The 72,089-nt window shown below is 44.9% G+C and overlaps 3 protein-coding genes across 3 annotated transcripts; 1 reads left to right on the forward strand and 2 right to left on the reverse strand.

Annotated features, from left to right (window-relative positions):
• Nucleotides 1-32,292: 32,292 nt before the first annotated feature.
• On the forward strand, nt 32,293-37,107 carry LOC127303960 (uncharacterized). The gene is made up of 7 exons (XM_071818277.1): nt 32,293-32,508; nt 34,081-34,208; nt 35,014-35,076; nt 35,869-35,903; nt 35,983-36,134; nt 36,203-36,294; nt 36,686-37,107. Exons 1-7 carry the CDS (start codon nt 32,293-32,295, stop codon nt 36,696-36,698), a joined length of 699 nt encoding a protein of 232 aa, XP_071674378.1. The 3' UTR covers nt 36,699-37,107.
• A 13,082-nt stretch (nt 37,108-50,189) lies between these two features.
• On the reverse strand, nt 50,190-51,017 carry LOC127303961 (uncharacterized). The gene is made up of 2 exons (XM_051334675.1): nt 50,869-51,017; nt 50,190-50,808 (listed from the first exon to the last, which is right to left on the reverse strand). Exons 1-2 carry the CDS (start codon nt 51,015-51,017, stop codon nt 50,190-50,192), a joined length of 768 nt encoding a protein of 255 aa, XP_051190635.1.
• Nucleotides 51,018-52,794: 1,777 nt separating this feature from the next.
• Nucleotides 52,795-54,501, reverse strand: LOC139830270 (uncharacterized). Its single transcript, XM_071818278.1, has 2 exons — nt 53,852-54,501; nt 52,795-53,731 (listed from the first exon to the last, which is right to left on the reverse strand). The coding sequence occupies exons 1-2, from the start codon at nt 54,499-54,501 to the stop codon at nt 52,795-52,797; spliced, it is 1,587 nt and encodes a 528-aa protein (XP_071674379.1).
• Nucleotides 54,502-72,089: the final 17,588 nt, after the last annotated feature.

Raw genomic sequence — 72,089 nt, forward strand, 5'->3', positions numbered from 1 at the left:
GGTTCTTGCCAATTCTTCTTCTGGACCCAAGGTTTCTTTTCCACCCATTGTTTCTTAGGACCCGCCCATGGCTGCGATCCGGTTTTTGCCTCACGGCTGTCGCTGGCCTCAAAGTTTTCCTGCACAGCAGCTACTTGCTGCGGACCGTACCTTCGATCCGGAAAATCTTCTCTTCTTTTGTTATTCCGGTTGTCCCGGTGCTGTTCGTGGCGCAGCTGTTCCGGCTCCGGTTGCACTGCCGGCTGCGTTGGGTCTCCCAACGCATAGCTATCCGCCACACGTATCATTTCTGCCAACGTTGTCGGCATGTTGCGCTGCAACTTTTGCCACAACGGTGAACCTCTTCTGCATCCACTGCTAAACCAAGCAATGGCTTGTGCCTCGATTACCCCTTCACAGGAGTTCCTTGTGGTGTTCCACCGGGCCAGATAATCCCGGTCTGTTTCGTTCGGACGCTGCACACACAGAGCAAGTTGCTGCGGCCTGTTTGGCCTCTGATAGGTGCTGCTGAAATTGCTCACAAAGGCCTCCTCAAAATCCAGCCAGCCATTTATGCTTCCTGCCGGCAAGTTGTTTAGCCAGATTCTTGCCGGTCCAACCAAAAACGATGGTATGATTCTCACAGCCCAACGCCGGTTTCCTCCTCCTGCTACGGTTCCTCCACCGCCTGCAACGTATACCGCGGTCACGTAATCCGCGAGCCAATCTTCCGGCTTTGTGGTGCCGTCATACGTTTTTGTGTCACGGGGCAGCATAAAGTTGCGAACTGGTGGTTTTTCTTTCATGATCCTTGGGCCAAAACACTTTGGACCTGGAGGACCTTCCTCCTCGATCATTTCTGACAAGTACACTCTATCCAGACGGTGCCTCGCATCCCGTTCCGGTAAGTATCTCTCTCCCAAGCGCTCTCCCAACGGGTTCCGGTATGCTGCCGGTCTGGTGGAATCGGCTTCATCGTAACATTCCGGTACCGCGGCCCTTGCCTGCCGGTACCTTGGGGGATCCATTTCCTCCTCGTCGTACGCTGCCCTTGCAGCTCGATAGTTTTGCCCGGTCTCATATCTACCGGCATGATTGTTTCCGGCATAGCCTCTGGCGTAGCCTCGCTCTGCCCCTTGGCTTTTTCTACCGGCATCGTGTTGCCCGGCTTGTTGCTTTCCGGCAAGAACCGGATCGTACACGGTCATCTGCTGCGCATTCACTTCTTTTTCTCTCCTTCTATCCGGATGGGGGGACGAAGCCTGCCCATGGGATTTGCTACCGGCATTCTTTGTTGAACGCGCGGATTTTGAGGCCGCTGCCTTGTTCAGCTTAGCCAGCTGCTCAGCATTTTGCTGCTCTATGGTTTCCAGCAGCTCTCTGACGCGCTCTTGTTGCTTTACCAAAGCCTCTCCGGAAAGCGACTCGCACAGCTCTACAGCGGCCTTAGCAGCTTTTATAGTTTTATCCGGGCTGCTATACTTAGGCTTTTCCACGATGCTAACAGATGCAGAGGCGCTCTTGCCGGCAAAAATCTCTTTGCGCAAATCTTGATCTAGGTTGCGAGCTTTTAGCCGGTTTTCCGGCATCCTAGCAGCATGCGCGCTAACAGAAGCAAAGCCATGGGCAGCGTTATACTCACGTACGGTTAGGTTCAGCTCGCGCTGCGCCCTGACGATGTCCTTGCCGCTCTCCAGCATCTTCTGGCGCTGCGCCTCCAGCTCCGCTTGAGCCGCTGCCGGGTCGATGTTCTGCGCGATGGGGGTGGCGAGGACGTTCATTGCCGCCTGGAGCGGTGTCTCCGGTGGCGCGGATGATGCTCCTGCTGCGCCTGCGCCACGCTCCAGCGGTGGCTTAGCCGCACGGGTCGAAACCGTGCGACCGGCACCTTCAGCCGCAACCTCCTTTCCTGCACCAGCCACACCGGTCATCATTACCTCAACGCTGCCGGCGGCGCGGCCAGCACAAAGCCATCTTGGCGGGTCTGGTGCCACCAGCACCGGCGAGAGGCGCTGGCGCACGGGGACGGTGCCGAGGTAGACGCGGTGGCTGCCGAACTCGATGATGCGGCCGTTCTTGGGGAAGACGCCGCCGTTGGCGAAGCAGCCCGCGTTGTCGTTGATGAAGTCCATGGCGTAGATGCTCTGCACCAACGCGGACACCGTACGCTCGCCGGAGACCTCGAGGACGCCCGCCCGAATGTGAACTCCATCAAGCGCCACTTCATGCCCCACGGTGGGCGCCAACTGTCGTCGTGGTGAACGAGCAGATGCCATAGGATGGCTTAGATTGGGGCCGAATGGACGCAAGAGGATTCGGGGGAGGGTTTGCGATCAGGTGGGAAGAGATTCCGGATGGTTTCCTCAAGAACTTGGCCAAGGCCAGAGGTTGAAGAAGAAAGACACAAGGAAGAACTCCCTCTAGATCACCATTTTCATTGATTCACAAGTTACAGGCTCTGCCTTCCTACACACGCGCGTACATACTTGCTTGCCCGTGAAGAAGGGCTGCCCCCTCTCCTTATATAGGGGAGAGGGTAGCTTACACTGCAAGAAACCCTAACGGCATCTTTGACTGGACAAACTACTTTAACAGGCTACTGTACAAAGCTACTTTAATCATAGATGACACCGGGGCCTTCTTTTATCAGGGCTGCTGATGTCCTCCGGCTTCTTTGGACGTCACCTCTCTCTTTGGCGCCAGGGCTCTGAATAAAGTTACTTTGCTTGGCTCATCCTTGTCTTCTTGCTCTGAAGAGAATCTTTGACCAGTCCTGCCGACAGGCTCTCCTTTCCGGTATCTTCTATACCGGGTTCCGGCATACCCCTTTGGGGATACCGGCTTAGCCTTGCTCTCCCGGATTCCTACTAGGCTTCCGGTAAGAACATTAAACCGGTATCTTGATGGCTCAAACCATCCGGTTTGGCATGCCTTTGGCATACCGGGGGTTATCCCCCCAACATTAACCTAACTGAATCGAACCCAAACTGTCCCCAAAAAACTCTCCTGTCTCCAGTTGATCTATGGCTTATATACCTCCGGAGGTGGCCTCAACGGCTCGCCCGAGCACCGCCCAAGAGTGTTGCCGGTGTGTCGGTGTAATGGGATCCAGGGCCAACACGATTACACAGCGGCGCGCGCGGGCCCCAACCCACGACCTCCACGATACTTCTATGGCAAGATACACATGGATTACTTGTGGTAAAACCTGTGCAACAGTGCTAAAGTTTACCTTGTTACGTAGGACAACCGGTGGATAACAAATGCTCCCACACTAAGACAAGTCTGGACAAGCAGAAAAAATGTGGAGAACAAGACAAACGGAGCCAAGAGCTGCCCTTGGTCTCCTCCCGGGAGCATCTCCTGGGGAGAGACTAATTGCACGGAAGCGGATCCTCCGAGCCAAGGCGTGGCCCGGACGGCCCCGGGAAGGGCTCAGAAGCCCCCTCTTCTTGGCCAGGCGAGGCCAGGGAGCAGGGGACAACTAGGATCGATGTGACACGTCAGGACTTGCGTGGGGAATAGGCGAGGCGCCCGCACCCCTGCGTGTCGTAGGGAAGAGGCTTGCGCCGCGGACAGGAGTGGCAGCTCGCTGTTCGAGCTGTCACGCCATCATCAAGTGCATCAGTGCACCGCACGTGGTGATCCATTGGCCACGCGCACCATCCACCTGCATGTCACCCGCGTTGCTCCATCCGATTGAGCCCGGGAACGCTCTAGGGCATTTCCCCGGCGAGCTGTTGTGATCACCTCTGGAGGGGAAAAAGTCCAAAACAAACCTTAAACTCATAGCGAACCTCCAACTCTCAATCCCTAAAATTGACACTCTAAACTTGTCAATCCCAGTCTATTTTAAACCTTTGACTTGTTTGGCGTGGGGGGAAAGACAACCCCGGCTGGGATTGCAGGCTTCTCTCAATGACAGTCGGACCCACCTATCATATTCCTCTTCCCCAACCGCTCACGTTGACTCGTCTAGTGATCTGGTCAAATTGGGAGAAGCCGTAGGTATTATTGTGGGTCAATCCATTGGGGAGTCGGGTACTCGACTAACATTAAGAACTTTTCATACTGGCAGAGTATTCACCGGGTACTTCCGTTCCTCCTAGATCATTTTACTGAAACTTTATTGTCATGTGTTCTACAAATAATTAGCCGAAAGGAACTTACACCTGCAAAGATGAAGAACAAAAAAGAATACGGGTTGAGCTGAGGCTTTTGATTTTGCTTGTTTCTAGGATAAAGGGGAAGCTGAAGCAATACGCACTAATCTGATAAGAAATATTGTATTAAGCTAGTATTCCTCTCTATCCGATCAACATTATGTGTCCAAACTAACTTTATGTAAAATGTTTTTACTCAAAAAAATGCCAAAATGAAACATTTTTCTGTGATTATGTAAAAATTACAGTGTTTCTCTTCAGGACAATTAAATCAGTCGGCTAATTCCCTTTTAGAAAAAATAGCAATTGGTGGGTTCCGTTTATAGCAAAGCTCTTACCTTCTCTATGTGTACAAAAGAAACATGGCAAGCCAACCTTCCTCTGTGTGTTCAAACGTTCCATTGTATTGTAATTAGCACCATACAAATTAAAAGGGATCAGAGGGACTAAAAAAAAAGTAAATGCAGCACACCGCTCTAAACACCAAATAGCACTACTTCTACCTCAGCTGACCAAATAACCACATATTAATTCATGACGATTGTAGTTAACTCTGAATATATTTACTGTAGCCTTCAAAAAATTGCACTTCTCTCTCAAATAAGAATTGGGTAATTTCAATTATGATATTCAACATATGAAACCCCAGAGACTTACACGGGATGTATATTATGTTCTTATAGTAAAACACCAACATATACGTACCAGTTACCATGCACACCCTGCAAGATGCTGGTATATATCTTGATCATAGATAACTACAGGGATCGATCTGCCTGCAGTTTCTATGCTTCCTGGAGTATCTACATGATCGCCTCCATACAGTCCAGGGATCCACACGTACGTCTCCATGGCCGGTAGAAGACGACGTGCGGTTGTACCCATGGGTTTCTACTCTTTGGAGGCTGGAGCACATCCGCTCTGTTTAGAACTTCAGATCCTGTTATGCTCGTCAATAGAAGAGAAAGGCTTGCTTACAAACCAAAAGAAGATGTCCTCGACCATCGCCTCATCGATCTGAGAGAAGGGACAGAAATCGCAGCATACGTGCATTGGTCAAAGAGACCGAGTAGTTGAGATATATCTGCAGTCGTGGAGGTTTTTAATTCTATTGTGTTTAAACGTGGGAGATAAGGACTGCCTATGCGCAAATTGAGATCCACATAACGTGAGAGGAAGTTAATCAAGGCCGGTTATTTTGCTTTCATTATCAATAGCTTATCTACACCGTTGGTTGTTTGTCGTTTTAATAATACTAGCTAAATATCTGTGCGTTGCTACGGCCTTTCAAACGATTTGTTGGCATACGTTACATATAATGCATATATGAATAGTGATGTGTAAAAAAATATAATCGCGTAATATTAAAAGTACACTTTGTAAAAATTGTATTCTTAGAAAACATACATTTTTCAATTCGACGTGATATGCATAGAAATTAAGTTCCAATTTTTTCTCTTAGTAATTAAGATTTACCTCAGGGATCCTAAAGATAAATTTCAAAATTATTATAAATATGCAAATTAATTTCAAAAGCCAATTCAATATGTACTTCCTTTGTTGTGTAGAACTCGGTTAGTTTTCATTCTGAAACATCGACATAATTCATCTGTGATCCATAGAAGTGAAACACATATTGAAATAAAATTTGCAACATGTATGTAAAAATATTATGAACTCGTACATTAAAACTTTTATTCATAGTTAGCACCATGTGTGCTTGATTTGACGATCTAGCACATACATCCCCCCTAGGCACTGTGGGTGATGATGGTCTTGACGTACCAGATCTAGGCCTTGCCGGTGTCATTACACCAGGGAACAAAAACACGGCACCATAGCTAACCATTTGGTAAATGCAGCTTATGATGTCTATTTCGTCAAAGATTCTAGTTTAAATTCAAACTTGGTAAAAAAGGACCAGTATCGTTGTTTCTCGGGTGTAATGGAATTTCCGGTTTTCGGCGAGGTTTCGGATATTCTGGCACCCGTGATTACACGCGCCACCGCTGGAGCTGGGCACGATGCCACGCCACCAGATGCGTCGGCCGAGGCCACGACGGAGGCAAGTGTGAGCAGAGTGCTACCAGCCCCACTCACAGGAGACACATCGGGGCTCGTCCTAGTCGCCATCGCCCCTGTTAATAGCCGGCCTGGAGAAATCTGAGCGCCCCGTGTAGCATTGTGATGCCGACATCCCCAGTTTGGAGGCAGCGACGCTAACATCATTGACTGGGCCGAGTCGGCCGTGCTGAGGTGGATGATGGCGCCGTTGAGTATCGCCCAGCCGCCGAGCGTGGTTGACAGGGTCAACACCAGGTAGTCGTGCTCATGTCTGCCGCCGCGGGATCTCCAGAACTATGAGGTAGTAGTTATTCAACATCTTCCGCGAACATCTCGCCGTATCTTTGAAGCTGGTGGGAACCCTAGGTCACAAGAGGAACACGGACGGGAAGAACCATGGTCTAAGGAGAGGATTTTAAAGATGTGGAATTGATTTGTGGTACAGAATTGGCAGGTTCTCTTATGGTAAAATCGATGAACATGAATAAGAAACAAACTAAAACTAATTCAGATTCCAGAGACAGTACGTGCTCCTGTTGGACTCTTCGATGTGCAGCTCCTGGACGTGACCCAGGCAGACTCATGCAGTGACCTAGGGAGCGCATCCCGTACGTATAGGAGTTCTATTCAACTGATTCAGATTTCAGAGATGTACGTGCGCCTGTTGGACTCTTGGATGTGTCCGGACGAGCAAGGAGCGAACAGTTTTTTTCAGCACATCCGGTTTTTTACCAACGAAGGAAGACGGAGGAAATTAGACGGACGGGCATCGGGTTCTATTGACATACGATCGATCTTTTTTACATACGGACACCACATACTAAACAACGGAAACATTGGATCATGGGGATCGTGAGGATACAGTAAAGTCCTGAGCCGGGGGACTCCTCTCGTCTCAAACTTGAAACTCGTATCTAGTCTGATACGTTTTTTCTTTAATAGGCTGTCACATCTTTTATCTCTAAATAGGAGAACCCCACTAAAGGATTTTTCTCAACATGCAAGCCTCCCACATCATCAAGCTTCTACTTGGTCCACATCATCTAGCCATCCACGTCATCGAGTCATCCATGGCTACCCTTTCCACGAGTACCCTGTCAATTAATATCGAAGATTAAACTTCGGAACGAAGGAAAAAAAACTCTGTTCATCTTCTAAGCAGGGTTCACTACGTCTTCTACTACTGGATTTCTAGAAAACAATGTGCGCCATTAAGTCTTTTTTGTATTCAGTAACGCAAGTCTTCTCGCCTCCACGCCAATCGCTATCAATAAAACCCATCTGGTAGTACTCGCATGGTCACTTCACTGTCCCCATCAGATCCACACAAACTTCCCTCGCCTCCACCATCCATCTTCCACTCTTCGCCGCATGGACGTCGTCTTTCTCCATTGGAAGGCCGGACACCAGCATTTGCACTTCATTAATCGAGGCCACCCTTGGCGCCCTCGGTTCTGATTGCATGGTTAGCCAGCGTGAAGATCAGCCCACATGGGCACATGGCGATGTAGCCTGAGAAAATAGTTGTGCCGTCCCGGCTCACGGAGTCATTCTTCTCACTGGGCCTTGCTGTCCATCTCTCATATCTTGACTCACGTGTCACTAGTAGGAAAACGCTTATAGGTGGAGCTTAGTTCTGTGGCGCACCACCAAAAATGCGTCACAGAAAGTTATTTTGTGGCGCACCAGGCACGGTACGCCACAGAAATAGCTTAATTTTGTGGCGCACAGGGGATCCATGCGCCACCGAAATTTGGTGGGACCAGCCCCAATCATTGGTTTCACTATTTCTATGGCGCACAGGATCACGTGCACCACAGAAATAAGACATTCTGTGGCGCACTGGTCCTGGTGCGCCACTGAATTAAGACTTTCTGTGGCGTACGTGGGATGGTGCACCACACACATTTCTGTGGCGCACATGAGTTCGATGCGCCACAGAACTTTTTTTTGGCTCCCCACGCAACTCCACCCCCCCCCCCCCCCCCCGCCGTGGATCGCCTTTTTTACCTCTGTAAAAAATAAAAAAATAGAAAAAAATTCAAAAAATAAATTCCTTCAAGATGCCCATGTATTATGTCATCTTTTACCACTGAGAATTAATAAACAATAATTTCGAAATTTTTTCCAAAATTGCGTGGGAAAATCATCAAAATTTGATTTCTGGTTGCATACGAACTCGAAAAAAAACGCATAATATATCAAAATATTCCCACGGAAAATCTACATCCGAATTCAAATTCGAATGTAAAAAGTTACGGGCAGTTAAAGATTTTTTTGCTGCAAAATACAAAAAAAAAGAAAAAAAATTCTGTGGCGCACCAAGTGCCCATGCGCCACAGAATTAACGTTCGAAATTTGAAATTTCTGGCGCCCACTTCTCCTTCTCTCCTCCATTTCTCCCCTTCTCCACTTCTCCCCTTCTCCCCTTCTCCACTTCTTCCCTTCTCCTCCTCTCCTCTTCTCTTCCTCTCCTCCACTTCTCCACTTCTCCTCTCTCCTCTCCTCCACCGGCGACCTACTCCGGCGACCTCCTCCGGCGACCACGACCAACACCTCCTCCGGCGACCACGACCAACACCTCCTCCGGCGACCACCTCCTCCACAACAACCACCTTCTGCTCCTCCTCCGGCGACAACAACAACAACAACCACCACCACCACCACCACCTCCTCCTCTTCTACCACCACCACCTCCTTCTCTACCACCACCACCGCCACCACCACCACCTCCACCTCCACCTCCTCCTATTCCACCACCACCACCTCCACCTCCACCTCCACCTCCTCCTATTCCACCACCACCACCTCCACCTCCACCTCCTCCTATTCCACCACCACCACCTCCTCCGGCCGGCCTCATCCTCCACCCACCCACCCACCCCATCCACCCCACCCACGCAACCAACCACCCACCTCCGGCGACCTTCCAGAAAAATTTAAAAAAAAATCGGCGGCCCCAGATCTAGATCTCTAGATCTGGCCGCCACTTTTTTTGAAATTTAAAAAAAAATTCTGTGGCGCACCGGTGCGGTGCAGAAATAAGATTTTCTGTTTCTGTGGCGCACCACCGCCCGGTGCGCCACAGAAATAAGACTTTCTGTGGCGCATGGGCAGGTGCGCCACAGAATCCTTATTTTTGTGGCGAGAATTCTGTGGCGCATCACCCATGCGCCATAGGATATTTTTTTGGTGCGCCACTGATGAGGCTTTTCCTACTAGTGTGTAGATTGAAGGTCGTTGTTTTCTTTGTACAAATCTAGGAGATTAGCAGTTTTTTTCCAATCGGGATTAGCAGTTCACAGCCAGATAGGTTTAATATTATATATTACAGATTTTGTTGGCATCCGCCGCAGGTACTTTCTCACAAGATCGTCCTCCACTCCTCTCCGTTTCTTATATTCAGAGTAAGTATGCTATGGGCAATTGCATAACCATTATTGCGAGAGAGGACTAATCTGTTTCTTCCACATTCAACAGATAATTGCTGCAGCAATATGTCACTATTCGGTTTTAAGTATCCATTCATCATGGAGGTTAGTGAAGAAAAGGACTAATACACATGCAGTGCAGTCTTTTTCTACCACTCCCTCACCCGAGAGTCTTTTATTTGAATGACAAAGAAAACATTGGTATATATAGGAACACAGACATTGCGCGGCGGAAGCGCATCCGAATATCAGATGTGAATCTTCCATGTAGTGAAACTTTGGTATATATAGGAAACCATGTCTCTTCTTTCCGTTCTATCCCTGAATATATTTCCGAGTTGTTTCCCCAATTTATTTTTGCATGTTGCATCAATTTTACCAGGTTTCAGCCCCTGGACAATTTGTTGATTAGGGTGCAGATAGTTCAGAACATATTGGCCAGTGTGGCATTAGAATGCTCCTTATATAATTCTATCACTACTTTATCTTGAGATTTTGTGTGTTATTTTATTCATTTCTTTCCCAGGTTGCAGAAGGTATTAAAAGTGATTACTTGCTATACATATGAATGACACTTCAGCAGCTTAGTAGCGTGATTTAAATTGGTTTACAAGATGCTCAGTTACGGCACTCTTTCATTCAGTTTTATGTTCATGTACGAGTTAATGTCATGAGCTTCCCTTCAGCTTGGCTTCTCGCTGTAGACCTGCGCCTACATCTAGGACCCTTACAGACCATAGTGATGTTCAGGTTAACTTTCTCAAATTTATGGTCTTAAATGGAAATCATCTGCCTCCATTTAATTTGTTTTGTTTTTCAACATCTCATATTTATAACAATCATAATGCCCTAACTTGCAGGCTCTGAAGTGGACATAGTTTTCAGAAGTTTTATTTGTCTACTTTTTATACGGAAGTTTTATTTGTCTACTCTCATGTATCAAGCTTCTATGAGCTCAAATATGTTTTTTAATTTTCTTTTAAAGATGTCAGAAATATAAGACACCCTGTATCAGAAATTTAAACAGATTGTCTGATGCATAAGAAAGTAAATTTTAGATCATTACCATGGTGGGGGCATTGTTGTGACTTACTAATTGAGCACACCGGTGTAATTGGCCCATATTAAAGGGTATACAAACATGCGATGCATCACAAGCAAATACGGCAAAAATTTGTTCGTGCAATGACAATTTCATTCTTGCATTCTTGAAAAAATCTTGTAGCAACGCGCGGGGTGTTATCTAGTAACTATTGATTTCTTTTACGTACGCTTGCCGACGTATGCGAGGAGGACGGACGGGCTCTATGGGAATTTGAAATAGAGCTGTGGGGATAAACTTTTTGGCCCGTTTGTGACACCAGCTAGCCACCTATTCAAATTTAATAGTAAATATAATAGATAGATAGATATGCCCTGTGTCCATAGAGATGACGTACTACGTCGTGTTCGAGGAGCGGGTTCCAGAAGTGTACGAGGAGTGCAAGAAACAGGTGCACAAGTTCAGCGGCAACTGCTACAAAGGATACCCGACTAGACCGTAACGCCCTACCTTTTAACAAAGGTAGAACACATGTGTTCAGTGCTACTCCCTGGATCACTGATAGCACCACAGTACAAAATATAGCATTCATAGCAATAGTATCAATATTACAATGTAATGATCCAGGGTACGATAATAAGGGGAAATACAACTGGCATAGTCCAAATGACTAGCATTCAAATAAAGTTCAAATATCTAACACAGCGGAAATAAAGTAGCATGGAGCCTCCATCTTTATCATGCGCCACAGACAGACATGTTGAAATGTAGACTCGAGATCCTATCAGTAATCTTCATCAGAACGACCTGCATGTTTGAATATGCAGCCCCACGAATGAAGGTCAGTACAATGTTGTACTGGCAAATGACACTTATTTGGTGGCAGTTTTCAAAAGACTGACTACATGATATTTGGCTAATGGATCTGGGCTTATTGCATAAAGTCAATTTTGTCCTATATTTGATAAAACATTTGATAACTTTGTAAATTCATCATGGGTGTTCATAGGGTGCATCATCACACACCATGAAGTTTATTAAGGGGGGACAGAGGGCTCACCATGTGCACCTAAAAGAGGTTTCTAGCGCATTTTATTTGATTTCAGAAAACAAAAGGGGCGTTCAGATTCTTCAGTACAATTCCTACCTAGTAGCTCAATTGTCCATGACCGGGGACACGAATAAGGTCTTAGATTTAATTATCGAGAGGTTGTGCACTTTCACCTTAAGACCCATCCTACCCAAGATTAATATGAGACAATACCTTTGGGAAGAGAAGTTCACACATACCAGCCATACCCGTTACTCCTATAATTCTGCTACCACCCACTGATCTGACAACAGGATGAACCTCCACAACTTAAGAATCTTGGCAGAGCCATATACCATAAAGCTGCACTGGAAGCTATCTAAAACAATGAATAACTACAAATCTCTTTGTTCCTGGGTGGCGGTCCACAATTCATTCAGCCACCATTCCCAGCCAGTCCACCCAGGGGTGCATTAAGATTGTTAGTGTTCAAAGTTTTGTAAATTTTGTAATGCACCAAACAAATACAAAAGCGGCGACAATTTTGATAGTAGCCAGGCATGGCAAAGCATTTACCTAACAGGGGGGTTTCAGGGTGGCTATTCACTACTAGGAATTCTAGCATTGCATACACTTTGAAAACAAAGAGCAACCTATCATGCATACTACTATAAAAACACTAATGCATTATATAAAAATGGGTGAGAAGATGAGTGTCACTTGCCTTGCTCAAAGCAACCTGAACAATCACAGCAATCACAAGCAAGACCCTGGTCCTCCTCACAATCTAAACAAGGCAAACAGAGACCAAATAAACATAACATTCAAAATGCACAACCATAGACATGTATGCATGCATGATATGCATCATTTAATTTCACACATGGGGATGATGTGAAAATGTTGTATTTAGTGTCCTCTGGTATTTACAATGTTGGAAATTATCTCTGGTTGTATTTGTTTTATTTGGATTTCATTTATAGCACTATTAATCACTTAAACAATGCGTAGACACATCAACTAAAATAGCTACTGGCAAGTTATGTTTTATAAAAATCTAAACTTGACATCTCTGGATAGGGTACAGTACTACGAGACTAATGCAATTGTATTCATTCAAAAATAGTTTATAGAATTTGAATTATTGTCAGAATACTGATTTGAATAGATTTACAGAAGCAAGTTTGTGCATGTATCAACTTCGGCGAACTATGGTTCCATGATGATCTACATGTTCTAAGGATTCCAGAGACTACACATTTGTAAATTTTGGCCAACTGGATTAATTTACACAATTTTTATAGTGCCAAAGGGTTAATTCTCTATTTTGAATTATGGTTCAAAATACATCACATAACATATTATGGAATGGTAGGATTCTACAGGTTGTAATCTTTCCAACGATATATAATTTGCAAAATTTGAGCCTATTGTTAATCTTATATCGATTTTTCAAGTTAGGAACATTTTCTGACATTTGAATTTGAATTTTCTGCCACGTGGATGCTTCCTATTGGGTGGTACCCGTTCGCTACGGGTTCTATTATGAACCGGCCGATCTAGATCGGACGGTGTCGTGGATATGACCACGGCAGGTGCTACGGGGGCAGCACTTCGTTGATGCGGGGGCAAGGGAACTCAGCCATCTGTTGATCGAGGTGCACAAGACGCAAGGTTTTACCCAGGTTCAGCCCCTCCGGAGAGTAAAAGGCCTACGTCCTGCTAGATCTATTACTCAGTGGAGAATTACAATGGGGGGCTCAGTCGGCGGCTAGGCCAAGAGCTACAAGGGGGAGATTCAATCTCAGATGATGTGTCGTCTAGGGTTTAGCTCGGGGGTTTATATAGGCACCCCCGATCTAGGTTTACATGAGGATAACTCCGAATGATTTCGGTTTCTACTAATCCGGGATTTGCCACCCCTCTTGCAAGTAATCTCCTTCTCCAGTCGCGCAGATCTTCATCCAAGGATAGCGGCCTAGTCGCTTCAGGGCCCAGCCACCCGGTCGATGCAGGGCCCAGACACCCAGTCGCTTGGGCGACTGGCAGTCTTCTTGGGCCTTCATCTTCATGGGGAGTGGGACTGGCGACACACCCCCTTAGGGCATATCCCCATCAGTAGTCCCCGAGCGCGGTGGTGATGAAGCGTGGATTCGAAACGAGTCTTGAAGAGGCGAGGAGATGGATTGACGCGAGTCGCCATCGGGCTCACAAGAACGAAGTCGCGGACTTAACCCCAGTCTTCAGTCGCCAAGGATTATTTGTCCTGTCGGCGTATGATAGTCGGCGTTGGCCAGTCGTCGTTTGCCAGTCGGCGTACATCCGTCGTAGAGACACGTGGAGGACCCAACGGCTAGATTTCACGTTGACCGAGGCGCGAGCCGTTGGCATGCAGTTGACCGTTGGGCCTGACGTGACCGCAAACGGCCAGTTAACGGTTACTTAGCTTAACCCGGTGCAGATCTCGGCTGTTGATTACGGGGTGGCGATTCCGGAACGGTTTTGAAGGGCAGATCCCGTTCTTCACTCTGGGCGAGTGCGACGGTATAAAGGGACGCTCCGGGAGTTAGGGCTTACCATTCCACCGCATTCCCCTTTCTTCTTCTCTCATCTTCTCTCTCATTTCGAGCTCCAAACGCACTCATGGCGGCGAAAGGGTTGGGGTAAATCGAAGGTTACCCGGGAGTCTCTCCTCCCGTACATCGCCGCGGGGATTATCCCCGAGTTCAAGCAGGAGCAATGGAGGGTGCCGGCAGCGAACGGGTTGGAGCCACACCCGAGGCCCGGGGATTTCGTGATCTTCCTAAGCTTCCTCGACCGCGGCTTTGCGCTCCCCACCTCCGACTTCCTGCGGCAGCTTCTAGCCTTCTACAACATCAAGATCTCCGACCTCGGGCCGCACAGCGTCCAGCAGATCACGCTGTTCGTGGCGTTTTGCGAGTGCTACCTGGGCTGCCCGCCCTATTTCCCATTGTGGGTGTCGATCTTCCATGGGCGGGCGACCCGGGTCAGCAAGAGCGACCAGTCGCTCATCCCGAACGGCGGGATCACGTTTCAGGTGAAGTCCGGGGAGAGCTTCATCGTCATGGCGCTCCCCAAGAAGGCGCAATCGAAATGGTGCCGATTCTTGTTCTACGCCTTGGAGTACACTCCGCCGGGGGAGGTTCGTATTCCTCGGTACTCGCCCGAGCCGAGCGTGCCTCGGCGCCTTAATGTGCGTTCGCTGCCGCGCGACCAGGAGGAGGTGGTGAAGGAGATGCGCTTGGAGATCCAGGCTGAAGGATGGTGGGTTGACGGCTGCCAACATGTACAACTGTTGGCTCTCCCGTCGCCTGATCCCTATGCATTGCCGCGGCCACCACATGTGGGAGTACCGGGGACAGAACGACTGCACCCGCTCGACGGCGGCCGACTGGGATGAGGACGAGTACCGGAAGGTGCTCGCCAAAGTCACCACAGCCACCTTCGCCTCCTTCAACGACGGGCTGCAGCCTTTCTCCAAGGAGAAACCGGCGCCTCAGGTATTAATCCGTCTTCTTCGGTAGTTTTAGTCGAATGGCTGGAGTCGCGAATTCTCTAACGCGCTCTTCTGGTTTGGGCGCAGAGGTCACAGAAGATTGCCAACCATCTCCCCCCGCTCACAGGAAAAGAGCCCGCGGAGATGACCGAAGGCGAGGAGGCCGAGGAGGAAGAAGCTGAGGACGAAGGGGAGCGCACCGAGTCGGACTCCAATGCGAGGGACTTCATCCGACTCCCTCGTGGTGTGAAGAGGGGAGCGACCTCCTCGTCACAGAGCCTGCCAGAGGAGGGCGCCCCGGAGGACGATGAAGGAGAGGAGACGACTTCGCCTCCAGAAGGAAAAGGGCCCGCGAAGGGGACTGATGAGCCGCGGTCCAAGCGGTTGCGTCAGACCGTTCTTGAGGGCGCCACCGAGCTCCGGCGACCCCTCAAGGCCGCTCTGGATGTCGGGGCTCGAGTCGGTCCGGGCGTGAAGGCGCTCCCGACGGTGAAGTAAGCTCGCCCTGCCTTGTCCTGTTTCGTTGCTCGCTGGGTTGGCGAAGAGTTCATATTGGTCCTTTGCAGGGCCAAGAAGAAGGTCCTGACGAAACCTGCTCCAGCCGAGGCGAAGAAAGCCACCGAGCTGAAGAGGGCTGCCGAGCTTAAGAAGGCGGCTGCCGACCCCGCGGGCCTGGCCTCGTCGCGGGGGGAATACGCCGCCGTAAGTAAGGCGACGGGCGCGACCGCCAACTCAGCCGAGCCAGTCGCCGGGGATGGCGCGCGCCTCGGCGAGTGCGAGCAGCGGTGAGGCGAAGAAGGTGGGCACCGGGTTGGCGATGGCTCGGGGCCCGGACATCGTCCCTCCCGTGGTGGAGAAGGAGCAGAGCGCTACCGAGGGGAGCGGCTCCTCGGCGAAGACGAAAGAGCGGCGAACAAAGGCTGCCAGGGACCCGGCTCGTTCCAGCGAGCCTGGTGCGCCGATGGAGGAGACGCCGTCGACCGAAGCGGTGGTGCGGGGTGACGAAACACACGAGTCTCGCCGGCCTCCACTTTCGACCTTGTCGTTCACTGAGTTGCATGCGGTGCTCAGTGATGTCCATGTGGTAAGCATTGCCTGGCTTGTAGTACGGTTCCCCCAGTCCCCGAGGGTCGACTTGGGCTGAAGGGGCGAGTCGAGTCTTCCGTTTTAGTTGGTAACCGGACGAATTCGTTTTATACTTGTTTGCTTTTCTTGCAGGTTGAGGTGAGGCGGCTGACGGCCCTTGTGGAGGACACCTCCAAGAAGAACCGACAGCTGATCGCCATAGGCAGTAAGTTATCTCCTTTTTCGGGGTCGGCGAAGTTTTGTGATTCTGCCGCCTTTTTTACTTCTCTGATGCTCGTTGTTCTTCTGTAGCAGAGGCGTGTGAGAAGGCCCTCGCTGAAGCGCGCGAGGGGTACGTCAAGGAGTCCTTCTACCGGGATGCCGAGTTCCGGGCGAAGACGGCTGAGGAGGCGACAAAGAAGGCAAAGACAGAACTTGCTGACCTCAACAAAATTTTGGAGGACAAGAGCAAGGAGCTCGAGGACGTCATTGCCGAGTACAAGGGGAAACTCGCGGCCGCGCAGGAGTCCAGAGATGCGGCTCGGGCGTCTGCAGCGACACTGCGAGAAGATCTTACGGCCTTGAAGGTGCAGCACGCTGATGACCCACAAGTATAGGGGATCGCAACAGTCTTCGAGGGAAGTAAAACCCAATTTATTGATTCGACACAAGGGGAGCCAAAGAATATTTGTAAGCCTTAACAGCGGAGTTGTCAATTCAGCTGCACCTGGAAATAGACTTGCTCGCAAGAGTTTATCACTAGCAACAGTTTTATAGCAGTAGCAATAGTGAAATATAAGCAGCAGTGTAACAAAGACAGCAGTAGTGATTATAGTAAACAACAGGATTAATGTATTGTAGGCATAGGGATGGATGAACGGGCGCTGCATGGATAAGAGAACTCATGTAACAATCAAGGTAGGCCATTTGCAGATAATAATAACACGATATCCAAGTACTAAACAATCATAGGCATGTGTTCCATATATAGTCGTACGTGCTCGCAATGAGAAACTTGCACAACATCTTTTGTCCTACCAGCCGGTGGCAACCGGGCCTCTAGGGAAACTACTGGTAATTAAGGCACTCCTTTTAATAGAGCACCGGAGCAAAGCATTAACACTCCGTGAACACATGTGATCCTCATATCACAGCCTTCCCCTCCGGTTGTCCCAATTTCTGTCACTTTGGGGCCTCGGGTTCCGAACACCAATATGTGTATACAACTTGCAGGTAAGATCATAAAACAATGAATATCATCATGAATAAATAACATGTTCAGATCTGAAATCATGGCACTCGGGCCCTAGTGACAAGCATTAAGCATAACAAGTTGCAACAATATCATAAAAGTACCAACAACGGATACTAGGCACTATGCCCTAACAATCTTATGACTATTACATGATCAATCTCATCCAATCCCTACCATCCCCTTCAGCCTACAGCGGGGGAATTACTCACACATGGATGGGGGAAACATGGATGGTTGATGGAGAGGCGTCGGTGGTGATGATGGCGACATTCTCCTCCAATTCCTTGTCCTGGCGGAGTGCCAGAACGGAGTTTCTGGTCCCGAGACGGAGTTTCGCGATGGCGGCGGTGTTCTGGATGTCTTCTGGCAATATCGTCTAACCCCCGTGCGTTTTTAGGTCGAAACCCTTAAGTAGTCGAAAGGGGGGCGTCGGAGGCTGGCCGAGGCGCCGCCACCATAGGCCGGCGGGGCCCAGGGTCCCACCGCACCGCCTTGTGGGGTGGGCGCCTCGTGGCCCCCTCCTTCTGGTCTTCTGGCTCCGTCCATCTTCTGTGAAGATAGGCCCATTGGAATTAATCCCGGGGATTATCCTGAAAGTTGAGTTTCTGCACAAAAACAAGACACCAGGGCAATTCTGCTGAAAACAGCGATAGTCCGTGTTAGTTGTATCCAAAATACACAAATTAGAGGCAAAACAATAGCAAAAGTGTTCGGGAAAGTAGATACGTTTTGGACGTATCAACTCCCCCCAAGCTTAGCTTATTGCTTGTCCTCAAGCAATTCAGTTAACAACTGAGTGCGATAAAAGAACTTTCATGAACACATTTGTTCATATGATGTAAATATTCTCATGATATGGACAAGTACTTAGGCAATTCATAATAAGATACATGCAAATAAAGTCATCTAATAGCTATGTCAATCATGGAAAAGGTACCAACAAATTAATAATAAGCATCATGAATCATGTCTATCAGCAAGATTGCAATGTTCATCAAAGGATATGATAAAGTGGTATCTCGCTTGCCTGTATTTGTACAGCAAAACATAAATGCCCAGGCACCTCTGAATTTCATGGAAAGACTAGAAGTAAAGATTATCAAAGATAAAAGCATCAAAGTTATACCACAGCTGATCATATTTTGGGACAAGCATATTATACTAAGAATGGCAGTTATGCTCTCAAGAAGGTGCTCAAAGAAAGGATGGTGACTCAACATAAAACTAAAAGATTGACCCTTCACAGAGGGAAGCAGGGATTAACATGTGCTAGAGCTTTTCATTTTTTCTAAAGACAGAAGTAAAATTGTTTTGAGAGGTGTTTGTTGTTGTCAACGAATGATAGTGGGCACTCTAACTACCTCGTCAACCAGACTTTCAAGAGCGGCTCCCATGAAGGACGTTATCTCTACCAGCAAGGTAGATCATCCCTCTTCCCTTTTGTTTACACATGTATTTTAGTTTCATTATGGATGACACTCCCCCCAACCTTTGCTTACACAAGCCATGGCTAACCGAATCCTCGGGTGCCTTCCAACATTCGCATACCATGGAGGAGTGTCTATTTGCAAATTAAGTTGCTTACTGATAAATCAGGGCAAAACATGTGAAGAGAATAATTGATGAAACTTAATTAATTGGGGCTGGGAACCCCGTTGCCAGCTCTTTTTGCAAAATTATTGGATAAGCGGATGTGCCACTAGTCCATTGGTGAAAGTCTGTCAAGAGTAAATGACAAGGTTGAAAGATAAAACACCACATACTTCCTCATGAGCTATAAAACATCGACACAAATTGAGAAGTATTTTGAAGGTTTAAAGGCAGCACATGAGAATTTACTTGGAATGGTTTGAAATGCCATGCATAGGTATTTATGGTGGACACTTTGGAATAACTTGGTTTTCAGGGGTTTGGAAGCACGAGCAGCGTTCCCGCTCAGTACAAGTGAAGGCTAGCAATAGACTGGGAAGCGACAATCAAGAGAGCAATAACTGTCATAATCATGCTTGCAACAAAATTAATTAACAGAGGCATAAAAGTGATACAAGAACTCTGGGACAAAGTAAATCATCGAGGCTTAATTGACTTTTGTTCAGTCATATGCATGTGTGAGCATGTGCCAAGTCGATTCAAGTGAATTATTCAGAGGAGGATACCACAATGTCATACCTATCTATGAATAAAACAACGCAAGCAAATATTTATGACATGCTACTCATATTAATAAATTGGAGCTAAACATAAGAGATCATGAACTACTAGACTTTCTTAAATGACATATACCTCATATGAACCAACTAAGCATGCTCACATGGATGAGTATATGTACAAAAATGAAGACAAATAGAGTTCATACCAGCCTCTCACCACAGTCGAGTTGTCGTAGATCGTCATTATTGCCTTTCACTTGTGTAGCTTGAATAATATGGAATGAAAACCAAGCTCCAGCGCCGGAGACCGCTGAAGTCCATAATGAACTTTACAAAACCAAAGAAGAACAACAAATATTTTTGGTGTTTTCGAATTGGAAACAAGAACAAAAGGAAACAAGCAAACAAAGCAAAAATCTTTTTGTATTTTCTCATAGCAAACCAACGATAGCAAATAAAGCAAAACAGGAACAAGAAACCAAAATAAACAAATGGTAAAGAGAAACAACAGAAATATTTTTGATCTTTTTGTGTTTTAGGAAAGGAGCAAAGCAAAAACAAGAAAATGAAAACTAAAAGAGTCACATAAACACAAAGTAGCAGAAATTCGTCAAACTTGACAGCAGTACAGTAATCTATTTTTACGAAAATCTTCAGCTGCTCAAATCGAAAAGTGCTTAACTAATGAAAGTTAGACAATAACCTGGGTAACATGCACAAAAATTGGCTTCTATAAATAACATTCTGGCTGTTTTTGGGAATTTTTTTGGTATCAGTCCAGAATTTGTTTTCAAACAGCACTTCCCCAAATATCGTCTCCCTCTTATTAGAAACCACCTTAAGAAGCTAAACAAGTATGTACAAGTATCCGGCAATTGTAATATGAAATGAATGAGTGATGCCGGTATACCTCCCCCCAAGCTTAGGCTTTTGGCCTAAGTGGAGATCAATCCCATGGTGCCCATGAAGTGGCACCTTCGTAGTATGACGAAGAAGGATCTTGTTCTGGGTATGTGCTGGAAGACGCACCAGGATACGTGACGGTGTACCCGTAGGAGGGCTCGGCGTCCTCGGAGTCATGCTGCTGGTGGAAACCATGTATCCTCAGCTGCTCATCCACCTCCTCCTTAGAGCGCGACCACGGTCTCCTGTGAACACTGAACAAGTCGGCCTGCGGCAAAGGGATTTTCTTCTCATCCCCGTCAATAAACAACATTTTATAGACAATATTTTCTAAATTAGAGTCAGTTGTGACAAATTGGTGACTCTTCATAGCAGCAATATCAAGCCTTATAGGAGTTAATTTCTCATCAGTAGGATCAAGAGGAAGATCTAGATGTGCCATAATACGTGAGGCAACAATTCCTCCAAAAATATGCCCCTTACTAGATAAGCGACGAGCAATGAGGGCACCAAGATGATAAGGTGTACTACCAGTCAGTGCAGCAACTAGAAAAGCAAGATGATAACTAGAAATGTTGCTAGTGTTCTCCCTACCAAGAATGCTAGTGGCAAGATAGTAAGCGAAATATCTAATGGCAGGGAGTTGAATGTTTCTTATCTTGCCTCGCTGAATGGCGCGGCCATCATCATTGGTAACTTCTCGATAGAGCTCCGTCAAAGCTTTGGGGATTTTCTCGATCTTCTTCGCTGTACCTACAGGAGCAATATCCAATGCAACACAAAAATCCTTCAACTTCATAGTAATAGGCCTATCATAAATCCTAAATGAAACTGATGGTGTGAAGTGTGTGATTTGGAGACATATAAATGAGGGAAACTACTATAGGAACTTGGTAGAGTACTAAACATGCATCAAAACTAATTTTTACAACTTAGAAGAAGCATGCAAGCTCTCTTAACATGTGAACTACAGCAGCAAATTACTCAAGATATACTCAACCAAACAAAATTCTATTTGGATAATCGGAGGAGTCACATACCGGAGAGCAAATGTGCCAAATTTCAGACATAAATCTGGGCTGAGCAAAGAGATCGAAGAATCCTGAGATCTTGAGCAAAAACGCGAGTGAGAGAAAGTTGGTACGAGTTTTTTCGGGAGAGAGAGTAGAATGGGAGAAAGAGATGACTTAGTGGGGCAAGGAGGGGCCCACACCACAGGGTGGCGCGCCCCCTCCTTGGCCGCGCCGGCTCATGAGGGGCAGCCCTGGGGTGCCCCACTGGTCAGCCCCAGGCACTCCCAGGTTGCTCTTCGAAAAATAAGACCAACGGTATAATTTTTGTAAATTTTTGAGAACTTCGAAAAACGCACATTTCTGGGTGTTAAAATTACTAATTCAGGACAGAAAATATTTTCAAACTTCTAAACAACTTAAGCATCTTGCAAAACAAGTGGTACTACAGCAAGTAAAACAAGTGGAGAAAGAAATAAAGAAATGTTGTTTAGCTCTTCTATGCATATAAAATATACTTGTTAACAAGGTTGATCAAGTCTTGCCACCAAATAATTTTTACATGTCATAAGAAGAAATAAACCTCAAATCAATCATGTTACCTTATATTTGATTGATATGGATCCAATCACAAGAGTTTGATATTCTTCTTTAGGCTCATATATTGGACAATCAATATCTCCCACTTTGATAGATCTCAAATTAGAAATTGTATTAACTCCATATACTTTATCAATCCTCTTGGGAAAATAAATAGTATGTTCCTTGTCATCAACATTGAAAGTAACTTTTCCTTTATTGCAATCAATAACAGCCCCTGCAGTATTAAGAAAAGGTCTTCCAAGAATAATAGACATATTATCATCTTCAGGCATTTCCAACACAACAAAATCAGTTAATATTAAGCAATTTTGAGTAACTTGAATAGGAACATCCTCACATACACCAACAGGAATAGCAGTAGATTTATCAGCCATTTGCAAAGATATATCAGTTGGTATCAACTTATCTAATTCAAGTCTCTTGTAAAGGGAAAATGGCATAACACTAACTCCTGCTCCCAAATCACATAGAGTAGTTCTAACATAATTATTCTTGATGGAACAAGGAATAGTCGGTATACCTGGGTCTCCCAGCTTCTTTGGAACCTTGCCATTGAAAGAGTAATTAGCGAGCATAGTAGAAATCTCCTCATTAGTAATTTTCCTTTTGTTAGAGACAATATCTTTCATATACTTTGAATAAGGAGGCAATTTAATAGCATCAGTCAAAGGGATTTGCAAAAACAAAGGTTTCATCCAATCACAAAATATATTATAGTGTTCTTCTTCCTTTGATTTTAGTTTCTTAGCAGGAAAAGGCATTTGCTTTTGAACCCAAGTTTCTCTTTCATTACCATGTTTCTTAGCAATAAAATCTTCTTTAGTGTATTTTTTATTTTTAGCATGCTTTTCAAGTTCATCTTCAATCTCATCTTTATCAGAAACATCATTCTTATCATTATCTTTATCATGTTCATTACCACTTTCAGTTTTAGCATCAGAAATAGAAATACTATTAGGATCATTAACAGGCTCAGAGGATTCTACCACAGTTTTATGTTTCTTCTTCTTTTTCTTAGAAGGAGCACTAGTTTCAGTTCATTGAGAATCTTGTTCAACTCTTTTGGGATGCCCCTCAGGATATAGAGGATCCTGAGTAGAAACACCACCTCTAGTTGTTACTTCATAAGCATGTTTTTCTTTAGAACTATTTTTCAACAAGTCATTTTGCACTTTAGTGAGTTGATCAATTTGAGTTTGAACCATATGAAAATGTTTAACAAGCATCTTAACATCATTGGAGGTTCTCTCCACAATATCATGCAATTCACTAATAGCTTGAGAATTTTCCATTAAATGATTCTCTACTCTCATATTAAAATTATCTTGCTTAACAATATAATTATCAAACTCATCTAAACATTGATCAGGAGGTTTTGAGTACGGAATATCTTCCCTACTAAAGCGTTGAAGAGAATGTACCTCAATCATGGATGAAGGGGGAGTTATCTTACATAAATCTTCTATGGGAGGTAAATTCTTCACATCTTCAGATTTAATAACTTTCTCTTTAAGAGATTTCTTGGCTTCCCTCATATCTTCATCATTTAATTTAATCATACCCCTCTTCTTCAATATTGGCGTTGGAGTTGGTTCAGGTGTAGTCCAATCATCATGATTCCGGCCTATTCTAGCCAGTAATTCTTCCGCTTTGTCTGGAGTCCTTTTCCTGAAAATACAACCAGCACAACTATCCAGGTATGCCCTAGACTCAATGGTTAGTCCACTATAAAATATATCAAGTAAATCATGCTTTTCCAGATCATGTCCAGGCCGAGCTCTAATAAGAGAGCAAAACCTTGCCCAAGCTTCAGGCAATTTCTCTACATCTTCCTGGTCAAAACTATAAATTTTCTGCAAAGCAATATGTTGAGCACTAGCAGGAAAGTATTTCCAAAAGAAAACATCAAGCAAACCACTTGGACTATCAATAGAATCAGGAGGCAAACTATTATACCAAGTTTCAGCATCATCCTTTAATGATAAAGAAAAAAAATTAGCAACAAAATAAGTACGCATCTTAATATCATCAGAAAACAAGCTACTCAAAGTAGAAAGCTCATTCATGTGCTCTACAGCACTTTCTTTTTCAGTACCACAAAAAGGTGTTTTCTCAACAATAGATATACGAGATAAATCAAGAGAGAAATCATAATCCTTATCCTTAATGTTTATAGGAGATGTAGCAAATTTAGGATCAGGAGACAGTTTATATCTAACAGCACGTTGTGCAATAAGCTTTTTAAGGTTACTTTTACCAGTAGTAGCATTGCATTTATCAACAAAATCATCATCAAGTTCCACATAATCTTCATCAAGATCATCACTAGAGTGTTCAACAGACTCAGGTAAATTAACAGGTGTAACAATATTTTCATTAGGAATTTCAGTATTTTCAATTTGTCTAGACCTAGCAATTGTAGCATCTAGAAAAAGGACCTAATGAACCATTATCATCAAGCACAGTAGAAGCATCATCAAAATTATCAGAGGAATTTTCAGTTTCAGCAGAAGTACCAACACGTGAAGCTTGTGGTGGTGAAACAAGTTGACTTATCACAGATGGTGAATCAAGAGCAACAGAGGTACTCAGAGTTGTACCTTTTCTTGTAGTGGATGGTAATATGGCGACTTTAGTATTGCGAGGTTTACCCATAATGGAGGATTTGTAGCGAACAATATCAATTCAGGTGAACTTGCAAATAAAGTTATGGTCCCCGGCAACGGCGCCAGAAAATAGTCTTGATGACCCACAAGTATAGGTGATCGCAACAGTCTTCGAGGGAAGTAAAACCCAATTTATTGATTCGACACAAGGGGAGCCAAAGAATATTTGTAAGCCTTAACAACAGAGTTGTCAATTCAGCTGCACCTGGAAATAGACTTGCTCACAAGAGTTTATCAGTAGCAACAGTTTTATAGCAGTAGTAGTAGTGAAATATAAGCAGCAGTGTAACAAAGACAGCAGTAGTGATTATAGTAAACAGTAGGATTAAAGTACTGTAGGCATAGGGATGGATGAACGGGCGCTGCATGGATAAGAGAACTCATGTAACAATCAAGGTAGGGCATTTGCAGATAATAATAACACGGTATCCAAGTACTAAACAATCATAGGCATGTGTTCCATATATATTCGTACGTGCTCGCAATGAGAAACTTGCACAACATCTTTTGTCCTACCAGCCGGTGGCAGCCGGGCCTCTAGGGAAACTACTGGTAATTAAGGCACTCCTTTTAATAGAGCACCGGAGCAAAGCATTAACACTCCGTGAACACATGTGATCCTCATATCACAGCCTTCCCCTCAGGTTGTCCCAATTTCTGTCACTTTGGGGCCCCGGGTTCCGGACAGCAATATGTGTATACAACTTGTAGGTAAGATCATAAAACAATGAATATCATCATGAATAAATAACATGTTCAGATCTGAAATCATGGCACTCGGGCCCTAGTGACAAGCATTAAGCATAACAAGTTGCAACAATATCATAAAAGTACCAACAACGGATACTAGGCACTATGCCCTAACAATCTTATGACTATTACATGATCAATCTCATCCAATCCCTACCATCCCCTTCAGCCTACAGCGGGGGAATTACTCACACATGGATGGGGGAAACATGGATGGTCGATGGAGAGGCATCGGTGGTGATGATGGCGACGATCTCCTCCAATTCCCCGTCCCGGCGGAGTGCCAGAACGGAGTTTCTGGTCCCGAGACGGAGTTTCGCGATGGCGGCGGTGTTCTGGATGTCTTCTGGCAATATCGTCTAACCCCCGTGCGTTTTTAGGTCGAAACCCTTAAGTAGTCGAAAGGGGGGCGTCGGAGGCTGGCCGAGGCGCCGCCACCATAGGTCGGCGCGTCCCAGGGGCCCACCGCACCGCCTTGTGGGGTGGGCGCCTCGTGGCCCCCCTCCTTCTGGTCTTCTGGCTCCGTCCATCTTCTGTGAAAATAGGCCCATTGGAATTAATCCCGGGGATTTTCCTGAAAGTTGAGTTTCTGCACAAAAACAAGACACCAGGGCAATTCTGCTGAAAACAGCGTTAGTCCGTGTTAGTTGTATCCAAAATACACAAATTAGAGGCAAAACAATAGCAAAAGTGTTCGGGTAAGTAGATACGTTTTGGACGTATCACACGCCAAGGACCTCACCGCCGACAAGGATGCCTCGGAGGCCACCATCCTTGCGTTGCAAGGGGAGAAGACCAGCTTCGAGGCGTTTGTTCGCGAGATGTCGCGGCAGCTCCTTGGTAAGCACCTTTTTGCCCTTTTTCATGTGTGTTGTGGTATTCGCGGCAGCGCGAGGCAGTCCCTGGGCGTGGTGAGGCCTCCGCGAAGGGCCAGTCCCCGAGCGTGGCGAGTCCACCACGGAGGCCAGTCCCCGGGCGTGGCGAGTCCACCACGAAGGCCAGTCCCCGGGCGTGGCGGGTTCACCGCGGGGGGCCAGTCCCCGAGTGTGGTGATACGTCTCCAACGTATCTATAATTTCTGATGTTCCATGCTAGTTTTATGAAAATACATACATGTTTTGCTATTAACAAGATGCCGAAGTGCCAGTTCCTGTTTTCTGCTATTTTTGGTTCTAGAAAAGCTGTTCGGGCAATATTGTTGGAATTCGACGAAACAAAAGCCAAACCTCCTATTTTACCGAGACGGACCCAGAACACCGAGGGAGAGACGGAGAGGGGCCAAGGGGGCCCCACACCACCTGGGGGCACGGCCAAGAGGGGGGGCGCGCCTAGCTATGGGGTGGGCCCCTCTGGCACCCCCTCGCGCCGTCCTTTCGCCTATATATTCCCTCGCGACGGAAAACCCTACAGGAACAGTTCATATTCCAGAAAGACTCCAGGAGTTCCGCCGCCATCGCGAAACATAGTTTCGGGGGTCAGAAGTTCCTATTTCGGCACCCTGCCGGGACGGGGATTGACCCCCGGAAGCCTTCTCCATCGACGCCACCGCCTCCATCATGCTCCGTGAGTAGTTCCCCCATGGACTACGGGTTCTAGCAGTATCTAGTTGGTACTCTCTCTCCCATGTACTTCAATACAATGATCTCATGAGTTGCCTTACATGATTGAGATCCATCTGATGTAATCGGTGTTGTGTTTGTTGGGATCCGATGAATTGTCAGTCTATCTATATAAGTTTGTGAAGTTATTGTTGCTGCAATCTTGTTGTGTTTAATGCTTGTCACTAGTGCACGAGTGGCATGATCTTAGATTTGAGCTCTATAATTATTGCTTAGATTGTATCTAGAAGTTGTTTGCACATGTCTATGTCCGGAACCCGAGGCCCCAGAGTGACAGCAACTGGGATAACTAGATGGGAAGGCTTAGATATGAGGATCACATGTTTTCACCAAGTGTTAATGCTTTGCTCCGGTGCTCTATTAAAAGGAGTACCTTAATTACCAGTAGATTCCCTTGAGGCCCGGCTGCCATCGGCTGGTAGGACAAAAGATGTTATGCAAGTTTCTCATTGCGAGCACGTATGACTATATATGGAAAACATGCCTACATGATTAATAAACTGGATATTCTGTCTAAATGCTATTTCAATCCTATCAATTGTCCAACTGTAATTTGTTCACCCAACACTTGTTATTGGAGAGTTACCACTAGTGTAGATAGCTGGGAACCCCGGTCCATCTTTCATCATCAAATACTCACTCGGTCCTATATGTCATTGGAAGTATCAACTATTTTCTGGTGCCATCGCCTCTGTGTTACTGTTACTGCTGCTGTGTTACTGTTACTATTGCTCTCATATTACTGCTGCTTTCACATCACCCCTGTTACCAGTGCTTTTCCCGGTGCAGCTGAATTGACAACTCAGTTGTTAAGGCTTATAAGTATTCTTTGTCTCCCCTTGTGTCGAATCAATAAATTTGGGTTTTACTTCCCTCGAAGACTGTTGCGATCCCCTATACTTGTGGGTTATCAAGACTATTTTCTGGCGCCGTTGCCGGGGAGCATAGCTCTACTCATAAGTTCACCTGGGGAGTACACTCTACCTCTCTCTGTTTTTATTTTATTTTGTTTTGCTTAGTTTACTTTTGTCTAGTTTATTTGTGCTTAGTTTATTTCTGTCTACTATTATTTTGCTTAGTTTACTTTTGTCTAGTTTGTTTTGTCTTGTTTTATTTTTCTTATATACCCGAAAATCCATAAAAATTTGAAAAACTGAAAAATTAAAAACTGTTGTTATGGGAGAACCCACAACCTATATGGAGCTTATAGAATTATATATGAATTATAAAGAATCAAGAAAGGGTAAAGTCATGAGTGCCGTTATAGAAAAATTGAATACAATTGCTAAAACCTTGCTTAAACGCCATGATATAATTTGTTGCTCTAAACAGGATACTAAACATCTTAAATTCCAATGTGGCTTTAGTGAAGAAGTTTTAATTGTGAACTATCATTGGAATAACTATATTCATCTTGGGTTCGAAGAAGTAGAACAATTTGTTTTATTTATGGGAGCTTCTGAAATAGAATCCTTCATGTCTAAAAATTATGAAACCTGTGTTGCTTGTAATAATCTTAAAGATTATGTCTCTTCTATCCTTGATTATTGCATAGAACATTACAGCGATAATCCTTATATCATTGATTATAAAGAGAGACTCATTCATGCACAAGAATGCACTCACAATTTGCAGGAACCTGTGGAAGAAGAAATTGCTGAACTTGAAAGTTCATTGGATGAAAAAGAGGAGGAGAGTGATGAACAAAAGGAGGAAGAATGGATTAGCTACCCATGCCAACCTTCTAATGAGAGTAACTCTTTATCTCATACACTATTTGATTGTCCTCCATGCTTACCAAAGGAGGATGAATGTTATATTCCTGTGGATTCTCTTGAAATATTCCCTATGAGTAAAACTTGTGAGAATAATTATGCTACTGTTATCTATGATAATCCATGCTATTTCGAAAAATATTATGATAATGCTTTGTTTGTGCCTGATATCGAAATGCATGGTACTAAAGAGTTTTGCTTGGCAAATGTTTATGACAAAGCTCTAGATGATGGTCCTATGTTACTTGATAATATTAATTGTACTACTAATGAAAATGGGATTGGAGAGGTCTTGACTTTATCTAGGAGTCCCATATCTTTTGAGATTGATCAATCATCTTGTTATATTATTGATAAAAGTGGGTTTGAAAGTTTTAATCCCATTATTCTTGAGCTTGATAAAAAAATTATGTGTTTGTAGATCATGGAAAGCATGCTGTATGTGATAGTTATATTGTTGAGTTTGTTCATGATGCTACTGAAAATTATTATGAGAGAGGAAAATATGGTTGTAGAAATTTTCATGGTACTAAAACACCTCTCTCCATGCTGAAAATTTTGAAGTTACTCTTGTTTTATCTTCCTATGCTTGTCACTTTGTTCTTCATGAATTTATTTGTGTACAAGATTCCTATGCATAGGAAGCGGGTTAGACTTAAATTTGTTTGATACTTGCTTTTTGATGCTCTCTTTGCTTCAACTCTCATCCTTATGTGAGCATCATTAAAATCACTGAGCCAGAGGCGGAAGTGCAGCGAGGGGCGGCGTTGCTCCGTAGGTGGAGGAGCAGCGAGGGGCGGCTCTTGGGGCGGCGCTGTGTGAAGAAGGTGCTGGGGGCAGGCCGGCTGGTGCGGCCCGCGCTCCCTCGCCCATGCCCTCGCTCGTCGTCTTCCTGGTCGCCTCTTCCCCAACCTTAGGCTATAAGCAGAGCAAGGAATTGATTGGTAAATGGGGGCGGCTGACGAAGGTGACCATCGGAGTCCGCTGAAGCAGACCTCATACGCCACTGAATGCATTCTGCAATTTCTCCTCCCAAGGTATGGCAATTGTTTGCAAACCCTAGATTTGTTAAGCCTTGTGTAGATGGAGAATTTGTTTAGATTGGTTGAGGAGAGGAGACAAATCCGTGGCCTATAGCTTTCGTTGGGGAAGATGGAGCACCAAAACCGCACAATTGGTCCAGATGATTGTTTTAATCTTGTGTTTCAGTCCATTTTCTGTCAATCTTGCGTTTTAATTGCTTATCATAAATATTATCAATCTGCGACACACGAGGCCATGAATATGACCATTCGTTCTTCTCTCTGTACACCAGATTGGTCTTCTGGAATCCACTACTGCAGAGAGCTTTGAGAAAGTGGACTCATGCAAACTTTCAGAGACAAAGTAGATCTTGCAGCAGCTCCACTCAACTCATTCCCCTACAACATTGGATAGGTATTTTCTCCAGATATTATAGGTGACAGTGTGAGTCATGAAATACCATCTAACCTTGTTCTTATTTCTCTTCTAGGTAGCCTACTTTGTAGCTAATCTTTCATGCCTAAAGAGAATATTCTTTTGGCGTGCTTATGTTTGTTGTCATGTGAAAATTGGATCGAATAGTGCAGAGTTTGAAGACATGGAGGTTCTGCTCGACAAGCTCTTTGTGCCCAAGCTCGAAAGTGCTTTATATTGCAACCAGGTGATGTTTGTAACCTGCCAGCATCCGCTCCTAAATTGTCGCTTCTTGTTAGGTATTTAGAAGTGTTAGTTATTGTTGTCCTCAGTTAGCACGTACAAAACTATGGATGTTTACTGAAGTTTGGTGATATTTTGATGCTTTGGATAGGCAACGGTGCATCATTTATGGGTTAATGTTTTACATTCCATTAAAAGATACCGTGAGGTTTCCATTATTCAAGCTTTTTCATAAAAGCTTTGCTTTTGAAGATATTGAACTTGGCTCAGGTTTACTTTCAAATTTATAAAAGGTGTTGTGGTTTTTAGCAAGGAATTTTTTTCTCTCTTATTATAAATAGATGGATTTTCCTTTTAAAAGAATGCATAGCTTTTCTATCATTCTATTTGTTTCTGAATCTGAATCATTTAAATAATATCGATAATCACACTGAATTTTTAAAATCCTGGCAATCGAAGTTATCTTTCATGTGCCAACTTTAGGATGCAGGAAGTTCCGTCAAGCAACTGTGCTTTACTCATAAAAAAATAAGTACTTAAATTGATTATTGATTTTATATCACACTTGAGCAGTTTGTCCCCAAATTTAAAATTTACCGTTAAAATTTAGTCAAGCTGGACTTTTTGTGTTTCCAGAGGAGTACTCTATTGTGGGTCAAAATAATTGGTATTTTTTCTTTGCTCAGATTCATTGCAGTCAAAGGGATATGGGCTTTGTGGGTCAAAATAATATGGGCTTTGTTGTGTTTTGCCAAGTCTCTCCTATTCATGTGTTGTTTGCTCCCAGGTCTGTGTTCTTTGCCATAGATGCCTCACTTAAAACAGCAATTGTCACTCAACAGCAAGTCTCCACAACCGTAGAAAGGTTTATTTCTTTATCCATTTTCTCTTTTACTTGTTAATGACATCTTTATTCTAAGTCAATCCTTGCACTGGTCCGGGTAGTATCGTTAATATCATATTAATCTGTAATCCGCGTAGTATTGCCAGGTTGCTCAGAGTCTACTAGAACACTTCTCAATTAGAACCACTGAGATTGATTTATGTAAGGAGTATGTTTTGTGCAAGATGTTGGCTTAGTACACAAAGATGCGTGATGCTGAGCACAACCAGATTCCATAGAATATACTTTCTTTTTTAAAGAGATATGCAAGTGTGTACTACTTCTTTGCAAAATATACATGAAGGCAGTCCAATGCTTGTTTACATACACAGAGTGAATGAGCAATGGCCGTGCAAAAGATAAACCACTTTCATGAGTGAGGACAAACATTTACATTGTAAGACTGGCGAGTAGTTATTCATTCTTCTCTGACATGAGATAGAAAAATAAACCATCAATATTGTTTTCTTGGCATTCAGTTTCTATACAGCTTTCAATACGCATGGATTTGATAAATTGGGTGATAATGAAAATTACACGAGACATACCTTCAATAACCATAGCACTTAGGAGTGAACTTTCTGAGACAGGTATCAAAGCAGTTTGAACTTGGGGTCTTCGGAAACCGCTCCTCTCGTCCTTCTCCGCCCCTCCTTCTGCTCCACCTCCCCTAGGGCCGGTTCGCCCCTCCCTTCTCCTCTCCGGCGATGGCCGGCGACGAGATGGTGAGGGACCCCTCCCTGTACAGTTTTAGGCTAGACTTTGTTCTGTGTTTTGGTGTGATGCCGGTGTTTTGGAGCTGCGCGCCGGAGATCGGCCAGATCTGGCGCAGGGTAGGGTTCCTCTTCATCCTGTTGATGCTCTGGAGGTTGGAGATCGGTGCGACGGAGTGGAGCATAGGAGTCTCCTTCAATAAGGTCGTGGTTTGTGGAGCTTAGACTCTGGTTGGCCGTACTCTTGCTGGTCGTCACGGTGGCGAGCGGCGGAGCGGGCTTCAGGGTGTAGGAGCTTCCTGGGAAGATCGGTTGACTGCGTTGTGGAGTTCATGTGCAGCTGCGGGGATCCGCCACTGTGATCTGGGGCCGGTGAGGCCGCGGCTCCACTTCAATCCCGGGAGGAAATCGTCTATGGCAAGTTCTCCATCGACTATTATGGCTGAAAGGCAGCTACTCCCACCTTGGATGCTGGCAGCAGGTAATCACTATGTGAGCTCGTTCTGCTGGTGCAAGGAGTTGTATAACCTCCAGGCCTTTGTGCCTTGTTGGAGGCCCTTTGGCTCCGGGGCGGTGCGCTCCCGCCGTAGCACCCCAAGTGGTTATGTCCCCGGTGGTGTCATGGTTGGCCGTGCTCGGAAGCTTTGGCAAGTTTGCGGTGGAGCAGGAGCTGGAAGAAGGAGGCCTAGACGGGATTGCTTTTTTCTATTTTGTTCTAGGGTCTTCAATGCAAATATTAAAGGGCAAGCTGTAATTTTCTTTTTCTTTGTGGTCCCTCTTATAAAATGTAATCCACCGCGGATGGAATGAATGCAGAAATCGGGGTCTTTCCAGACCCCTCTTCCCGTTAAAAAAAAAAGCAGTTTGACGATACTTACATTCTGCAAGAAACAACATTGATCTCTCTTGCATTCCTAGCCATGTTCCTAATTCTGATAGTCCCGTAATTAAGTAATTGTTTTTTTTTGCTCGTCTGCATATGGTCAAAACATCTGTCCAATGTGCAAAAGTTCTAAGGCCAAGTAGCAGGTTTCCTCCCTTCCAGATGCTAATTGGTGTTGCTTTGCCTCCGATATAATGTGGAATTGTGTGAATGACTAATGCGTGGTAATCAAGATGTACTAACAAGGACCAACCAATGGTTGAGAGGTTCAACTGTTGCTCGGAATTTTGATACACGACAACAAATGCAATTATCATGTGCACTGTGTACAAATTACAGATCCTATTTTGTGATGTAGAGATAGTTACTGAAAAAATCAAGTATTAAATTCGGTATTGATTCGTGCTTTAGTTGGAGAGTTAATTGTGGAAACCACCTTCTCTTCATGCCAATATTTATATTAGTTTAAACCAGTAGTTAATTTTATCGTTGACAAATCTGCTCTAGGAGAACATGGTAGGTATTACAGCAGTTGACCATTCTACTATTTTGCAGGGGCATCAGGGCTCACGATGCAAGTATTCAATTCTGTATATGGATAAGGTTAGCTCTTCTGTCATGTTGTTACATCATTTTATATGACAATTTCTTGGATGCATGATACTGCGATGGCATTAGTTGATTCAAAATTACAAATAATTTTCAGTTATCATAGAAGCTGAAGATAGAGATATACAATAGTATTACAATAGTGTTGTCAGTTGACATGAAGCCTCCTTCGGTCAACAAGATTCCGTCTCTTATGTATTTATGGCTAGGATGATAGCTATTTGCAGATATTCAGGCCTTATGTTTCATTACACTATTTTGTATTGAGAGCTTCTATCTTATGTGCGCAGGGCCACGAATGTTTCATCGACATCAGGAGTGCACATGCCTTTGTCTCAGGGAACCCGGCACCACAGCACGAACGTTTCATCGACATCAGGAGTGCACATGCCTTTGTCTCAGGAAACCCGGCACCACGGTGAGGCTGGACAGGGTAACAACATACTAGCCAATTTTCTGGCCGTTCAAGCATTTCCTTTCCGCATGGCTGCATGCTCACTTGTTTGCAATTGGAAATAACTAGGAGTAATCGCTCATGATTTCAAAGAAAAATTGTGGACTTTACATATTATACTTTGGGGCATTGCACATATAGCAGCTTTCTGTTGTAACTATCATTTGTTAGTTGCATTATGAGTCATGCAGCTTCTACTTTACCATTCAAAGAAATCCCAAGAACTTTACTTCAAAGTTGTGGTTTGAATGTTATTAGGACGATGACACAACTCCAGGATAAGTAATAGCTTCTCTTGTTAGTGGTATTTAGCTCTCCGGTCACCTCGTAAAAAATACGAGGAAGAAAGTGACTCGAGTATGTCAGCTCCAGATCTTATTTAATTTGTTTTCCTTATATAGCTAGATGTGTGTCGAACCTTGGAAATAAGCTGGGGAGAATTGCTTAGCTATAGGTTTTATTTTTAAACCACTCTTAGAATATGAGTCAGTTTGAAGGACAATAACTCCACATGAGCTAGTATTTCAGGTCTTCTCTTTTGACCTATTGTTTATGATCATGTTAGGATTATCTTCGAGAATACATGTAGGTAAATTACATTCCTAAGCGCATGGCAGCACATTACTTAACTGCAAATTGGTGGTTACATTAAATTAAAGTACAAAGCACATTACTTAACCTATTGGAACTATTTAAAGACATGGTTAATTTGGCTAACATCGCTTATGTTTTCCCGCTTTCACTCTATTACTGACTGTTTTCTCTTCAGTGTTCAGCTTAAACTGCAACTGGACAACTCAATCAATATCATTTGGTTTATCTGTGGCAAATGGTTTATGCTATTACTAAAATCAACTCATAGTTTCAAGCGATATTGTTTAGGTCATAGGATTTAATGGCTCTCCCATGCAAATATGTAGGCACTTTGTCTATATAGGATCTGAAGGCTGAAGCTTAAAGTCCAGCAAAAATCTCTTGAAATATTATGTGCACGGTGTGAATTCTTGAGTTTGCACAGGTCTAGAGAGAATCAGTCTGTACTAATTGTTCAGATTGACTTGCGATTTTTCTTAGTTGTGTTTTTATTAGCATATTTTTTTTTGCTCGACTAATCAGGACATTGGTCTAGAAACGATCATTTGACCTTGTTTTGCTTGGTGTATATGGCGTTAGAACTATCACTTTCCCTTTACAATGAATGTTGAGGGTACTGATAAGCTCCTTTTGTGGAGTGTAAAACTAATAGCATGTTTATTTAGCACTGTAACAATAGCATATAAATATATGGTCCTTCTCATTATTCTGTAATATTTCTTGATATAATAAATTTATAATTCACATGATAGGAGTTTAATTATATACCATCATGTCTGTTAATTTAAGAAAATACTAGCTTGCAACTAAGCTCATTGTTGGAGACATGTTTTTGCTGAGTTAGGGTTCTTTTGTGAAGACCATTGATATGTATTAATCTGGACATGTTCTCGCTGAGTTGTATCTTGGGCCACCTTGCTTTTCTTATCACGTGTCGTTAGATTTCTTTTATTGCATCTTCCGTTTATATTTGTCCAAAGTACCAGAGAACTTGGACTTGAGACTAAGAAAATTTCCTCCATTCTTGCAGGATGATCATTGATTCATACCGTTCTACGTTTAAAGGTTCTGTTACCAACGCTTCATAGTACTTCACTTCCATTCCTCTTGGAATGTGCTTGTACTGATCTTTCGTTCTCAATAGAGCATGTTTTATGTGGTGTGGTACCTTTGGTTCAAGACAGTGAAGATAAAGGACAGGGAGGTCAGCTGCCAGACAACGTGTTTGGCAAGGATGCAGTTGTTGATCCGAAATCAACCGTCGAACCTCTGCCTCTGCCAAAAGATAAAAAATGGGTGATTTTTGGGACAATCTACATTCTTTTTATCTATTGAACATGTCTTAACAGAAAATATAATTGCAGGTGTGGGACATAACCTGTGAAACAATCGACCGGTGCAGCCGACAAGAAAAAACAACCCTTAGACCGTACAAGTACATGGCTCCAGCTTCATGGTAGGTATGAATATTGAATTTAGTTCCAGGCACCACTAAGATTTTCAAGTTAACAAGAGATTAAAAAAATCCCTCATTTTTATCTTAGAGAACACTTTTTAAGGAGGGTGCTTCTTTATAAACAAAACATGGATAAAATAAAGTGAGTTCTGCCATCACAGTAAGTTCATATACAAAATATTGTCCTTTGAAGATGTGGGTAATTGGTATTTCTGTGAGCTTTGGGTTTAAGTTTTCCAATAGTATCGTTGATGCTTTAAGTTTGGTGTTATCTGGTTTAATCACTTAAAAGAACCTCTCTTGGTGTAGGTCTGGTGCATGGTACAATACTTACATGTGGTGATTTGTTAACTTTTTTTTTTGCTTTGTAGTGATGCAATCTATTTTGCAGGCTGGGTACATAGCCTCGCAGGTTCTTTTGCTCGACATGTGAATATAATCCATCGGAGACTTCCCTGGTGGCCAAGATTGATTTACTCTTGAAGGTTCATGCTGCTTTCAGCGGGTGATGCTCACATGTTTGAGCTAAACCCAGTCTGATCATTCGACCATTCTATGCAAGATTGTTGGCTATAGGACCAAGCCGTTGAACATTGAAATTTCCGTATAAATGTACATAGGAGTTCTATCACCTATGTTCTGTAATGTAGTATACTTACGACATGCATATATACTTCAAAATTTGTATTGACCAATTCAGTACCACAAAATAGGTAAACACAAGTGTCACTGGAATTTGGATAAGGCTATTCCGGTGATTCCCATTGTCCACAATATGTTTTGTAATATACTTATGACATTATTACTATGATGGTTATAATATTGTCTCGCTTTTGCCTTTGCGCCGGGGCGCAACAGGTCATCTAGTGGCTATAAAGAAAGCACTTCTTCGGAGATAACCCATGTTTTATTTTGCTACTGTTTTGTTGCATCTTGGAAGTTGTTACTACTGTAGCAACCTCTCCTTATCTTTATTTTATTGCATTGTTGTGCCATGTAAAGTCTCTAATAGAAAGTTGATACTAGATTTGGATTTCTGCGCAGAAACAGATTTTTAGCTGTCACGAATTTGAGTAGATCTCTCTGTAGGAGAATCTAAAAATTCTGCAAATATTCATGTGTGTTCCTCAGATATGTACGCAACTTTCTTTAGTTTTGAGTTTTCTGATTTGAGCAACGGAAGTACGTCGAAAAAATTCGTGTTTACTGGCTGTTCTGTTTTGACAGATTATGTCTCTGTTTTTTTTTCATTGTCTCTTGTGGACTTTAAGTAAGGATTTCTAGACGTGGAGAGCTGTAGCTAATGTTTTATTGAGTTCTTGCAATGTGTCACTACAGAACTAAAGTGGATTAAAGTTTTTTGAGTACTAACCCCTCTAATGAAGTTTATGAGATGTTTGGTGTGGCAGAAGTTTTCAAGGGTAAAGAGAGAAGGGTGATATAATGAGATCAAGAAGAGTGAAGAGCCTAAGCTTGGGGATGCCCCCGTGGGTCACCCAAGCATATTTCAAGAAGACTCAAGCGTTTAAGCTTGGGGATGCCCAAGGCATCTCCTTCTTCATCGACAACTTATCAGGTCATCTCTAGTGAAACTATATTTTAATTCTTCCACATCATATGTGCTTTACTTGGAGCGTCTGTGTGCTTTTATTTTTGTTTGTGTTTGAATAAATTCAGATCCTAGCAATCCTTGTGTGGGAGAGAGACACGCTCCGCTTTTTCATTTGAACACTTGTGTTCTTCATTTTACTTTAATATTCAAGGCGAAAGCTGAAAGCCGCAGCACTTATTGTTATTTGGGTGGAAACAGAAAATGCTTCATATTGTCTTGAATAATTTGATACTTGGCAATTGTTTTGAGCTCTCAAGTAGATCATGTTTAAGCTCTTGCATCATGTAGTTTAAACCTATTAGTGGAGAACTACCGTAGAGCTTGTTGAAATTTGGTTTGCATGATTGGTCTCTCTAAGTTCTAGATATTTTCTGGTAAAAGTGTTTGAGCAACAAGGAAGACAGTGTAGAGTCTTATAATGCTTGCAATATGTTCTTATGTAAGTTTTGCTGTACCGGTTCATACTTGTGTTTGCTTCCAACAACCTTGCTAGCCAAAGCCTTGTACTGAGAGGGAATGCTTCTCGTGCATCCAAAACCTTGAGCCAAAACCTATGCCATTTGTGTCCACCATAACTACCTACTATGTGGTATTTTTCTGCCATTCCAAGTAAATACTTCATGTGCTACCTTTAAATAATTTAAAAGCTATTATCTCTTATTTGTGTCAATGTTTTATAGCTCATGAGGAAGTATGTGGTGTTTATCTTTCAACCTTGTCATTTACTTCTGACAGACTTTCACCAATGGACTAGTGGCATATACATCCGCTTATCCAATAATTTTGCAAAAAGAGCTGGCAACGGGGTGCCCAGCCCCAATTAATTAACTTTCATTAATAATTCTCTTCACATGTTTTGTCCTGATCTATCAGTAAGCAACTTAATTTTGCAAATAGACACTCCTCCATGGTATGTGAATGTTGGAAGGCACCCGAGGATTCGGTTAGCCATGGCTTGTGTAAGCAAAAGGTTGGGAGGAGTGTCATCGATAATGAAACTAAAGTACATGTGTAAACAAAAGAGAAGAGTGATGATCTACCTTGCTGGTAGAGATAACGTCCTTCATGGGAGCCGCTCTTTGAAAGTCTGGTTGACAAGGGGGTTAGAGTGCCCACTACCATTCGTTGACAACAACAAACACCTCTCAAAACTTTATTTTTATGCTCTCTTTATGATTTCAAAACTTGAAAAGATCTAGCACATGATTTAATCCCTGCTTCCCTCTGCGAAGGGCCTTTCTTTTACTTTATGTTGAGTCAGTTTACCTACTTCTTTCTATCTTAGAAGCAAACACTTGTGTCAACTGTGTGCATTGATTCTTACATGCTTACTTATTGCACTTATTATATTACTTTGTGTTGACAATTATCCATGAGATATGCATGTTGAAAGTTGAAAGCAATTGCTGAAACTTAAATCTTCCTTTGGGTTGCTTCAAAACCTCTTATTAAGAATTTATTGCTTTATGAGTTAACTCTTATGCAAGACTTTTTGATGCTTGTCTTGAAAGTACTATTCATGAGAAGTTTTTGCTATATGTTATCTATTTGTTAGCAAACTATAGATCATTGCCTTGAGTCACTTCATTCATCTCATATGCTTTACAATAGTATGATCAAGATTATGTTAGTAGCATGTCACTTCAGAAATTATTCTTTTTATCGTTTACCTACTCGAGGGCGAGTAGGAACTAAGCTTGGGGATGCTTCATACGTCTCCAACGTATCTATAATTTCTGATGTTCCATGCTAGTTTTATGACAATACCTACATGTTTTACTCACATTTTATAATGTTTTTATGCATTTTCTGGGACTAACCTATTAACAAGATGCCGAAGTGCCAGTTCCTGTTTTCTGCTGTTTTTGGTTCCAGAAAAGCTGTTCGGGCAATATTCTCGGAATTCGACGAAACAAAAACCAAACCTCCTATTTTACCGAGACGGACCCAGAACACCGAAGGAGAGACGGAGAGGGTCCAAGGGGGCCCCACACCACCTGGCGGCGTGGCCAAGAGGGGGGGCGCGCCCAGCTATGGGGTGGGCCCCTCCGGCACCCCCTCGCTCCGCCCTTTCGCCTATATATTCCCTCGCGACGGAAAACCCTACAGGAACAGATCATATTCCAGAAAGACTCCAGGAGCGCCGCCACCATCGCGAAACATAGTTTCGGGGGTCAGAAGTTCCTGTTTCGGCACCCTGCCGGGACGGGGATTGACCCCCGGAAGCCTTCTCCATCGATGCCACCGCCTCCATCATGCTCCATGAGTAGTTTCCCCATGGACTACAGGTTCTAGCACTAGCTAGTTGGTACTCTCTCTCCCATGTACTTCAATACAATGATCTCATGAGCTGCCTTACATGATTGAGATCCATCTGATGTAATCGGTGTTGTGTTTGTTGGGATCCGATGAATTGTTACATTATGATCAGTCTATCTATATAAGTTTGTGAAGTTATTGTTGCTGCAATCTTGTTGTGTTTAATGCTTGTCACTAGTGCACGAGTGGCATGATCTTAGATTTGAGCTCTATAATTATTGCTTAGATTGTATCTACAAGTTGTTTGCACATGTCTATGTCCGGAACCCGAGGCCCCAGTGACAAAGAATCGGGATAACTGGAGGGGAAGGCTTAGATATGAGGATCACATGTTTTCACCAAGTGTTAATGCTTTGCTCCGGTGCTCTATTAAAAGGAGTACCTTAATTACCAGTAGATTCCCTTGAGACCCGGCTGCCACCGGTTGGTAGGACAAAAGATGTTATGCAAGTTTCTCATTGCGAGCAAGTATGACTATATATGGAAAACATGCCTACATGATTAATAAACTGGATGTTCTGTCTAAATGTTGTTTCAATCCTATCAATTGCCCAACTGTAATTTGTTCACCCAACACTTGTTATTGGAGAGTTACCACTAGTGTAGATAGCTGGGAACCCCGGTCCATCTTTCATCATCAAATACTCACTCGGTCCTATATGTCATTGGAAGTAGTATCAACTATTTTCTGGTGCCATCGCCTCTGTGTTACTGTTACTGTTGCTGTGTTACTGTTACTATTGCTCTCATATTACTACTGCTTTCACATCACCCCTGTTACTAGTGCTTTTTCAGGTGCAGCTGAATTGACAACTCAGTTGTTAAGGCTTATAAGTATTCTTTGTCTCCCCTTTTGTCGAATCAATAAATTTGGGTTTTACTTCCCTCGAAGACTGTTGCGATCCCCTATACTTGTGGGTTATCATGTGGCGAGTCCACCGCGGGGGCCAGTCCCCGAGCGTGGCGAGTCTATTTCGTGACGAGCGCTGACTTGGTGAAATTTCCATTTTTTTAGGCCAGTGTGAATTTGTGGAGGCGGCTACCCCTCGTGAGTGCTTGCAGGCTGCGACCACGCGCATCATCGACTGCGCGGGGGAGATACTAGCGGCGCTCCAGTACTTGAGTCCACGGGAGGTGATTCTCCGTGATGCGCCGTCGGTCTTCAAGGCCGTCTCTGACATCCCGGCAGTCGTCGACTGGCTCCACCGCTCCTCGTGCCGCGTGGACGTCACCATGGCCTTGATCATGGTACTTTCCCACTACTCTGAGGGTTTCGACGTGGAGGAGGTGACGACCGGCTTTCCGTCCGAGACTGGCGAGTTCGACGTCGCGGAGGTGTTGTGCCTGATGGAGGCGGTGCGCCCTGATGGCGTGTAACTCACACGTTCGTTGGGAACCCCAAGAGGAAGGTATGATGCGCACAGCAGCAAGTTTTCCCTCAGAAAGAAACCAAGGTTTATCGAACCAGGAGGAGCCAAGAAGCACGTTGAAGGTTGATGGCGGCGGGATGTAGTGCGGCGCAACACCAGAGATTCCGGCGCCAACGTGGAACCTGCACAACACAACCAAAGTACTTTGCCCCAACGAAACAGTGAGGTTGTCAATCTCACCGGCTTGCTGTAACAAAGGATTAACCATATTGTGGGGAAGATGATTGTTTGCAGAAAACAGTAGAACAGTATTGCAGTAGATTGTATTTCAGTATAGAGAATTTGACCGGGGTCCACAGTTCACTAGAGGTGTCTCTCCCATAAGATAAACAGCATGTTGGGTGAACAAATTACAGTTGGGCAATTGACAAATAAAGAGGGCATGACCATGCACATACATATTATGATGAGTATAGTGAGATTTAATTGGGCATTACGACAAAGTACATAGACCGCCATCCAACATGCATCTATGCCTAAAAAGTCCACCTTCAGGTTATCATCCGAACCCCCTCCAGTATTAAGTTGCTAACAACAGACAATTGCATTAAGTATTGCGCGTAATGTAATTAGTGACTACATCCTTGAACATAGCACCAATGTTTTATCCCTAGTGGCAACAGCACATCCATAACCTTAGAGGTTCTTGTCACCCCTCCAGATTCACGGAGACATGAACCCACTATCGAGCATAAATACTCCCTCTTGGAGTTACTAGCATCAACTTGGCCAGAGCATCTACTAATAACGGAGAGCATGCAAGATCATAAACAACACATAGACATAACTTTGATAATCAACATAACAAGTATTCTCTATTCATCGGATCCCAACAAACGCAACATATAGAATTACAGATAGATGATCTTGATCATGTTAAGCAGCTCACAAGATCCAACAATGAAGTACAATGGGGAGAAGACAACCATCTAGCTACTGCTATGGACCCATAGTCCAGGGGTAGACTACTCACACATCACTCCGGAGGCGACCATGGCGGCGTAGAGTCCTCCGGGAGATGAATCCCCTCTCCGGCAGGGTGCCGGAGGCGATCTCCTGGATCCCCCGAGATGGGATCGGCGGCGGTGGCGTCTCTGGAAGGTTTTCCGTATCGTGGCTCTCGGTACTGGGGGTTTCGCGACGGAGGCTTTAAGTAGGCGGAAGGGCAGGTCAGGGGGCCACACGAGGGCCCCACACCACAGGGCCGCGCGGCCAAGGGGGGGGCCGCGCCGCCCTAGGGTGTGGCCACCTCGTGGCCCCACTTCGTCTCCTCTTCGGACTTCTGGAAGCTTCGTGGCAAAATAGGACCCTGGGCGTTGATTTCGTCCAATTCCGAGAATATTTCGTTACTAGGATTTCTGAAACCAAAAACAGCAGAAAACAGCAACTGGCACTTCGGCATCTTGTTAATAGGTTAGTTCCAGAAAATGCACGAATATGACATAAAGTGTGCATAAAACATGTAGATAACATCAATAATGTGGCATGGAACATAAGAAATTATCGATATGTTGGAGATGTATCAGCATCCCCAAGCTTAGTTCTGCTCGTCCCGAGCAGGTAAAACGATAACAAAGATAATTTCTGGAGTGACATGCCATCATAACCTTGATCATACTATTTGTAAAGCATATGTAGTGAATGCAGCGATCAAAACAATGTATATGACATGAGTAAACAAGTGAATCATATAGCAAAGACTTTTCATGAATAGCACTTCAAGACAAGCATCAATAAGTCTTGCATAAGAGTTAACTCATAAAGCAATAATTCATAGTAAAAGCATTGAAGCAACACAAAGGAAGATTAAGTTTCAGCGGTTGCTTTCAACTTGTAACATGTATATCTCATGGATATTGTCAACATAGAGTAATATAATAAGTGCAATAAGCAAGTATGTAGGAATCAATGCACAGTTCACACAAGTGTTTGCTTCTTGAGGTGGAGAGAAATAGGTGAACTGACTCAACAATGAAAGTAAAAGAATTGTCCTCCATAGAGGAAAAGCATCGATTGCTATATTTGTGCTAGAGCTTTGATTTTTAAAACATGAAACAATTTTGTCAATGGTAGTAATAAAGCATATGTATCATGTAAATTATATCTTACAAGTTGCAAGCCTCATGCATAGTATACTAATAGTGCCCGCACCTTGTTCTAATTAGCTTGGACTACCGGATCATCACAATGCACATGTTTTAACCAAGTGTCACAAAGGGGTACCTCTATGCCGCCTGTACAAAGGTCTAAGGAGAAAGCTCGCATTGGATTTCTCGCTATTGATTATTCTCAACTTAGACATCCATACCGGGACAACATAGACAACAGATAATGGACTCCTCTTTTATGCATAAGCATGTAACAACAATTAATAATTTTCTCATATGAGATTGAGGATGTATGTCCAAAACTGAAACTTCCACCATGGATCATGGCTTTAGTTAGCGGCCCAATGTTCTTCTCTAACAATATGCATGCTTAATCATAAGGTGGTAGATCTCTCTTACTTCAGACAAGACGAACATGCATAGCAACTCACATGAAATTCAACAAAGAGTAGTTGATGGCGTCCCCAGTGAACATGGTTATCGCACAACAAGCAACTTAATAAGAGATAAAGTGCATAATTGCATATTCAATACCACAATAGTTTTTAAGCTATTTGTCCCATGAGCTATATATTGCAAAGGTGAATGATGGAATTTTAAAGGTAGCACTCAAGCAATTTACTTTGGAATGGCGGAAAATACCATGTAGTAGGTAGGTATGGTGGACACAAATGGCATAGTGGTTGGCTCAAGTATTTTGGATGCATGAGAAGTATTCCCTCTCGATACAAGGTTTAGGCTAGCAAGGCTTATTTGAAACAAACACAAGGATGAACCGGTGCAGCAAAACTCACATAAAAGACATATTGTAAACATTATAAGACTCTACACCGTCTTCCTTGTTGTTCAAACTCAATACTAGAAATTATCTAGACCTTAGAGAGACCAAATATGCAAACCAAATTTTAGCATGCTCTATGTATTTCTTCATTAATGGGTGCAAAGCATATGATGCAAGAGCTTAAACATGAGCACAACAATTGCCAAGTATCACATTACCCAAGACATTTATAGCAATTACTACATGTATCATTTTCCAATTCCAACCATATAACAATTTAACGAAGAAGAAACTTCGCCATGAATACTATGAGTAGAAACTAAGGACATACTTGTCCATATGCTACAGCGGAGCGTGTCTCTCTCCCATAAAGTGAATGCTAGGATCCATTTTATTCAAACAAAACAAAAAACAAAAACAAACCGACGCTCCAAGAAAAGCACATAAGATGTGATGGAATAAAAATATAGTTTCAGGGGAGGAACCTGATAATGTTGTCGATGAAGAAGGGGATGCCCAAGGCATCCCCAAGCTTAGACGCTTGAGTCTTCTTAGAATATGCAGGGGTGAACCACCGGGGCATCCCCAAGCTTAGAGCTTTCACTCTCCTTGATCATGTTGCATCATACTCCTCTCTTGATCCTTGAAAACTTCCTCCACACCAAACTTAGAACAACTCATTAGAGGGTTAGCGACAATAAAAATTAACATGTTCAGAGGTGACACAATCATTCTTAACACTTCTGGACATTGCATAAAGCTACTGGACATTAATGGATCAAAGAAATTCATCCAACATAGCAAAAGAGGCAATGCGAAATAAAAGGCAGAATCTGTCAAAACAGAATAGTTCGTATTGACGAATTTTATCGAGGCACCAGACTTGCTCAAATGAAAATGCTCAAATTGAATGAAAGTTGCATACATATCTGAGGATCACTCACGTAAATTGGCATAATTTTCTGAGTTACGTACAGAGAAAACAGCCCAGATTCGTGACAGCAAAGAAATCTGTTTCTGCGCAGTAATCCAAATCTAGTATGAACTTTTCTATCAACGACTTTACTTGGCACAACAAAACACTAAACTAAGATAAGGAGAGGTTGCTACAGTAGTAAACAACTTCCAAGACACAAAATAAAAACAAAGTACTGTAGGTAAAAACATGGGTTGTCTCCCATAAGCGCTTTTCTTTAACGCCTTTCAGCCAGGCGCAGAAAGTGTGTATCAAGTATTATCGGAGGGTGGTGTATCGTTATTATGAGCTCCCCCATCCGCAGTGGTACTAAGGGCTTTGTCAATTTTAGGCCTATAATAATACTTCTTTGGTTTAGGCACTTTAGAGACATACATAAACTTTTGCTCCTTACCCACATAAGCTTTCTCCTTATATTTAAGAGAAGAAAATGTTGAACCCAAGGTTCCCATAGCTTTTTCAAGTTCATCAATCCTATTGATTTGATCATCATGGACAACACAAGTTCCTAGGACACTAATTCTTTCACCAATTCCTCCTAAGGATTTATCAAGTTCATCAGTTTTATCAAGTAATATTTCCAATTTAGCTTCAATACTTGGAAAAATTTTCTCTATGGTTTCCAATTTTTTCATAACATCTTCAAGAGAGGTTTCAATTTTAATTTCATCAACAGGAGGTATTCCAAATAGACTCTCAATAATGCAGCTAGCTTCTAATGCAGGAGTACTTAGGAAATTACCTTTTGCAAGACTATCAAGAACATACCTATTCCAGCTAGAGATACCAACATAAAAATTCCTGAGTAAGATAGTGGTGGAGTGTTTCTTAATGCACCTATTATGGGCATCACTAATTCTATACCAAGCATCTCTTAAACATTCTCCCCCTCGTTGCTTAAACGTACGAACTTCAACTTCAGGATTACTCATTTTAGTAGTAATAAATAAAGCAAACTAGATAAAGTAAATGCAAGTAACTAATTTTTTTGTGTTTTTGATATAGTAAACAAGATAGCAAATAAAGTAAAACTAGCAACTAATTTTTTTGTATTTTGATTTAGTGCAGCAAACAAAGTAGTAAATAAAACTAAGCAAGACAAAAACAAAGTAAAGAGATTGGGAAGTGGAGACTCCCCTTGCAGCGTGTCTTGATCTCTCCCCGGCAACGGCGCCAGAAAAAGAGCTTGATGGCGTGTAACTCACACGTTCGTTGGGAACCCCAAGAGGAAGGTATGATGCGCACAGCAGCAAGTTTTCCCTCAGAAAGAAACCAAGGTTTATCGAACCAGGAGGAGCCAAGAAGCACGTTGAAGGTTGATGGCGGCGGGATGTAGTGCGGCGCAACACCAGAGATTCCGGCGCCAACGTGGAACCTGCACAACACAACCAAAGTACTTTGCCCCAACGAAACAGTGAGGTTGTCAATCTCACCGGCTTGCTGTAACAAAGGATTAACCGTATTGTGGGGAAGATGATTGTTTGCAGAAAACAGTAGAACAGTATTGCAGTAGATTGTATTTCAGTATAGAGAATTTGACCGGGGTCCACAGTTCACTAGAGGTGTCTCTCCCATAAGATAAACAGCATGTTGGGTGAACAAATTACAGTTGGGCAATTGACAAATAAAGAGGGCACAACCATGCACATACATATTATGATGAGTATAGTGAGATTTAATTGGGCATTACGACAAAGTACATAGACCGCCATCCAGCATGCATCTATGCCTAAAAAGTCCACCTTCAGGTTATCATCCGAACCCCCTCCAGTATTAAGTTGCTAACAACAGACAATTGCATTAAGTATTGCGCGTAATGTAATTAGTGACTACATCCTTGAACATAGCACCAATGTTTTATCCCTAGTGGCAACAACACATCCATAACCTTAGAGGTTCTTGTCACCCCTCCAGATTCACGGAGACATGAACCCACTATCGAGCATAAATACTCCCTCTTGGAGTTACTAGCATCAACTTGGCCAGAGCATCTACTAATAACGGAGAGCATGCAAGATCATAAACAACACATAGACATAACTTTGATAATCAACATAATAAGTATTCTCTATTCATCGGATCCCAACAAACGCAACATATAGAATTACAGATAGATGATCTTGATCATGTTAGGCAGCTCACAAGATCCAACAATGAAGTACAATGGGGAGAAGACAACCATCTAGCTACTGCTATGGACCCATAGTCCAGGGGTAGACTACTCACACATCACTCCGGAGGCGACCATGGCGGCGTAGAGTCCTCTGGGAGATGAATCCCCTCTCCGGCAGGGTGCCGGAGGTGATCTCCTGGATCCCCCGAGATGGGATCGGCGGTGGCGGCGTCTCTGGAAGGTTTTCCGTATCGTGGCTCTCGGTACTGGGGGTTTCGCGACGGAGGCTTTAAGTAGGCGGAAGGGCAGGTCAGGGGGCCACACGAGGGCCCCACACCACAGGGCCGCGCGGCCAAGGGGGGGGGGCGCCGCCCTAGGGTGTGGCCACCTCGTGGCCCCACTTCGTCTCCTCTTCGGACTTCTGGAAGCTTCGTGGCAAAATAGGACCCTGGGCGTTGATTTCGTCCAATTCCGAGAATATTTCGTTACTAGGATTTCTGAAACCAAAAACAGCAGAAAACAGCAACTGGCACTTCGGCATCTTGTTAATAGGTTAGTTCCAGAAAATGCACGAATATGACATAAAGTGTGCATAAAACATGTAGGTAACATCAATAATGTGGCATGGAACATAAGAAATTATCGATACGTTGGAGACGTATCACGCCCCTATGCCGATCGCGTGCTGGCGACTGCGGATCTAGAGACGCATATCGCCAGCCAGTCGGCTCCCGAGGACGCCGAGAAGGAGGAGGGCCCGAAGGACTTCCCCGCCAAGCGCTTGTTCCACGCTGCCGCCACCAATGCCCTTTCGACCTATCCGGTCGTCAAGTACACCCCGAAGTTTGTGCATGGAGAGGGTGGTGCCGAGCCGGTGGTCGAGGAGAAGCCCGAGGCTTCCAAGTAGCTGTTGTTGTATGGGAGGGAATGTCCTCCTTATGCATGTAAAAAAGACATCGATCGGATGCATGTTGGTTAACTTATTGTGCGCGATGGAAAAGTTGTGTTGGTGATTCGATTTTGGTTGACTGTTGCGTCGTTTTGTTGTGTTGGCTTCGTTAGCCAAGTCATCATGGCCGGAAGGGGCCTGTCGCTTAAGCGAACCCGATGAAGGCTACCGCTTGACTGTTTTCCTTGCCGAGCTGGGCGTCCCCAGTCGTAGTACGTAGTCATATAGCGCGAGTAGCAACCTCATGGGTGTTTATTTGGACGTTGTATCTTTTAGCGTGCCTCTCGTCATGGCCCATGGGACCAGTCGCGTGGCGACTCCAAAGGGGTTCCTGATTTGGCGTGCTTTCCTTGGCGAGCCGCGGGCCCGTTTTGCGGGGTCCCTGGTCGAAGTACTTAGCCGTTCAGGTCACCTGCTAAGGTAGAGGAGGGCGATTGTATGCTGTGTAATGTAGCATTGTCGGTTGCTGGGGCCCGGGGGGCTGGTCGAGCATGCGACCCTGCCGTAGGGTCCAGTCGCCGTTTTCACTTGACGGCGTAAAGATTGTGGGTTAGTCCGACCCTGGTATTGCGATCGGCCAGCACGCCACATCCTTGTTAGCCGAGCTACTTGGCTGTTATGGACTGCGCTACAAGCAGCAGCAAGCGAAAGTCTCCCAGTTTTAGCGCTTTACTTGTTGCGCGATTTGGGAGATATGTTTGTGCATTGCACGAGTGGCGGGCGGCGAGTGCGAAATGATGAGACTGAAAACTTTATTGATATTCAGGTTTTGCATACATGCCGACTAGGTGTAGAATCGCCGGAGGAGGTTGACGTTCCAGGGGCGTTCAACCTCCCTGGTGAGGGGCTCGCCGTTGTCGTCTTTGCGGGCATCGATGAGGTAGTAGGCTTCGTTGCCAAGGGCTCGGCTGATGGCGAATGGCCCTTCCCATGGGGGAGATAATTTGGTGCAGGCCTTTCTTGTCCTGGATTAGCCGAAGGACGAGGTCGCCTTCTTGGAAGGAGCGACTGCGGACGCAACGACTGTGGTAGCGTCGAAGGCCTTGCTGGTAGATGGCCGTCCTGGAGAGTACGAGGTCTCGAGCCTCGTCGAGGAGGTCGACGTCGTCTTGCCTTGCGCGCTCGTTCTCTTCCTCGGCGTAGTTGACAACTCATGGTGAGTCGTGGGCGATGTCGGTGGGCATGACAGCTTCGGCGCCGTACACCAGGAAGAAGGGTGTGTAGCCGGTCGACCTGTTCGGTGTTGTGCGGATGCCCCAGAGTACGGAAGGGAGCTCTTCCGCCTAGCATCCGGCTGCGCGTTCCAGGGTTACCACCAGTCGTGGTTTGATTCCGTGGAGGATGCTCTGGTTCGCCCTTTCTACTTGCCCGTTCGACTCGGGGTGTGCAACTGAAGCAAGGTCGAGTCGGATGCCGTTTTCTTCGCAGAAATCGGCCATTTCCCCTTTGGCGAAGTTCGTGCCATTGTCAGTGATGATGCTGTGAGGGTATCCGTAGCGGTAGATCAACTCCCGTAGGAATTTGGTGGCCGTTTTGCCGTCGCACTTCTTGATGGGCTTCGCTTCCACCCATTTGGTGAACTTATCCACGGCGACGAGGAGGTGAGTCTACCCGCCGGGGCCTGTCTTGAACTTCCCCACCATGTCCATGCCCCAGACGGCGAATGGCCAGGTGAGGGGTATGGTCTTTAGTGCCGAGCCCGGCATGTGCGATTGACTCGCGTACTTCTGGCACCCCGCGCATGCACGAACGAGGTCGACTGCGTCAGAGTGAGCCGTAGGCCAGTAGAAGCCGTGTCGAAGGGCTTTGGCCACGATTGAGCGTACGCCCGCGTGATATCCGCAGTCCCCTGCGTGGATGTCGCGTAGGATTTTGCGGCCTTCTACTGGGGTGACGCATCGCTGGAACACTCCGGAGATGCTGCGCTTGTAGAGCTCATTGTTGATGATGGTGAAGGACTTGCAGTGGCGCGCGACCATGCGTGCTTCAGCTTCATCCATCGGCAGGACTTGCCGCTCGAGGAAGTTCAGGTATGGTTCTGTCCATCTTGCAGCATCAGAGACGACTGCGACTAGCGCGGAGTCGGGTGCGGGTGGCTCGGCGATGTCAATTTCTCGAGGCACGCGCACCGACGAGTGGGTGAGGATGTCGAGGAAGACGCCTGGAGGAGGTGGCAGTTGCTTGGACCCTAGCCTGGCCAAAGCGTCTGCCTCCTCGTTCTTGCGCCTGTCGACCCACTCGACGACGTGGCCGGTGAAGCTGGCACCGGCCTAGTCGACCGCTCGCTTGTAGGCGATCATGTTGGCGTCGGTGGCGTCGCAGGTGCCGGATGTTTGGCTGGCGACGAGGTCAGAGTCGCCGAGGAAACGTAAGCGTGTTGCGCCCATTTTCTTTGCGATGCGCATGCCATGCAGCAATGCCTCGTACTCGGCCATGTTGTTGGTGCAAGGTTCGAATCGGAGTTGCGGGACGTATCTCACGACATCGCCTTTTGGCGAGGTGCGGACGACTCCTGCCCCTGCTCCTTCGAGGTTTTTGGAGCCGTTGAAGTGCAGAGTCAAATGCTTGAGGTCCGCCGGGGAGCTCGGCTGCTGGGCTTCTTCCCAGTCGGCGAGGAAGCCGGCTAGCGCTTGAGACTTGACCGCATGGCGCGACTCGTACGTGATGTTGTGGACGGCGAGTTCGACTGCCCACTTGGCGATCCCACCGGTTGCGTCGCGGTTGCGGATGATGTCGGCGAGTGGCGTTGAGGCGACCACCTTGATGGGATGCTCGTGGAAGTAAGGGGCCAGTCGCCGCTGGGCCCTAAGTACTGCGTATACCAGTTTTTGGTAGTGCAGGTACCGCTGCTTTGACTCGATCAGGGCTTCGCTGATGTAATAGACTGGTCATTGAGTGAGCTGCTCTTTTCTTTCTTCCTTGCGCTCGACGACCATGACCGCACTTATTGCGCGATTGGACGCGGCAACGTACAGCAGCATGGTTTCTTGTGGGAGCGGGGCTGCGAGGACAGGAGCGTTTCTCAGGGCGTTCTGGAGTTCTTCCAGGGCCTTCTGTGCTTCATCCCTCCACTCGAACGAGTCCGACTTCTTCAGGAGACGGTAGAGTGGCGTGGCCTTATCGCCGAGTCGAGGGATGAAGCGACTGAGTGCCGCGACTCGCCCGGCGAGTTTCTGTGTGTCGAGCAGGCAGGTTGGTCTTTTGGTTCACATGACCGCCGAAGTCTTTTCCGGGTTGGGCTCGATGCCGCGTTTGGAAACGACATAGCCAAGGAGTTGTCCGGACGGGACCCCGAAGGTGCACTTCAGGGGGTTGAGCTTGATCTGGTAGCGCCGCAGGTTGGCGAATGTTTTGGCGAGGTCGGCGACTAGGTCTTCCTGCGGAGTCGACTTGACCACCACATCGTCGATGTAGACATGGACGTTACGACCGATCTGGCTCTCCAGGCAGCTGTTCATGCACCGCTGGTAAGTGGCTCCGACGTTCCTGAGGCCGAAGGTCATGGCTGTGTAGCAGTAGGTGCCGAGTGGCGTGATGAACACCGTTTTCTCCTGGTCTTCTACTGTCATCTTGATTTGATTGTACCCGGAGTATGCGTCGAAGAAGCATAGCGACTCCGACTCCGCTACTGCATCGATGATCTGGTCGATTCGCGGGTAGGACGAATGGGTCCTTGGGGCAGGCGCGGTTGAGGCTGGTGTAATCGATACACATTCGCCACGTCTTGTTTTTCTTTAGCACCAAGACTGGGTTTGCCAGCCACTTGGGGTGCTTGATTTCAATGATGAAGCCGGCGGCGAGTAGCCGGTTCACCTCTTCGTCGATTGCGCGCCGACGCTCTTCACCCACGGGTCGCATCGTCTGCCTAACGGGACGTGCGGTGGGCTCAACGTGTAGTTTGTGCTCAGCAAGTTCTCTCGGGACACCTGGCATGTCAGAAGGTTTCCATGCAAAGACATCTCGATTCTCACGGAGGAACTTGATGAGCGCGCTTTCCTATTGGGCGGACATGCCCGTCCCAATGGTAACCTACCTACTAGAGTCGTTTTCTACAAGATCTACTTGGCGAGTATCAGTTGTAGGCTTGAAGGTTGCTGCGGACGAGTCGAGCTCAGTTGGCTTCTCGAGGATGGCGGGGTCGTTGCGGTCGACTGGGTACTTGGCGAGCTCGACGGTGTTGTCGCGTTCCTCGGCGATGACGGTGTCGGCGAGCTAGGCGCCGTTGTCCTCGCACTCCACGGCCAGGTCCGGGTCGCCGTGGACGGTGATGACGCCGCGCAGCCCAGGCACCTTCATCATGTTGTAGGCGTAGTGAGGCGTGGCCATGAACCTGGTGAACGTCTGGCGGCCAAGGACGCAGTGGTATGGGCTGCGGAAGTTGACCACCTCGAAGGATATCTGCTCGGTGCGGTAGTTCACAGGTGTGCCGAAGGTTACCGGCAGCGTGACCTTGCCGATTGGAAAGGCCTTCCGTCCCGGGACGATGTCGTGGAAGGTGACGCTTGTGTGCTCGAGGCGCGAGTCGGGTAATCCGAGTCGCCGGAAGGTGTCGTAATACATGATATTGATGGAGCTTCCTCCATCCATCAGCGTCTTTGGTAGCCAGAAATCAGCAACCTTGGGCCTGACGATTAGCGCCACTCGCCCTGGGTACGCGATGCGTGGTGCGTGGTCGTCGCGGCTCCACGTGATGCTCTGCTCGGACCAGTTGAGCCAGCGAGGGACGTCCATGACGACGGCGTTCACAGCCACCGCCCGCGCGAGGACTTTCCTGTCGCGGCGATCGCCGACCCCGGTGAAGGTGTGCAGCGAGCCGGCGCTGCGACCGAACCCGTCCTCCTTGTGCTGGTCCTGGTCTTTGCTGCGATCCTTGTTCTGGTTGCCGCCGTTGCCTTCCTTGGCGCAGCGGGCCTTCTCTATCTGCTTCAAGGAGAAGCAGTTCCAAGTCGTGCGGTTGGAGGGCTTGCCCTCTCTGCTGTGGTAGATGCACGGGGCATCCAGCAGGCTTCGCGAGTCGAACCGCTTGCCCTGGGGGCGGTCTTCCCTTGGTGCGCGGTTGTCTCGGCGGAAGGACTTCGGGTCGCGCTGCTCATAATCGGCATTGACGACGAACTCGGTGGGGCCGTCGTCGGCGCGGCGCTTCCCGTTGCTTGGCCGGGCGTTGAAGCGGTAGTCGCCACGGCGAGTGTCGGTGTGAGTGGGACGGCGATTGCACCGCTGCCCGTACTCGTCGTCCGAGTCGACCGTAGGGTCTTCATCGGCGTAGCGCTGGGAGATGTCGAAGAGCTCGGCGATGGAGATGTTGTCTCTGCTGACGCGGCGCAGCTTGGCGCCGAGTGGCTCGTACCGGCAACACCGCCGGAAGCAGTAGATCGACGTGTCTGTGCTGATGCCGCTGGAGGTCGTCCACATGTCCTGCCAGCGTTGCACCCATCGGCGAGTCGACTCGCGTGGGCCTTGGATGCAGCGATCCAGGTCCTCTATAGCGGTGGCGCGGGTGTACGCGCTGGCGAAGTGCTGGAAGAAGGCGGCGCGAGCTTCTTCCCACGAGTCGATGCTGTTTGGGGTGAGGGTGTTGAACAAGTGGCGATTTACGCCATCCATCATGAGGGGCAGGTAACGTGCGGCAAGCAGCTCGGAGTAGCCATGGATGCCCATCGCCATTGTGTACGACTCAATCCAGACCGTAGGGTCGATGTGGGTGTCGTACTTCTCGATGTTGCGGGGCCCCGTGAACCCTACGGGGTAGGGCTCGCCTCTGATCATAGGGCCGAAGCATGCTGGGCCGACTCGATTAAACGCGCTCTGGCGCGGGAGTTCGTCGGCGTAGCGGTCGTTCATGCGGTTGCGCGCTCGCCACTCTTGGTCGTTGACGATATGGGTGCGCGCGTCGATTGGCTGCCCTTTGGCGGCGACCATTGCTCGCACAGGGCGTGGCTCGACTCGGTGGTTGGTCGAGTTGGCGGCGTGTGGCGCTGGTGGCGGGCAGTTGTTGACGTTGGCGACCGCACGATTCACTGCTGCTGACGCAGCGGCGCGGCTGGCTGACGAGCGTGAGTAGAGTCTCCTGATGTCTACGTGTGCTTCTATTCTTGTAGACAGTGTTGGGCCTCCAAGAGCAGAGGTTTGTAGAACAGCAGCAAGTTTGCCTTAAGTGAATCACCCAAGGTTTATCGAACTCAGGGAGGTAGAGGTCAAAGATATCCCTCTCAAGCAACCCTGCAATCAAGATACAAGAAGTCTCTTGTGTCCCCAACACACCTAATACACTTGTCAGATGTATAGGTGCACTAGTTCGGCGAAGAGATAGTGAAATACAAGTAATATGGATGATTGTAAGTAGTAATTGCAATCTGAAATAAAAATGGCAGCAAGCGAACATGCAGCAGAACTTGTTGGAAACGGTGTTTCAATGCTTAGAAACAAGGCCTAGGGATCATACTTTCACTAGTGGACACTCTCAACAATGATCACATAATGATTAAATAACTTCTCCTCACTTGTGCTACTCTCAAACACTCTCTTGTTGGATAACAAACACCATTCATTGTGTAGGGCTACAAGAGCACCCTCAAGCCGGAGTAAACAAGCTCCACAACATCATAAAGGAATCAAACACGTTCGCACACTGTCACCGTCACACCGTGGAGAGTGAATCCGGAGTTCATATTAAAGTAACCTCTAGAGTGCATAATAGACCGTTGCAATTTAGACCGAGTACTAACATAGCATACACACTGTCAACAATAGCTATGAAAGGGGAAATAGATCACATCAATACTATCATAGTAATAGTTAACTTCATAATCTACAAGAGATTACAATCATAACCTACGCCAAGTAATACATGATGCACACACTGTCAACTTTACATCATGGAGGACGAATAGACTACTTTAATAACATCACTAGAGTAGCACATAGATTAATAGTGATACAAAGCTCATGATCACATAAAGATCACACCATGGGAGAGAGAGATGAACCACATAGCTACCGCTAGAGCCCTCAGCCTCGGGGGAGAACTACTCCCTCCTCATCATGGGAGACAGCAACGGCGATGAAGATGGCGGTGGTGTCGATGGATACGACTCCGGGGGCAATTCCCCGTCCAGGCGGCGTGCCGGAACAGAGACTTATGTCCCCCGAAACTATGTTTCGCGATGGCGGCGGCGCTCCTGGAGTCTTTCTGGAATATGATCTGTTGTTGTAGGGTTTTTCGTCGCGAGGGAATATATAGGCGAAAGGGCGGTGCGAGGGGGTGCCCGAGGGGCCCACCCCATAGCTGGGCGCGCCCCCTCTCTTGGCCGCGCCGCCAGGTGGTGTGGGCCCCCCTTGGCCCCTCTCCGTCTCTCCTTCGGTGTTCTGGGTCCGTCTCGGTAAAATAGGAGGTTTGGCTTTTGTTTCGTCGAATTCCGAGAATATTGCCCGAACAGCTTTTCTCGAACCAAAAACAGCAGAAAACAGGAACTGGCGCTTCGGCATCTTGTTAATAGGTTAGTTCCAGAAAATGCATAAAAATGATATAAAGTGTGAACAAAACATGTAGGTATTGTCATAAAACTAGCATGGAACATCAGAAATTATAGATACGTTGGAGACGTATCAAGCATCCCCAAGCTTAGTTCCTACTCGCCCTCGAGTAGGTAAACGATAAAAAGAATAATTTCTGAAGTGACATGCTACCAACATAATATTGATCAACACGTACTATTGTAAAGCATATGAGATGAATGAAGTGATTCAAAGCAATGGTATATAGTTTGCTAACAAAATGATAATGACTAAACAACTGAATCATATAGCAAAAACTTTTCATGAATAGTACTTTCAAGACAAGCATCAAAAAGTCTTGCATAAGAGTTAACTCATAAAGCAATAGATTCTTAATAGAAGGTTTTGAAACAACACAAAGGATGATTAAGTTTCAGCAGTTGCTTTCAACTTGTAACATGTATATCTCATGGATAGTTGTCAACATAAAGTAATATAACAAGTGCAATAAGTAAACATGTAAGAATCAGTGCACACAGTTGACACAAGTGTTTGCTTCTAAGATAGAAAGAAGTAGGTAAACTGACTCAACATAAAGTAAAATAAAGGCCCTTCGCAGAGGGAAGCATGGATTACTCATGTGCTAGAGATTTTTATTTTGAAAACATGAAAACAATTTTGTCAACGGTAGTAATAATTCATATGTGTTATGCATAAAACCTCCTATAAGTTGCAAGCCTCATGCATCGAATACCAATAGTGCCCGCACCTTGTCCTAATTAGTTCGGACTTCCATGGATTATCATTGCATTACATATGTTTCAACCAAGTGTCACAAAGGGGTACCTCTATGCCACCTGTACAAAGGTCCAAGGAGATAGATCGCATTCGATTTCTCAATTTTGATAGATCTCAACTTGAGGACATCCATACCGGGACAACATAGAAAACAGATAGTGGACTCCTCTTTTCAATGCTTTAAGCATTCAACAACAATAATATTCTCATAAGAGATTCTGAGGATTAATGTCCAAGCTGAAACTTCCACCATGATACATGGCTTTGGTTGGCGGCCCAATGTTCTTCTCTAACAATATGCATACTCAAACCATTTAATCATGATAAATCACCCTTACTTCAGACAAGACGAACATGCATAGCAACTCACATGATATTCAACAAAGGTAAAAGTTGATGGCGTCCCCAGAAACATGGTTACCGCTCAACAAGCAACTTATAAGAACTAATATACATAGCAACATATTCAATACCACAATAGTTTTTAAGCTATTTTCCCATGAGCTATGTATTGCAAAGACAAGGAATGAAATTTTAAAGGTAGCACGCAAGCAATTTACTTTGGAATGGCAGAGAAATACCACATAGTAGGTAGTTATGGTGGACACAAATGGCATGAGTTTTGGCTCAAGGTTTTAGATGCACGAGAAGCATTCCCTCTCAGTACAAGGCTTTGGCTAGCAAGGTTGTTTGAAGCAAACACAAGTATGAACCGGTACAGCAAAACTTACATAAGAACATATTGCAAGCATTATAAGACTCTACACTGTCTCCTTGTTTCTCAAACACTTTTACCAGAAAATATCTAGACTTTAGAGAGATCAATCATGCAATCCAAATTTCAACCAGCTCTACAGTAGTTCTCCACTAATAGGTTTAAACTACATGATGCAAAAGCTTAAACATGAGCTATGAGAGCTCAAAACAATTGCTAAGTATCAAATTATTCAAGATCATATACCAACTACCACATGAAGCATTTTCTATTTCCAACCAAATAGTAATAAGTGAAGCGATCAACTTTCGCCATTGAACATTAAAAGTAAAACGAGGAACACAAGTGTTCAAATGAAAAAGCGGAGCGTGTCTCTCTCCCACACATGGATTGCTAGGATCCGAATTTATTCAAACATAAACAAAAATAAAAGCAAACAGACGCTCCAAGTAAAGTACATAAGATGTGACGGAATAAAAATATAGTTTCACTAGAGATGACCTAATAAGTTGTTGATGAAGAAGGGGATGCCTTGGGCATCCCCAAGCTTAGATGCTTGAGTCTTCTTGAAATATGCAGGGATGAACCACGGGGGCATCCCCAAGCTTAGACTTTTCACTCTTCTTGATCATATGATATCATCCTCCTCTCTTGACCCTTGAAAACTTCCTCCACACCAGACTCAAAACAATCTCATTAGAGGGTTAGTGCATAATCAAACATTCACATGTTCAGAGAGGACACAATCATTATTAACACTTCTGGACATTACCAAGGCTACTGAAAGTTAATGGAACAAAGAAATCCACTCAACACAGTAAAAGAGGCAATGCGAAATAAAAGGCAGAATCTGTCAAAACAGAACAGTCCGTAAAGATGAATTTTTTAGAGGCACTTAACTTGCTCAGATGGAAAAACTCAAAACTAATGAAAGTTGCGTACATATCTAGGGATCAAGCATGAATTTTCGCAGATTTTTTTGATTCTTCTACATAGAGAAAAACGCGAATTCGTGTCAGATAAGAAATCTGTTTCTGCGTAGAAATCCAAATCTAGCATCAACTTTCTATTAGAGACTTTACTTGGCACAACAATGCAATAAAATAAAGATAAGGAGAGGTTGCTACAGTAGTAACAACTTCCAAGACACAACAAAACAGTAGCAAAAATAAAAACATGGGTTATCTCCCAAGAAGTGCTTTCTTTATAGCCATTAAGATGGGCTCAGTAATTTTAATGATACTCTCGCAAGAAATAAGAGTTGAAGCAAAAGAGAGCATCAAGAAGCAAATAAGAAACACTTTTAAGTCTAACCCACTTCCTATGAAAAGGAATCTTGTAAGGGAACAAGTACTGGAAGCACATAGCAACAAGCATAAGAAGGCAACACAAGCGCAACTTCAAGATTCTCAACATAAAGAGGGGAAGCTTAATATTATTAAGATGCATATAACCATGTTTCCCTCTCTCATAATAACTCTCAGTAGCATCATTGATGAAATCCATAATATAGCTATCACATGAAACATTCTTATCATGAGCTACATGCATAAAATTATTACTCTCCATATAAGCATAGTCATTACTATTAATTGTAGTGTGAGCAAATTCAATAAAATAGCTATTATTATTATTATTATCACCATAATCATCATATATAGGAGGCATATTGTAATCATAATTAATTTTCTCCTCAATAGTAGGTGGACTGAAAATATGATAGCCATCATTGTAATCATCATATATAGGAGGTAAAGTATCATCAAAGTAAATTTTCTCCTCCATGCTTGGGGGACTAAAAATATCATGCTCATCAAAACCAGCTTCCCCAAGCTTAGAACTTTTTATATCATTATGGAAAGAAACATGGATAGTACTAATACTATGGCAATTATTAGCATCATCATTTTCAGAATTAGTGTCCCAGAGATCTTCAATATCAAAAGTAGTGTGCTCTTCCAAATCATGATCACTAGTATAGGTAAAGGGCATAGGAAGATCATTGTACTCAGATTCATTATCATAATATTCATTAGGAGCAACATACTTACGGTTACCTATCGTTATCTCATACACGCGGGGATATGCCGTTAACTCTTTCTTTTTATTCCCCCTCTTCTTCCTCTTCTTCGTTGCCTTCTTCTTCTTCTTTTCCTTCTCCTCGTTCCCTTCTTTAGGAGGAAGAGGCTTGAAGGGAGGCTTTTCCTCATAACCTGATTTATTTCTAGAAACAATAGAAGAAACTTGGGAGGATTCCTCCTTTTCATTAATAAGTTCAAAACACACAACGGTCCTATCATATTTTGGCAAAGTGTCTTCTTCTAAAATATTTTGTATGTAAGTATTTGTGTGGCAATTATCAATGCAATAAGAAAGACACCCATGCAGGACACTATTAATATCAAGAGCACTCATATCCACCAAAGAAGTTTTTCTCAATAACTCTTCACACCCCAAAAATAAAGTAAGTTCATCATGCTGATTAGGAGTGATTTCATCATCACAATACAAATATGCAGCACTCATAAGGTTCGAATTATCATTGGAGGAGCATTGGAAATTAAAATAACCCACTCTATGGCAAAGTTCACAAATAAAAGGATAGAGGGCACAAACTTTTTCACCAAGATCATCTAGAGCCCTAGACCACTTTCTAGTTTTTTCATTCCTGTGATGGATACAATATTCTTCTTCAATTTTATTCTTTTCACAAGGTCTATGAATTCCACAAAAATTAACATGCTTATAGAAAATAGCATTTTCAGAAGTTTGAGCATGTTTATTGCAATCATTAACAATAATTTCATTTTCCATGCAAGTGTCTTTAAAAGGTTCATGATACATGTACCAATTTTCTTTAGGAACATTAATATGAGAAGCAAAGGCTCTATAGCAATCGACCATAATTTGAGGATCAAGACCATATTTAGCACTAAGCTCTTGAAAATCAGCAGTTTGAGCGAAAGACTTAATGCAATCATACTCATAGTTTATACCTGATTCCTTACCTTTGTCATTCTCCCAATCTTCAGTATTGCTTTGAATTCTTTCAAGAAGATCCCATCTAGCTTCAACCTCCTTGCTTGTGAAAGATCCCTCCAAACAGGCATCTAGATAGTCCTTGTGGTGTCCTGAAAGCCTTGCATAAAAATTATTAGTAATAACATTACAGGGGAGCTCATGAATGGGACATTTGAGCATTACTGACTTCAATCTCCCCCACTCTTGGGAAATACTCTCTCCGTCACGAGGATAGAAGTTATAAATGTAATTCCTATCAATATGCACTTCATGAGGAGGATAAAATCTATCTATTATATAATTAAAACAACAAACAAACAAACAACGGTCCAGATTTAGCACCAAGCTACAAACGGTTCAGATTGGATGAAAAATTAGCCCTAGAGGCAGGCGATTGAATATGCACATGACTCAGGCGTTCAGCCTTTTCTTTCCATCTTACTCCATCCAGATCGGCGCGCCGCCGGTCTCCTCTTCATCTACATACAGAAGAAGGCATGCACCCAGATTGGATCTCCCGTATGAGAAGCACCACGCCACCACCGCTAGCTCTGGATGATTGATGCGGCGCGGCAGGCTCTACTCATCATGCAACATAACCTCCTTCGAAAACGCTGCCTCTAAATGGATCAATCAAACCTGCCATGTGCTTGAGTCACGCCTTCTACGAGCATGCTCCGACGGTAAGAATCCTGACGCCGTCGGCCCGCCTATGTCGTGTATTCACCTGACAGAGTGTATTGATCTGAACATGTTACTTAGCGCCATGAACACCAGCAACATACGTAGATCTATATTATCGTCAGCGCGGCCGGCAGTATACGATGCACCATGGAATCCACTTGCAGCACTTGAATTCATCCCCGTTCTGCTATTCAGATAATACGTGCCCAGCAACAAGCCAACAATTACCAAAGATGCAATGGAGGCAGCTGCCGATACCACTCGAACGGCGGCGCTATCTTCCGGCAGTGGCGCATGGCTGAAATCTGCATCAAAACCTGATCGGTAAGACAATTCATCCACTCTTTAGCCTATGCGTATGTTTACCAGATTGAAGTTTCTCTATACGGTGCGAATACATGAGCTAAGAAATTCGACCAGTAAACCAATTATATAAATCGGCAAGCTGACTCGCGCACTGTAGTAATTGCTCTGATCGATTGCAAAAGCCAACATGCATGAGCATGCATGCTTCTGCCTAGCATCTGCCGACTAAGATTCTAAGAAGCATAGCACACTTCACATCTTAATCTACTATCCATGCATACATATCTAGAAACGTGTCTGTTTTTATTTTATTTTGTTATACTTCTGAATTGTTCAAGCAGTCAGTCAAGCCTCTATTCTCAAGGAAACCACCTGGTGCGCATATTGCTGCTAAAAGGCAGAGTTAGATTCAGTAAGTTTTTATACCTAGCTGATTTTTTTGGCAATTGCTAGCTAAGCAGTCTGCTACTTGGTTTGGTACACGGCTATACAACTAGGCAAGGTCCAGGATGGCGGTAGGATGGTCGCTGCCTTCCCACATCCAAGCAATCACAAAGCAGCAGCAGCCAGCACCAAGCAAGTTTGGTCCTCTCTCTCATCATCATGAACACCAGCAACATAGATATATATATGATCGCCAGCATGGAATTCATCCCCGTTCAGATAATCTGGGATCAGCAACAACTATTCAAGATGCATTCGAGGATTTGATGTTGCTCACAAAATTGATCGGAAGGAACGATGGAGACACGACGATTCTTTCCGTCTAACCGGCGTGCGTTCGTCCGCTTCTAGGTTCATGAGAAAATAAGGCAGTCAGGCACCCCGCCCAGCAACGCTTAGGCCGCTGTCTCACAAGTACACGATAGCCTCTAGCGGTGTTACCTTACTACTATTCGGAACAACCAGGTACGCTTGATTAAATCGTGCTACATGATCTACCAGATAGCAGCTTAGATGTACATATAATTTTTTTTAAATTAGCTAGGCTATATATACATGTGTATTTGTGATGAATATGTACGTTGTTTAATTCTATAGATGAGATAGCTGATCAAGTAGACATATTTTGTCAAAAAAAGTATACATATTTCTTACATTGGCCAACATGTTAAAATTATCTTTATGGAGTCCACTTGATTAAGAATGAGAATGAATATGGCTAAAGTACAACTATGAACCTCTAGCGCCTATGACCAGTTTATAATAATGGTCCACTAGATCGATGCATGGTTCCAACGGGTTTATGTATAAATATATTGGAAAACATCACCACAGGCAGTCAGGGATTCAATTCTCCACGGTCTCAACGTCGGTTTATATATAGTACCAAAATTCTACTACAGTTTTCTTCAAAAGAATGAGACTCTAAATTTAGTTGTGGCTATGAATATTTACATATTAGGTGGACACATAATACAACATATTTTAAACATAATAAGATTTGGGCGGACTTCCGAATTTTAGAACACAATTGCATTTATTTAACAAACTAACCAATAAAATGCAAACTACTACATTCAGTCTCTTTTATTCTACGTCTTGGAAAATAATCTGATAGTTTAACAGTTTATTTTTTAGTAATACTTGGTTTGAATATTTAAAGTAGTTCCACAAAAAATAAAGCACATGCTCTAAAGAAAGAATAAATCAATAATGTAATTTGCGTGCAAAATGGGCTTGGTGGCTAACGTATGCCAATCTTTCTTATATCATCATTTTTGTACGCATATTTGGAAATTTAAATTAACGCTAATAGAGTGATGCATTGAGCTAAATGATCATATTTTCCAGAAAATTAGTGTATAATATTTGATTATTATACCACATAATTTATAAATAATTTTAAGTAATATTATATGGAGTAAATCTAGCCACGCAAATGCGCGGGCCACGTGACTAGTTTAGAATAAAAGAGAGGTACAATTTCCTCCCAACCAATAGATCGACCATTTTTCAGCATCTTATACCATTCCGCAGCTTTGCCCTTCAGAGATATAGAGAATAGCTTCCTCTTAACTTGGTCCTTTGAAATACCTGCACTCTCGAACAACTCGCATAATTCATGTATAAAGAGTAAATGATCACTATGATGGACAGTCGCATCTCCAAAATAGCAATTGCTCATAGCAAGTTCAACAATTTTCATAGGTATCTTGAAGGGAATACTTTCAGTAGGTGGATTTGGAATATCACAAGCATCATTCGAATCACCACATATTGGAGACAAAGCATTATTAAGGCAAATTACTTCTTCCAAAGCTGAGGAGCAAAAAAGATTATTTTTATATAAACTAGCTTTCCAAAGCTTAGACTTTTCCATAGTATTAGTAGTAATTGCGTTCATACTAATAACATTGCAACTAGTATGCAAATAAGGTTCCATAGGTTTTTTAATTTTCGCATCAAACAATCCATGTCTTAACTCAGGGAAAAGATTAAAAAGCTCACTAAATTTTTTTTTGTTTTCCATTATGCCTAACTAGTGAAAATAAAAACAAGAGACAGAAAGATAAAATTGCAGAATCTAAAGGAGATAGCTTCGAGCACTCACACACCGGCAACAGTGCTAGGAAATAGCTTAGTAGTCGGAGGATGTGAATACCTTTTACCTTACCTCCCCGGCAACGGTGCCAGAAAATAGCTTGATGTCTACATGTGCTTCTATTCTTGTAGACAGTGTTGGGCCTCCAAGAGCAGAGGTTTGTAGAACAGCAGCAAGTTTCCCTTAAGTGAATCACCCAAGGTTTATCGAACTCAGGGAGGTAGAGGTCAAAGATATCCCTCTCAAGCAACCCTGCAATCAAGATACAAGAAGTCTCTTGTGTCCCCAACACACCTAATACACTTGTCAGATGTATAGGTGCACTAGTTCGGCGAAGAGATAGTGAAATACAAGTAATATGGATGATTGTAAGTAGTAATTGCAATCTGAAATAAAAATGGCAGCAAGCGAACATGTAGCAGAACTTGTTGGAAATGGTGTTTCAATGTTTAGAAACAAGGCCTAGGGATCATACTTTCACTAGTGGACACTCTCAACAATGATCACATAATAAATAAATAACTTATCCTCACTTGTGCTACTCTCAAACACTCTCTTGTTGGATAACAAACACCATTCATTGTATAGGGCTACAAGAGCACCCTCAAGCCGGAGTAAACAAGGTCCACAACGTCATAAAGGAATCACACACGATGCGCACACTGTCACCGTCACACCGTGGAGAGTGAATCTGGAGTTCATATTAAAGTAACCTCTAGAGTGCATAATAGACCGTTGCAATTTAGACCGAGTACTAACATAGCATACACGCTGTCAACAATAGCTATGAAAGGGGGAATAGATCACATCAATACTATCATAGTAATAGTTAACTTCATAATCTACAAGAGATTACAATCATAACCTACGCCAAGTACTACATGATGCACACACTGTCAACTTTACATCATGGAGGAGGAATAGACTACTTTAATAACATCACTAGAGTAGCACATAGATTAATAGTGATACAAAGCTCATGATCACATAAAGATCACACCATGGGAGAGAGAGATGAACCACATAGCTACCGGTAGAGCCCTCAGTCTCGGGGGAGAACTACTCCCTCCTCATCATGGGAGACAGCAACGGCGATGAATATGGCGGTGGTGTCGATGGATACGACTCCGGGGGCAATTCCCCGTCCCGGCGGCGTGCCGGAACAGAGACTTCTATCCCCTGAAACTACGTTTCGCGATGGCGGCGGCGCTCCTGGAGTCTTTCTGGAATATGATCTGTTGTTGTAGGGTTTTCCGTCGCGAGGGAATATATAGGCGAAAGGGCGGCGCGAGGGGGTGCCCGAGGGGCCCACCCCATAGCTGGGCGCGCCACCCCTCTTGGCCGCGCCGCCAGGTGGTGTGGGGCCCCCTTGGTGTTCTGGGTCCGTCTCTCCTTCGGTGTTCTGGGTCCGTCTCGGTAAAATAGGAGGTTTGGCTTTTGTTTCGTCGAATTCCGAGAATATTGCCCGAACAGCTTTTCTGGAACCAAAAACAGCAGAAAACAGGAACTGGCGCTTCGGCTTCTTGTTAATAGGTTAGTTCCAGAAAATGCATAAAAATGATATAAAGTGTGAACAAAACATGTAGGTATTGTCATAAAACTAGCATGGAACATCATAAATTATAGATACATTGGAGACGTATCATCGCCCTTGTGAGTCGGCGGTGGCATGCTGCTGCTCCAGGGCCTTGGTAACATGGGTATACCCTTCGGGTACCCATTATTGGTATACCTGGATCAGCTCGGCCCAATATGGAGAAGGCCCAACAAGGCAACCCGAAGAAGTAGTCGACTAGGACTCTTGTAAAACCCTAGGCTGGTTGCATATATAAAGCTAGCTAGGGCACCCGAAAGAGAGGGGAGACAATAGATAGACAACATAGCTCCGCCTACGGCGGCACCCTGTAAACACATCTATGATCATATACTAGATTGCTAGCAGCACGTAGGGATCCTCCACCGAGGGGACCCGAAGCTGGGTACGTCGTGTGCCTAATCTCGCTCCCGGAATCTCCATCGTCGCTCTCTCCCGAAACCCTAGTCCACAATACGCAGGCATTGCCGAGGTGGTCCCTCGTCAATTGGCGCCGACCGTGGGGATTCGCGGCGACTGGATTTCGTTATCCGGGCGGGATCCATCATCGAGTTCGTCATCAACATCTAGCGACCAGATTATTTCGTATGCCAGCAGCGCAACAACCGGCGATGTGCACGGTCGACTTCATCTATGCTTGCAGGCACCAATGTACGACGGATGAAGGAGAGCACAATCATGTACGGTAACACATCTAAAAAAGATTGATCACCATCCAAAGCGTAAGTCTCGAGGTAAGGTCGGTCCAGCCGGAAAGACGAACTAGCTCAGTCAAACACCACGTGATCTTGCCCCGATCGGGATCTTTTCCTATTCAATATCTCTTCTTGATCTGTTTGGTTCCAATCCCACCTATACGTGTACTTATTTTGCATGGATTTTTAATCTATAGCAACAAGAAGTACTACTTCGCGGAACACGGGCCAATCAATTCATAGAGTCAAGTTAATCATGCGACGTGCACATACATGAAACGATGACGGCATGGGAAAACCTGATCCAACCTGACAACACTTTCGGCATGGCGTGTGATTCTATCGCTGCGACTTTGGCGACATAACAAATTCAATCGACTCGGACTGGGGATAAAGGTGCGCCCACTCGACAATCGACCGGACATCCGAAGTATTATGACCCTGCTGCGCCGCCGCGCTCGGGGGCTCCCCATCGCAGACCTACGGTGACGAACTTGTCATCCGATAGAAGGACCATCAGGTGCTATATTTCCAACTAAGTACTACTTGCAAATTTTATTTGGCAAATATCTTTCGGCTCGTACTATTCTTTGGGCACAATTTTTTTGCGTCGTAATATAATTGCAGATCGGGAATAAGCTTGGACTACTTTGTTCTGTCGACCCCGTTCGCCATCATGTGTTTTGCCTTTTGGTTGTGTAATCACTTCGACTGCGTTATCTTCATCGACCACGCCGGCTAGGCTCCGCGCGACTACATTAATAAGGCCAGCCAGTCGACACGCGCCTACATCGACTGTGCCCGTTGTACGACTTGCTTCAGCGACGACTCCGTCGCAATCGATAAAAAAGCTAAGTATTCCTCTTCAGAGAGTCAATTATCATTTACTTTCGCCACACCCAAATACTGGGGGTTGTACCATTATATCATTACAGCACAGTACACCCGACACTCGTGGCTGTGCCATTACTTCGTTACCACAAATATACTCGGTTACTTGGTGAACTTATTTTCTTTGGCTCTGGATATATCTTCTCCGGTTCAGTAGAATTATTTTCTCCGGTTCAGTGGAATCATTCTCTTTGGCTCAGTGGATTTATTTTCTTCGGCTTAGTGAAATTATCTTCTTCGGCTCAGTGGATTCATCTTCTTCGGCTTACTGGATTTTGTCTTCATCGGATTCATCTTATAAAGTTATCATTGGTTTCCTCTAATATAATACTACCCGATGAGCTTCCGGGTCAGTGGATTCATCTTCTACGGTATTACTGGATTTATTTTCTTCAGCTCAATGGATTCATCCTCTATGATATCAACGGATTCATCTTTTATGGTTATTACTGGATTCTTTGGGTCAATGGATTCATCCTCTATGATATCGGCGGATTCATCTTCAATATATGATTCATATTTAATGGCGTAATCTTCAATGTGGATTCATCTCAAATACTTCATCTTGGATTCATCTCCACTACTTCATCTTTAATGGCGTAATCTTCAATGGTTTAATCTTCAAACGATTTCATCTCCAGTGGCGTAAAATTTCAGTGGATTCATATTATATTGTCAATGACTTCATCCTAAATGGATTCACCTTATATGATGCCGCAACTTCATCAACTTCTTCCGACATCATGGCTAACACTCGGGGGCTCGACAACGACTTCGCCTCGAGTAAGAACTGTGACACGGCGTCTACGCAACAATCATGACATCACCCCAGCAGTGCTCGGGGGCTCGGCTATCTCTTCATCAACAATTTGGTGGTATCCACTTTCGCTAATTCGGTGGTTTCTACTTTGGCTAGATTTCTTATCTACACTCGAAGACTTCATCATGCATCGACTTCGTCGTGTCCAAAAAGCTAAGTGTTCTTTTATTTTGCACAAAGTTGATTATCGTTTACTTTCATCGCACCCGATAGTTGGGGGCTGCGCGTCATATATTCACTTTACATATCATCGAATCTGAGCATCTGACACCGCATTCGAAAAAGAGAGTCAAGGGAAAGATAGAAAAAGTTTTTTTATTTGTGCAGGAGAAAGCAAAATTCAAAGTATATAAGAGAGAACCCGACGAAATTGTCTACAGGGAGAACTCGATGAAATTGTCTTCAAGAAAGAACAGGTCCCGAAGAATTATCTTCAAGGAGGTCCCGAAGAATTATCTTCAAGGAGGTCTCGAAAAATTATCTTCAAGGAGGTCCCGAAGAACACAAAGTTGATTATCGTTTACTTTCGTCGCACCCGATAGTTGGGGGCTACGCGTCATATATTCACTTTACATATCATCGAATCTGAGCATCTGAAACCGCATTCGAAAAAGAGAGTCAAGGGAAAGATAGAAAAAGATTTTTTATTTGTGCAGGAGAAAGCAAAATTCAAAGTATATAAGAGAGAACCCGACGAAATTGTCTACAGGGAGAACTCGACGAAATTGTCTTCAAGAAAGAACAGGTCCCGAAGAATTATCTTCAAGGAGGTCCCGAAGAATTATCTTCAAGGAGGTCCCGAAAAATTATCTTCAAGGAGGTCCCGAAGAATTATCTTCAAGGAGGTTCTGAAAAATTATCTTCAAGGAGGTCCCGAAGAATTATCCTCAAGGAGGTCTCGAAGAATTATCTTCAAAGAGGACACGAAGAATTGTCCTCAAAGAGGACACGAAGAATTGTCCTCAAAGAGGACCCAAAGAATTGTCCTCAGGGAGGACCCGAAGAATTGTCCTCAAAGAGGACCCGAAGAAATTTTCCTGAAGAAGGAACTCGACGAAATTTTCATCAAGGAGGAACCCAAAAAAAAAAAAAAAGAGGTGGACAAATCTTCTGGTTCATTGACTCGTCATATTGTTCCGAGCAAGAGCATCGGTGATGTACCCGATAATATAGAATAACCAATATATTCAGCTGTCTCATCAAGCCCGAGAGAAAAATAGAAGAACCCGCAAAATGGGTCATTGCATCAGCCGAACAAGGCACTTGACAAAATATTCTCAGAGCGCCAAAGTCGCGAATAATCTCTGAATGCCGCAAAACTCTGCGAAGGTAAGACCCGGGGATCCGTCCTGTGTGGCGTGGCATCGCCAAAGACTGCGCTCTGCTACTTTTTTCCACATCAACAGATGTGAAGAAATATCCCGGCGGACGCGCTGTGGACCCGATAACATTACTGGAATTCGGATCATGGTAAGTCCTTAAGCGGCGCGTGACGAATTACGCCAGGTCCCGAGATCATGTCCAGGGACGTGATCTTGAAGTAGGTTCTTGCGGGATTGCCACAAGAGCAGTTAACTGGTACCTGATCCGTCAGATGAACCAGCCCCATTTACCATTATCCCTGAACAAGATAGATAGCAACGGCCTGGAGTCAATAAAACGAGGGGTTGCGCCCAGAAATATAGTCAAGTTCTTTATCGAGTAGTACAACTTGATTCTATGCCCAGGTGCAAGCACCTGCGCATAGGCTCGGGGGCTACTCTTATCGAGAGTATTGTTCACCCTCCTGATAAGATACAAGAAAGAGGAAAAATTGTGGTGTCGATTAAAAGCAAGTTGAGCCTACACCCAAGTGCAAACACTTGGTTGTAGCCTCGGGGGCTACTCCCATTGGGAGCGCTGGCCGCGCACCCGATAGAAAAAATAACTTCGACAGCATCTATGACAATCAAGGTTTGTAGACTCAACTCGATTCTACGACTCGAGTGGAGCCTACTCCCATCGGGAGCGCATGGATTTCATGAAGTCCTCCAGAAATATAGTTAAGTTCTTCATCGAGTAGTACAACTTGAGTCTATGCCTAAGTGCAAGCACTTACCCATAGACTCAGGGGCTACTCCCATCGGGAGCGCTGTCGCGCACCCGATAGAAAAATAATTTCAAGAATCGTCGACATCATCTACGCTACACATGATTTACGACATGGACCTCGCCTTGTATTTTCTTCGCCTTTGGAGATGATTATGCTTGGAGTCTCTACGCAAGTCTTCGACTTCCCTAGACACTCGGGGGATACTGACATGGGTATACCCTTCGGGTACCCATTATTGGTATACCTGGATCAGCTCGGCCCAATATGGAGAAGGGCCAACAAGGCAACCCGAAGAAGTAGTCGACTAGGACTCTTGTAAAATCCTAGGCTGGTTGCATATATAAAGCTAGCTAGGGCACCCTAAAGAGAGGGGAGACAATAGATAGACAACATAGCTCCGCCTACGGCGGCACCCTGTAAACACATCTATGATCATATACTAGATTGCTAGCAGCACGTAGGGATCCTCCACCGAGGGGACCCGAAGCTGGGTACGTCGTGTGCCTAATCTCGCTCCCGGAATCTCCATCGTCGCTCTCTCCCGAAACCCTAGTCCACAATACGTAGGCATTGCCGAGGTGATCCCTCGTCACTTGGCGACTAGGGCCTTGGCATGCTGGACGAGGATCGCGCCGTCTCCCGTTTCAGGGAGTTTGGCGAGAACTGCCTGAGCGGCCGCGACGTTATCGGCTGGTGACGAGTGAAGGGTAGGCCGTTGGCGTCGACCTCCACACGGGGAGCTTCAGGTGGCGGTGGTGCTGGTGGTGGAGGTGGCGGCGTGCCATGCGCCACTCTGCCGGCAGCGGCCCGACTCGACTCGGGGATGCCGTGATTTTGGACTTGGGCGACCCGGACCTCTCCGTCCGGATCGTCGAAGTTGAGGCGAGCGCTAGGGAAGCCCTATGCGCGAGCGCGCTCCATGCGCAAGAGATTGCGCTCTTGGCAGTAGTGAGACACGGCTCTCACCTCGTCTTGCTCGAGGCGGAATTTCTGCCGCTCGGCAAGCTCCTTTTTCCTCTGCTCCTCGAGAGCCGCCCGATACGCCTCGATCTCGGTCGTGTTGGCGGTTGCAGGAAGGGGCATGGAGAAGGCGTCGTTTGGAAGCACTTCATCGTCTCCTGCCATGAAGACGGCGATTGGGTACTGGTAGCAAGGGGCATCGATGGAGTCGGTCTCCGACTCAGAGTCGAAGAGGGGGAGGATGGAGTTGTCCTCGAAGTCGCTCGGGTGTGAGACCGGGGTGATGGAGTCTTTCATACGTCCAAAACGTATCTACTTTCCCGAACACTTTTGCTATTGTTTTGCCTCTAATTTGTGAATTTTGGATACAACTAACACGGACTAACGCTGTTTTTAGCAGAATTGCCCAGGTGTCTTATTTTTGTGCAGAAAATCAACTTTCAGGAAAATCCCCGGAAATAATTGCGAAGGGCCTATTTTTATAGAAGACACACGGAGCCAGAAGGGCAGGCTAGGGGGAGGCCCACGGCCTCCACACCATAGGCCGGCGCGACCAAGGAGGGGGGCGCGCCGCCATATGGTGAGGCCGCCTCGGCCAGCCCCCGACGCTCCCCTCTGGACTACTTAAGGCTTTCGACCTAAAAACGCACGTGGGGTTCGACCACTTTTCCAGAAGACATCCAGAACTCCGCCGCCATCACGAAACTCAATCTCGGGATCAGAAACTCCGTTCTGGCACCCTGCCGGGACGGGGAATTGGAGGAGATCATCGCCATCATCACCACCGACGCCTCTCAATCGACCATCCATGTTTTCCCCATCCATGTGTGAGTAATTCCCCCACTGTAGGCTGAAGGGGATGGTAGGGATTGGATGAGATTGTTCATGTAAT

The sequence above is a fragment of the Lolium perenne genome, chromosome 4, assembly GCF_019359855.2.
Source record: "Lolium perenne isolate Kyuss_39 chromosome 4, Kyuss_2.0, whole genome shotgun sequence".
In the NCBI taxonomy this organism is placed as follows: domain Eukaryota; kingdom Viridiplantae; phylum Streptophyta; class Magnoliopsida; order Poales; family Poaceae; genus Lolium; species Lolium perenne.

Bases quoted from the DNA above. Each gene is read 5' to 3' on its own strand.
- LOC127303961 (XM_051334675.1), bottom strand. From the start codon at position 51,017: ATGGCCGAGTACGAGGCATTGCTGCATGGCATGCGCATCGCAAAGAAA. The intron at 50,809-50,868 runs GCGAGCGGTCGA...GTGGGTCGACAG, and splicing joins GCCAACATGATCGCCTACAA to GCGCAAGAACGAGGAGGCAG.
- LOC127303960 (XM_071818277.1), top strand. From the start codon at position 32,293: ATGGCCGGCGACGAGATGGTGAGGGACCCCTCCCTGTACAGTTTTAGG. The intron at 34,209-35,013 runs GTGAGGCTGGAC...TTTTCTCTTCAG, and splicing joins TCAGGAAACCCGGCACCACG to TGTTCAGCTTAAACTGCAAC. The intron at 35,077-35,868 runs GTTTATGCTATT...CCATTCTTGCAG, and splicing joins TGGTTTATCTGTGGCAAATG to GATGATCATTGATTCATACC.
- LOC139830270 (XM_071818278.1), bottom strand. From the start codon at position 54,501: ATGGTCGCCGCCAAAGGGCAGCCAATCGACGCGCGCACCCATATCGTC. The intron at 53,732-53,851 runs GCGCTACGCCGA...CGCCCGGCCAAG, and splicing joins GAGCTCTTCGACATCTCCCA to CAACGGGAAGCGCCGCGCCG.